General features: G+C 42.6%; 1 protein-coding gene across 1 annotated transcript; it reads left to right on the top strand.

Annotated features, from left to right (window-relative positions):
* Positions 1-20,495: 20,495 nt before the first annotated feature.
* On the top strand, positions 20,496-34,546 carry HTR5A (5-hydroxytryptamine receptor 5A). The gene is made up of 3 exons (XM_060782592.2): positions 20,496-21,236; positions 26,464-27,462; positions 33,448-34,546. The coding sequence occupies exons 2-3, from the start codon at positions 26,716-26,718 to the stop codon at positions 33,778-33,780; spliced, it is 1,080 nt and encodes a 359-aa protein (XP_060638575.2). The 5' UTR covers positions 20,496-21,236; positions 26,464-26,715; the 3' UTR covers positions 33,781-34,546.
* The last annotated feature ends 37,543 nt before the right edge of the window (positions 34,547-72,089 follow it).

The following is a 72,089-nucleotide window of genomic DNA, read 5'->3' as shown; positions in this document are numbered from 1 at the left end:
CATAGACTTCCTTTTTGAGACTGAAAAATGGCCCCTTCCCTCCAAAAAAACCAGAGAGGAGTGGGACCAGGGATCCTAACTATAATAGACAGGTAGATTGCCCTATGATTGCAAACTATAACAGGAAGCCACCCTGCTGCAAAATCCCAAACCTGGGATTGCAAACCAACATTTAATTCAAAGCAAATAAAATTGGAGCTCCTGGAACAGCTGTTCCAGAACAATTACATCTGGCCCAGCCATAGGTTTTTAAATGCGTCATGTTATTGTTAATGTTTATTGCTTATTTTTGCTTATGAGTTTACTTATTGTTTTGTATTATTGTTGTTATTGTTTATTGTTGTATTGTGGGCTCGGCCTCATGTAAGCTGCACCGAGTCCCTTGGGGAGATGAATAATAAAGTATTATTATTATTATTATTATTATCAATTCTGTAATGTAGCTGCCTTGTTTGTTTGTGTGTTTACTAGCTAAACCTGACCACGCTTTGCTGTGCCTCAGTGTGATATGAAATGAATGAGTACTAAATAAAAGTATTGTTGCAAACATAGATTCACAGAGAAAACCCATCATTCAATTCAATACCCTGCCTTGTGTTGCTGTGTCTATGTGGAATGAAAGTAAAGGAAAGAAAAAGAGGTATATTGATCATCATAGCAAACGCAAAGTGTATTGGAAATTGAAGTCGATAGTTGGTTGGTATGAATCGTATGCCAATAGCAACCAATTACATCACAGCTTTCATTTCTAATACTGCTGAGGTGAAATGACAGCTGCTCTGCAGTTGCTTGGTTTTTCTTATACTGCTGAGGTAAAAGGAAAGCTACACCATGAATGGTTATTTCTTCTTCTGCTGAGGTAAAATGAAAGCTGTTCTGTGATAGGTTGTTATTTCTTTTACTGCTGAGTCAAAAGAGAAAGCTGTGCAGCAACTGGTTACTAGAGCTCAGTTTTCATTACTTATACTGCTGAGGTAAAATGAAAGCTAGGCTTGTGAGTCGTTGCTTTGGGCATCACAGATTCCACTTTGTCTGCTTGTTTTCCTCAAAATTCATGCATTTATTTGTCGCGTCAGCATTTCATTTTACTCTAGAAACACACACGTATTGGAATGCAATGTTGTGTCGAAATGTCAAGTCAATCAACCAACTACTTTTTGAGTTTTGCAAGCACAAAAATACGCAGGCTGAGATTTATATATAAAGATTTATTTATGTATGTTTATTTATGTTTATTTATCTCTCCCACAGGAAACTCAAAAGTGGCTTAACATAAAAGCATCAGCACACAGTATTTTTTTCCTGTCAGGAGCAACTTGAGAAACTGCAAGTCGCTTCTGGTGTGACAGAATTGGCTGTCTGCAAGGACATTGCCCAGATTAAAATATACAAATCTGCAAACATTAAAACAGGATTAAATATAAACAGTACTTTTAAAAATTCCCAGTCAAATGGTATGGAAGTGCTGGCATTGTTAATTGTTTCATCTTCAAGGTGACTAATAATACATTCACTGCAAAAAAAAAAGATTTAAATTATACAGTGTTGTTAAGTGTTATCTTTGCTCATTCTGATTTTTGCATGGTTCGTCTAAGTGCACTACTGCCCTCTTCTGGACAAAAGTATCAGACTAGCAAGAAGATAGAGATTAATGTAGAAATGGGAATTTCATTCAAACACACCATGAATTTAACACCAAGTGAATCTGGTTTTTTTCCTCTCTTCCCAATCTGGCTTTTATAACACCTTACTTGGATATCAGAAAGGTTTGCACATTTATGTCTTAAGATTAACCTAATAAAAGTATTACATTAATACATAGGCCCCTTCCACACAGCTGAATAAAATTCCATGTTATCTGCTTTGAACTGGAATATATGGCAGTGTGGACTCAGATAAACCAATTCAAAACAGAGATTGTGGGATATTCTGCCTTGACATTCTGGGTTATATAGCTACGTGGAAGGGCCCTGATTCTCATTTTTCCCATGAGAGTCTGATGATTTCTGCCTCTAGCTGTAGAAAAACTATTATATTGAAGTAACAATCTGAAACACACATTTTGTCCTGAGATATAGGGAGTATCTACACTGTAGAATTAATTCAGCATGGATCTACACTGCCATATAATCCAGATTATCCAATCAGATAATCTGAAATAATATCATATGAAAGCTGACTGGCACAACCTGGGGATCACAACCAGATACAGTGAAGGCATCTGCCCTTGTGCTATGCTACTCTGCTGCTGAGTATGCATGTCCAGTGTGGAACACATCTCACCACACTAAAACAGTGGATGTGGCTCTTAATGAGACATGCCGCATTATCACAGGGTGTCTGTGCCCTACACCACTGGAGAAATTACACTGTTTAGCCGGTATTGCACCACCTGACATCTGCCGGGAAGTAGCAGCCAATAGTGAAAGGACCAAGGCAGTGACATCTCCAGCTCATCCCTTGTTTGGGTATCAGCCAGCACATCAACGACTTAAATCAAGAAATAGTTTTCTAAGATCTACAGAGACACTCGCTGGAACACCTCAGCAAGCGAGAGTTCAAAAGTGGCAGGCTCAAACCCAGCACCTCAATCCATGGGTGATACCAGATGAGAGACTCCCCCCTGGGCACACAGAAGACTGGGCGACTTGGAAGGCGCTGAACAGACTGCACTCTGGCACCACGAGATGCAGAGCCAACCTTAAGAAATGGGGCTACAAAGTGGAATCCACGACATGCGAGTGTGGAGAGGAGCAAACCACTGACCACCTGCAGCAATGCACCCTGAGCCCTGCCACATGCACAATGGAGGACCTTCTTGCGGCAACACCAGAGGCACTCCAAGTGGCCAGATACTAGTCAAAGGATATTTAATCAACTACCAAGTTTGCAAAAGTTGTGTTTTTGTTTTTTTTATCTGTTTGTTTGTTTTGTTCTGTTAGAAATGTAACACAATGGTCTGGTTGCTGATGACATGATAAATAAATAAATAAAATCTGCTTTAAATGGAATTATATGAGTCAATACTGCCATATAATCAAGTTCAAAGTATATAATCTGGATTTTAGATGGCAGTATCAATGGGGCCGCAATATGAGATTTAACTGCCACAGTTCAATGGTGTGGAAGCGTGGGAGCTGTAATTTCACAATGTCCTTAAGCCATCTCTGGCAAATAGTGCTGGCACTTCACCAGCTATTGAAACATGGCAGTAAAAGTGGTGTCAAACTAATTCTCTAGTGTACATACACCCATATGGCCCTTTTATTCCACACCATTTGATTATACTTTGGACCCATCTACACTCTTCCAGTTTTTGATGCTATGATTTCATTCTATGGTTCTTGAAGCTTTAGGGGGCAATCTCTTTGGATATATTTATTGGGTTGGATAAGCTATGATCTTATGTCTGCTTGCTTTGGAGGTAATGAGACTCCCATTTAAGTAAACTTGCCTATATTATGCTATTTATTTTATTTATCGTGTCAGAAGTGAATTGAGAATACAATTATAATGTATAGAAAAACCACAAACAAAGTTTAAAACTTGGCATTATACTAAATGTCCTTTGAACAGAAGCTGGCTACTTGGAGGGTATCTGGTGTCGCTGTAAGAAGGTCCTCCATTGTGCATGTGGCCGGGCTCAGACTGCATAGTAGTAGATGGTCTATGGCTTGCTCTTCTCCACACTCGCATGTCGTGGTCTCCACTTTGTAGCCCCATTTCTTAAGGTTAGCTGTGCATCTTATGGTGCCAGAGTGCAGTATATTATGCTGCTATAAGAGTTCCTTAGCAGCCCCAAAAGAACAACAAAAATCCACTCTGAGTTTGCTAGTGCTAGCAGAAGGATTAAAAGCAATGCTCCGAAACAGTTGCTGCTGATGCTCACTAAATCAGTAAACTCATTGTTCCTAACAAGGCAGCAATCTGATTCTTCAAATCCTTGCGTTAGCAATGCCAAAAACACAAAGATGGGTTAATTTAAAACAGATCCATCATTTTATTCTTCTGCGAGTAGAATACATTATTTAGTCCTCTGCTGAACACTTTTAGCCCCTAATTATTTGCAACTTTTCTCATACAAATTAGAACCATTGATTCAGCATATTTTTTTATTCATTTCCACTGTTTAGCAGTAATCAGGAGCCAAGAAAGGCCTCAGTAGTTGCAAAAGTTCATTTATTTTACATTTGTTGGTTGTATATATTGTGAAGGTCTGAATCTCAGTTGTTTTATCTGAATGAGCAGTTGCCAGAGGTTGAGTAGCTACATCAGGGCAGAGATCTGTCTTTGTTTTTATGTCATGTAAAGTGGTACATATGTGTTTATGTTATGTAAAAACACATATGTGTTTGTGTTTATGTAAAGCAGTGTGATCAAAAGCAAGGAGCAACATATGCTGAATAGGTTGCTGAAGGAACCAGAAAAGCAAAAGGATGAGTTACGCTATGCAGGAACTAAGCCTTTGATTATATGGATCTGCCAAGTTTTATGCCAGAAACAGCCTTAGACATAAGTGAAAGTACAGTAGTCTCTCGCTTATCCAACCTTTGCTCATCCAATATTCTGTATTATCCAATGCAGTGTGCCCTCTGCCCAGATCCACAGCTGTTTCAATACACTGCAACGTTTGGTGCTAAATTAGTAAATATGGTAAATACTACATAATATGATTATGTATTGAACTGCTTTTTTTGCTGATTTGTTGTAAAATATGATGTTTTGATGTTTGTAAAATCATAACATAATTTGACATTTAATAGGCTTTTGCTTAATCCCTCCTTATTATCCAGCATTTCCACTTATCCAATGTTCTGCCGACCCATTTATGTTGGATAAGCAAGACTCTACTGTAAATAAAGCCTTTACTTCAGCCAAAATAAAGATGATGCAAGGGACAAGGAAGGACCCTTCACACCCTGCTGGACCCCAATAGGTTTAATGCACACTTTGTGACCAAAATGTCTAGAAATCAAGCCTCACAAGGAACAACTTGGTTTGTTCAGCTTGAGAAGAGAAGACAGAGATTTGTCATGATAGCCATCTTTAACTACCTGAAGGGATATGTAGAAGATTAAGCAAGATGGAGACTTCTTCCACCCCAGAGACTAGAACACAAAGAAATGGATTGAAATAACTAGAAAAGAGGTTCCACCTATACATTGGGAACGTTTTTACTATCAGAACTGCCTTTGTGCTGGTCAGTGACTGTAATAAAGTTTTTGTTGTTGTTTTTGCTGTTGTTGTAGTACTATAATGAAGGTGTTTGAGAAGACATTGGATAGACATATTTTTGGAGTGCAATGGTTATATATTTCCACATGTCAGGTTAAACTCGATGGCCCTTGTGGTTCCCTCCAGTTCTAAACTTCTTTGTAGAACAGTCCATAGCCTTGGCAAACTGCGGACTTTTGTAATAATGCTGTGGTGACCCTTGAAAGAAACAATCAGTTTGCATTAGTTTTACCACTGTGACAGCACCGTCAAGTCCTTCAAGGTGACATTTGAATGTATGTATGGCAGAAGTAATGTTGTTTCCTCTGGGCATCCAGAGGCGGCCCTAGGTAATTTTCAATGGTAAGCAAAGAATATTTTGGCGCCCCCCCCCCCCAACCAATCACTGTGATACACACACACACACACACACACACATATGGGCATGGACAAATTTTGGCCCTCCGGGTATTTTGGACTTCCTACTGGCTGTTTGGATTTGTGGGAGTTGAAGTCCAAAACACATGGAGGGCCAAAGTTGGCCTATGCCATCCATATATATATACACACACACACTAGCCGTCCCCTGCCACGCGTTGCTGTGATCCAGTCTGGTGATCTTGAAAAGAAAGTAATGAGAAAGTTGGTTTCTAATCTATGTAATGCCTTTCTGCTTGTGGGTAAACAGTATTTCTTCTTTCTTTGTCAGTGTTGATGTGGAGATTGTCTGGTTTGCCTACTCTGGAACATGCAACATATCATTGTCCTTCTTTAGGGATCCCTTTCAAATCTATGATATTATTTCTTCCATATGTGTGTGTGTGAGAGAGAGAGAGAGAATCATATAGATCTATATCTATGGCTGGATAGCTCTTTGTCAGGAGGACTTTATGTTTTCTTGCTCTGGTGAAGGGAGTTGGTCTGGATGGCCATGCAGTACATAAATATCTATTTGAGGCAGAATTTCCAAGCTAACAATCATCTAAGTAAATGCAGCCGGACCACAAATAAGCAGCTCTGTTACATTATCTGACTAACAAGGTTATCCTCTGATCAGATTAAAGTGTTTTAAATTGTTGTTGTTGTGTGCCCTCAAGTCATTTCCAATTTATGGGTACCCTAAGGCAAACATAACAAAGTGCAATTTATCAGGTATCAAAGGGCCCTTCAACACTGCCATGTAACCCAGAATAACAAGGCAGATAATCCACATTATCTTCTTTGAACTGGGTTATCTGAGTTCACACTGCCATATAATCCAGTTCAAAGCAGAGAATGGATTTCAGGAAGGCCTTCGACAAGGTCCCCCATGGCCTTCTGGCAAACAAACTAGTCCAATGTGGGCTAGGCAAAACTACGGTGAGGTGGATCTGTAATTGGTTAAATGGACGAACCCAAAGGGTGCTCACCAATGCTTCCCCTTCATCCTGGAAAGAAGCGACGAGCGGAGTGCCGCAGGGTTCTGTCCTGGGCCCGGTCCTGATCAGGATCTTTATTAATGACTCAGATGAAGGGCTAGAAGGCATGATCATCAAGTTTGCAGACGACACCAAATTGGGAGGGATAGCCAATACTCCAGAGGACAGGAGCAGGATTCAAAGGGATCTTGACAGATTAGAGAGATGAATGGCCAAAACTAACAAAATGAAGTTTAACAGTAACAAATGCAAGATACTCCACTTAGGCAGGAAAAACGAAATGCAAAGATACAAAATGGGGGACAATGCCTGGCTCGAGAGCAGTACGTGTGAAAAAAATCTTGGAGTCCTCATGGGGAGGAAGTTAAACTTGAGCCAACAATGTGATGTGGCAGCAAAAAAAGCCAATGGGATTTTGGGCTGCATCAAGAGGAGCATAGTGTCTAGATCTAGGGAAGTCATGGTCCCCATTCTCTATTCTGCTTTGGTGAAACCACACCTGGAATAGTGTGTCCAATTCTGGGCACCACAATTCAAGAGATATTGACTCTAAGCTGGAATGTGTCCAGAGGAGGGCGACTAAAATGATCAGGGATCTGGAGAACAAGCCCTATGAGGAACGGCTTAAGGAGCTGGGCATAGTTAGCCTGAAGAAGAGAAGGCTGAGAGGAGATATGATGAGAGCCATGTATAAATATGTGAGAGGAAGCCACAGGGAGGAGGGAGCAAGCTTGTTTTCTGCTTCCCTGGAGACTAGGACGCAAGGGAACAATGGCTTCAAACTACAAGAGAGGAGATTCCATCTGAACATGAGGAAGAACTTCTTGACTGTGAGAGCCATTCAGCAGTGGAACTCTCTGCCCCGGAGGGAGTGTGGTGCACGCTCCTTCTTTGGAAGCTTTTAAACAGAGGCTGGATGGCCATCTGTCAGGGGTGATTTGAATGCAATATTCCTGCTTCTTGGCAGAATGGAGTTGGACTGGATGATGACCCAGGAGGTCTCTTCCAACTCTTTGATTCTATGATTCTATCTGTATTTTATATGGCAGCATAGATGGGGCTGAAAACCCTTTCTACACTGCCTTATACCCTGGGATCTGAACTGACATTATTTGCTTTAAACTGGTTTAAACACTGCCAGATGATGATGATGATGATGATGATGAGCTTTATTTATTAATGTGGGATAAGAAAATAATCTGGGTTTAGATCCTGGGTTATAGGGCAGTGTAGATCCAAAACCCCTTCTACACAGCTGTATCCAGATTCTCTGCTTTGAACCGAGTTATATGGTACTGTAGACTCAGGGCCCTTCCACATAGCCCCATATCTCAGAATATCAAGGCAGAAAAACCCACATTATCTGAGTGTGGACTCAGATAACCCAGTTCAAACCAGGTATTGTGGGATTTTCTGCCTTGATATTCTGGGTTATATGTTTGTGTGGAAGGTCCCTGACAGGTCCTATATCCTAGGATCTGATCCCAGATTTTCTGCTTTGAACTGGATTATATGAGTCTGCACTGCCAGATAATCTGGGATAAACTGATAACCTGGGATCAGATCCTGGGATATAAGGTCTGCCTGGAAGGGCCCTGTGACAATCCAGTTCAAAGCAGATAATATGAAAAAAAAATAAGAAAAAGAAAAAAAACCCTCAACTCTGGGGTTTTTTTGTTTTTGTTTGTGCACATCCCCCTGCCATTGATATTCTGGATTATGTCGTTGTGCAGAAGGGCTCTAAACCTCCCTCTACACTGCCGATACTCACAGGGAGTGGGTGGCTGGGAGTGGAGTGAGGAAGTCGGCGGGAGAGGTCGCCCCCGGCTGCTCTTGCCCTGCCCCCATGGATGCTCCTGCTGCCGCTGCCCAGGCACTCCAAGCTTGAGAGGGAGCGGGGGGCGGGGACAGCTCAGCTGGCCACCACCCCACCAGTCTCCCTGATAACGGGGCCTGCCGCTCCTCCTCCTCTTCCTCCCCCCTCGCCCTCGGCATCTCCGAGCAGCGCGGCCTGAGGAGGAGGAGGAAGAGAAAGGGACGGAAGATGGGCTGGGAGGGGAAGGAACGGAAGGCCCCATGACCAGGGAGACTGGCGGGGGTGGTGGCCAGCTGAGCTGTCCCTGCCCTTGGCTCCCTCTCAAGCCTGGAGTGACGGGGCGTGCCGGCAGTGGGAGGGGCCATCCACAGGGGCGGGCAAGAGCAGCAGGCTGCGCCGCTCGGCGGGGGCGGGGAGGAAGAGGGACTCTGCTGCTGCTGCTGCTGCTGCTGCTGGTAGTGGAGGCGGAGAAGGAGGAGGATGGGAGGAGGAGGAGCAGCAGGCTTCCATACCACCACCAGCAGGGTCCCTCTGGCCTCTGCTAGCTTCCCGCGTCCCTCGCTCGCGGCGCCCCTGCCAAAATAAAGTGTTCCGCGACGGCTTACTTTGCGTAATGCTTGAGCCGCCCCTGTGGGCATCTCATATATTCACTGTTTGGGAGACCTGGACAAAAATGCTTTAATGTAGTCTTGTAGCCCATTTTATTTTCCTATTCATTACACTGTGCCCTTATCAATAATTTTGCTCTAAAGGCGGCTGCAAGACCGGCCAGGCTGGGTTGTATTTAAGGTGCCCTGTGAATTAAACCATTTTCATATTTTTTTTAAAAAAAAATCTTATTTAACATGCAACAAACAGAAAATGAGATCTGCATTTTATTAGGCACCAAGGCACCTACCCATTTTTAATATCTAGCAAGGTAATCACTTTGGTACTCGCTGTTGTAATTGCACATTCCCCCCTTGGCCCTTGTGTACCTTCTAGGCTGGAAAATGATTTAACTAGATTCAAGGTAACAAATTTTCTTAGCATTGCTTTTTTATGCATATGAAAACCTGGCATCTCTCTTGATCTACATCATATTTCCATGGCTGCCGTTTTAAACGTAGGACATAGAGCATTCAATCCGCGAGTTTCAATCTGTCTCTGTTCCATAATAGACACCAGGGTTTGCTTCTCCACTCTTCAATGGAAACCCATTGGGTGACCTTGGGAGAATCACACACTCCCATCCACAGAAAATCCCAAAATACCTTAGGGTTGTCATAAGTCGAAAATGTCTTGAAGGCAATAGCAACAACAGCAACAATAACAACAACAACAACAACAACGACGTATTGTTGAAGGCTTTCATGCCCAGAATACTGGGTTGCTGTGAGTTTCCCAGGCTGTATGGCCATGTTCCAGAAGCATTCTCTCCTGATGTTTTGCCCACATCTATGTCAGGCATCTTCAGAGGTTGTGAGGTCTGTTGGAAACTAGGCAAGTAGGTTTTATATATCTGTGGAATGTCCAGGGTGGGAGGAAGAACTCTTGTCTATTTGAGTCAAGTGTTGAATGTTACCATTGGTCAGCTTGATTATCATTGAATAGCCTTGCGGCTCCAAAGCCTGGCTGGAGGAATCCTTTGTTTGGAGGTGTTAGCTGGCCCTGATTGTTTCCAGTCTGGAATTCCCCTGTTTTCAGAGTGTTGTTCTTTATTTACTGTCCTAAGTCTAAAGTTTTTTTTAATGCTGGTAGCCAAATTTTGTTCATTTTCATGATTCCCTCAGGCAGGAAGCACCCAGGCTTTGAAGCTGCAAGGCCATTTAATGCTAATCAAGATGGCCAATTGCAAGCTTCACGCTTTCCTCAAACAGTCAAGAGTTCTTTCTCCCACCCTGGACATTCCACAGATATATAAACTCCCCTTGCCTAGTTTCCAACACACCTCACAACCTCTGAGGATGCCTGCCATAGATGCAGGCGAAACGTCAGAAGAGAATACTTCTGGAACATGGCCATATAGCCCGGAAAAATCACAGCAACCCAACAACAATAACAACAACATTTTAATCTATGAACAATGCCCTCATGTCTTCCCTCTTTGCTATTCCCCCACTTACAATATAATAAATAGCTTTTTGAAAATACCACAAAGTTTTTAGTTGATGACGCACTAGTATTTTTTGGCAGAGAACACTAAAGACTTTGTAAAACAACAACTCTCAGGCTTTTATAGCACTGGGCCATGGCAGTTAAAGAGCATGCATTAAATTCCACAGTAGATGCACCCTGTTTAAGGATCGTGTTCAAAGCACTGATTGTAGAGGCGACTGAAAATGAGGTTATCACAACACATGTATATCCTTCTCCACCTTTGATCTCCTTAATTGACCTGCATGGTGCCAATTGTTTCCTGGTCAGCTGTGACCAGCAGTGCTGCAGAATTCGAAGAAGCACGAATGGAGGGCGAAAGGGAGAAACATGCCAAGAGGAAGGTATGTTAAGCCAACCCTGACCGGTACTGCCTTCCGTCTGAAAACCAATGTTCTCACTGTGGGAGAACATGCGGATCAAGAATAGGGCTCCACAGCCACATATGGGCCCACCACCAAGACATCACATCTGGAAGACAATCATCCTTGATCTATGAGGGATCGCCTAAGTAAAGTAAGTAAGGAAAAGGAAAAGTTCCATTACCTTATTGTTCTCCAAGGTGTGGAAAAAACTGGCTGCAAATGAAAGCAGATGGAGGAAAGGCTCTGCAAATCAAATGGTAATCGAGTTTTTGAATGGCATTAGTTTTGTGCCATCAGTGCCATCTGTTTGTCTGGCAACTTCCAACACAGGTTCTGATCATATTGTAAGTATAATAATAAGTATAATAATTATTATTATTAATACTAGTAGCAGCAGCAGTAGTAGTAGTTGTGTGCCTGAGAGTATGTGACTCACCTAATGTCACCCATTGGGTTTCAATTGCCAAAGGTTTTCCCCAACATTAAATCCAGTCATATCCGACTCCATTTCTAAGTCGAAGAGCAAGCATTATCCGTAGACACCTCCAAGGTCATGTGTCTGCCATGACTGCATGGAGCACTGTTAACTTCCCGTTGGATCGGTACCTACTGATTTACTCACATTTGCATGTTTTCGAACTGCTAGATTGGCAGAAGCTGGGGCTAACAGCGGGAGCTCATGCCGCTCCTCAGATTCGGACCTGCAACCTTTTAATCAGCAAGTTTAGCAGCTCAGCGATTTAACCCTACGCCACCCAATTGCCAAACATGGAATCAATCTCTAATCTCCAGCGTTATATTCTGATGCTCAAACCACCACACTATGCTGGTTTTAGATTAGAAGGATGTAATGCTATAGGACACTATATTCTCGATACTATTTTGCACCCTATGTGTTTAAGTAGACTATGAAGAACTTACTCAATCTAGTGGTCTCTTACTAAAACATAGGGTACATCCACATGTTGGATTAATGCAGTTTAACACCAATTTTATGTCCATGGCTCAATGCTATGGATTTCTGGAAAACGTAGCTATACTTCCTTGACTTTATTTCTAGTTACTTTGGAAGTAACTTAGTTACTTTTCTAGTTACATGGGTGTGGATCCATTAATGGAGGAAAGACATAACATGCTTCTGGGATTACATTCTGCAGCATCTCACACTCATCAGATTTTATTCCTAATTACTTTGGAAGTAACTTAGTTACTTTTCTAGTTATAGGGGTAATATGGCAAAAGAAAGATATATTCAAGTCAACATGTCAGGATAAAAATAAAACGTGTTACTGTAGGCTTTCATGGCCAGAATCACTGGGTTGCTGAGAGTTTTCCGGGCTATCTGGCCATGTTCCAGAAGCATTCTCTCCTGATGTTTCACCCACATCTATGCCAGGCATCCTCAAAGGTTTTGAGGTCTTTTGGAAACTAAAAAAGTGAAGTTTATATATCTGTGGAATTTCCAGAGTGGGAGAAAAAAACTCATGTCTGCTTGAGGCAAGTTTGAATGATGCAATTGACCACCTTGATTAGCATTTAATGGCCTTGCAGCTTCAAAACCTGGCTAGTTGCTGTCTGGGGGACTCCTTTGTTGGGAGGTGTTAGCTGGCCCTGATCCAGCCAAGAATCAGTCAGGGCCAGCTAACACCTGCATCGATGTAAAATGTAAAAGTGATAGATAAAAGAGTAAGCATGGTTTTTTTCCCCCTCTTTGAGTAAGAGGATAATACATTTTTTTTAAAAAAAGAAGAAGAAAAATGAATTGATCTTAGCTTCAGGACTGCAATATTTATCCCTTATTTAAGATGCAAGGTCCTGCTTTGCCCTTCAAGCGAATATTCTGGGCAATTTACCAAAAAGATTAAAGAAAAATCAAAACTGACGAGAAAGAATTGAAGCATTGAAAAAGCAGCCTGTGCAAAACATTCTTGTATTTCGCCAGCACCAGGGATATGTCATTGCTATGTTGACAGATTGGCATTCTTTCCCAAAGTAGGAGAGAACAAAACATGGAACCATAAAATACAAAATGGTTAAAGGTCTTACAAAGCTGCAACTCTTACGATTCTACTAGCTGTCCCCTGCCACACGTTGCTGTGGCCCAGTCTGGTGATCTGGTAAATAAAGTCATGAGAAAGTGTTGGTTTCTAATATATGTAATGTCTTTATGCTTGTGAGTAAACAGTATTTCTTCTTGTTTCTTTGTCAATGTTGATGTGGCGATTGTCTGGTTTGCCTACTCTGGAACATGCAACATATAATTCTCCTTCTTTAGGGGTCTCTCCTCCTTTCTTTCTCTTCCTTCCCTTTTATTCTTTCCTTCTCTCCTTCCTTCCCTCTTTCCTCCCTCTTCGTTCCCTTCTTTCTCTTCTTTCTTCCTTTTCTACCTATTATTGAACTGCAACTCCCAGCAGTCCTCCTGACCGATCTATCTATCTATCTACCTACCTACTTATCTCTAATCTATCTGGAGCATTGCTGGGAGTTGCAGTCCAGGAATAGGAAATTGGAACTATGCAGGGATTGGGGTGCTCTCCAAGAAATCCACAGAGAAGAAAGCTTGCAGCTTGGGAGCAGTGCATTTGGATCATCCTCCTCTCCTAAAGAGCCTGGTCTAGGGGATGCTGGGACCTGTAGTCCAGAAGAGAGTGTGGAATACTATTGTGTGTTTTGTTTGCCGGGGGAGTCGTTTTTGCGGAAGCGCTGTAGCGTATTTTTGCCTTTTTTTGCTTTTTAAGTCCCCTCTGCTGTGTTTTTCAGTATTTTTATGAGTGATGGACACTCGTTGGCCTGATAGGTGTCTTGTGCCCAAATTTGGTGTCAATCAGTCCAGTGGTTTTTGAGTTATGTTAATCCCACAAACGAACAGTACATTTTTATTTATATAGTCTAGCTGCCCCCTGCCACACGTTGCTGTGGCCCATATGGGGGTTCTGTGTGGGAGGTTTGGCCCAATTCTATCATTGGTGGGGTTCAGAATGCTCTGTGATTGTAGGTGAACTATAAATCCCAGCAACTACAACTCCCAAATGTCAAGAACCTATTTTCCCCAAACTCCACCAGTGTTCACATTTGGGCATATTGAGTATTCGTGTAGAGTTTGGTCCAGACCCAGAGGCGGCCCTAGGTAATTTTCAACGGTAAGCAAACAGTATTTTGCCCCCCCCCCCCAACCAATCATTGATATATATTTTCTGTTCGTCATGAGAGTTCTGTGTGCCATATTTGGTTCAATTCCATCATTGGTGGAGTTCAGAATGCTCTTTGATTGTAGGTGAACTATACATCCCAGCAACTACAACTCACATATGTCAAGGTCTGTTTTCCCCCAAGAGCGCCTTAAGAGCGCCCCTGGGCAAAATCAACTATACTGCGAATTCTTACTTTGCGTAATGGGTTGAGCTGCCCCTGTCCAGACCCATCATTGTTTGAGTCCACAGTGCTCTCTGGATGTAGGTGAACTACAACTTCAAAACCAAAGGACACTGCCCACCAAACCCTTCCAGTATTTTCTGTTGGTCATGGGAGAACTGTGTGTCAAGATTGGTTCAATTCCATCGTTGGTGGGGTTCAGAATCAGAATGCTTTTTGAGTGTAGGTGAACTATAAATCCCAGCAACTACAACTCCCAAATGACAAAATCATTTTTATTTTTTTTTAGTGAAGGACATGCATTGGGTTGTTAGGTGTCTTGTGTCCCAATATGGTGTCAATTTGTCCAGTGGTCTGTTAATCCCACAAACGAACATTACATTTTTATTTATATAGATAGCACTGAGCTGTGTTGGATAAAGTGGTGCCAGCCGTCATTAATTCTGCAGTGTAGATGCATTACTTTCTTCTGAGGCTGAGAGAATGTGACTTCCCCAAGGTCACTCAAGGGGTTTCGTGGCTGAGCAGGGATTCATATCCTGGTCTCCAGAATCATAGTTCAGTGCTCGAACGACTCACTACCTTTGTCTTTATGTCTGCCCAGTTCCTAATTGAACCTTTAATCTCTAAATCAGGTCAGACAGGCAATGAGAAAAGGCAAGGCTTTCACAGTGAGCCGCTGAGAGCATTGATGCAAAACACAGATGATTTCTCCCTGCTTTGTATGGAGAGCAAAGACCAGTGTTTATGTAACAAAGCAGGTAAAAAGGAATCTGATGCTCTAGCCTTTCCTATCAAGCATCTGATGATCCAGAGCAGGTTTCTTCCTTAGGTTTTAAGGACTGAAGGCCATTATATACCAGCTTACCCCCAAATAATCCAATTGAATAGTTATTAGTAAACATTACAATTGAAATTTGTTGTTAAAAACTTGTCATAGAATCATAGAATCTAAGAGTTGGAAGAGACCTCATGGGCCATCCAGTCCAACCCCCTGCCAAGAAGCAGGAATGTTGCATTCAAATCACCCCTGACAGATGGCCATCCAGCCTCTGTTTAAAAGCTTCCAAAGAAGGAGCCTCCACCACACTCCAGGGCAGAGAGTTCCACTGCTGAACGGCTCTCACAGTCAGGAAGTTCTTCCTCATGTTCAGATGGGATCTCCTCTCTTGTAGTTTGAAGCCATTGTTCGGCGTCCTAGTCTCCAAGGAAGCAGAAAACAAGCTTGCTCCCTCCTCCCTGTGGCTTCCTCTCACATATTTATACATGGCTATCATGTCTCCTCTCAGCCTTCTCTTCTTCAGGCTAAACATGCCCAGCTCCTTAAGCTGCTCCTCATAGGGCTTGTTCTCCAGACCCTTTATCATTTTAGTCGCCCTCCTCTGGACACATTCCAGCTTGCCAATATCTCTCTTGAATTGTGGTGCCAGAATTGGACACAATATTCCAGGTGTGGTCTAACCAAAGCGGAATAGAGGGGGTAGCATGACTTCCCTAGAGCTAGACACTATGTTCCTATTCATGCAGGCCAAAATCCCATTGGCTTTTTTGCCGCCACATCACATTGTTGGCTCATGTTTAACTTGTTGTCCACGAGGACTCCAAGATCTTTTTCACACGTACTGCTCTCAAGCCAGCATCCCCCATTCTGTATCTTTGCATTTCGTTTTTTTCTGCCTAAGTGGAGTATCTTGCATTTGTCCGTGTTGAACTTCACCTTAAAAAAGTTAAAGAAGTGGCACCTTAAAGACTTTATTAATCTTTAGGATGCAGCAAGCTCTTCATTGGTTTGCTTGCAATGGAATATAACTACTATCCTTTTGGGATTCTTCAAAAGTACTTTCCCTTTCAATTACTTTGACTGTGGCGCCGCTGGCTGGGAGTCAGCTGCATTAAGATCACTACTGACCAAAAGGTCATGAGTTTGAAGCCAGCCCGGGTTGGAGTGAGCGTCCGCCCAATTTGTGTAGCTTGCTGTCAACCTTTGCAACCTGAAAGACAGTTGCGTCTGTCAAGTAGGAAATTTAGATACTGCCTATGCAGGGAGGCTAATTTAAGTAATTTAGGGCGCCATAAAAAATCTCCAGCAAGCATGCAAAGAATGAGGAAGTACTTCATCAGTGTCACAAATGGACGGTGAAGCAACAGCTCCCCTGGTGGCCAGAATACCCTCATGGAAAGCTGGAATGTTAAATTGCCTCTGTGTCTGTCTATATATGTGGTGTGTCTATGGCATTGAATTAAATGCTAATCAAGGTAGTCAGTTGAAACATTCACACCTAGCTCCAGCAGACATAAGTCCTTTGTCCCACCCTGGTCATTCCACAGATATATAAACCCATTTTCCTACTTCCAACAGACCTCACTACCTCTGAGGATGCTTGCCATAGATGCAGGTGAAACGTCAGGAGAAAATGCCTCTAGAACATGGCCATTTAGCCCGGAAAAACTTACAACAACCCATGGCATTGAATGTTTGCCATGTATATGTACATTGTAATCCGTCCTGAGTCCCCTGCAGGGTGAGAAGGGCAGAATATAAATACTGTAAATAAATAATAAATAATAATTTTTCAAACATTGAAATGCTATATAAGCCTATATAGCAGGCATGGGCAAACTTGGGCCCAACAGGTGTTTTGGACTTCAAATTCCACAATTTTTAACAGCCGGTAGGATGTTAGGAATTGTGGGAGTTGAAGTCCAAAACACCTGGAGGGCCCAAGTTTGCCCAAGCCTGCTATCTACAATACACAGTCTTCCTTTGTCCACCTTTTTACCATCTGATGAGTGTGAGATGCTGCGGAATGTAATCCTGGAAGCATGTTATATTTTTCCTCCATTAATGGAGCTACACTCTGTAACTAGAAAAGTAACTAAGTTACTTCCAAAGTAACTAGAAAGAAAAATCTGATGAGCATGAGAGGCTGGAGAATGTCATCCTAGAAGCATGTTATATCTTTCCTCCATTTAATGGAATCACATCCCTGTAACTAGAAAAGCGACTAAGTTATTTCCAAAGTAACTAGAAATACGTATTTACTTATTTATTTACTATATTTGTATACCGCCTTTCTCAGTCCACAGGCGACTCAAGGCGGTTTACAGAGGCAAAATTAAATGCCCAAGAACATCATAAAAGATATAAAACAAATTAAAAACAATAGTATAAATATACAATCATAGCAAGGTCAATAAAACATAGATCATTAATGTCTCCTAGTTAAAATTTGATGAGTGTGAGATGCTGCAGAATGTCATCCTGTTGTATCTTTCCTCCATTTAATGGAGCCGCACTTCCAAAGTAACTAGAAATAAAATCTGATGTGTGTAAGATGTTGCAGAACGTAATTCTAGAAGAATGTTAATATCTTTCCTCCATTTAATGGAGCCGCACCCCTGTAACTTGAAAAGTAACTAAGTTACTTCCAAAGTAACTAGAAATAAAATCTGATGAATGTAAGATGTTGCAGAATGTAATTCTAGAAGAATGTTATATCTTTCCTCCATTTAGTGAAGTACCTAAGTTACTTCCAAAGTAACTAGAAATAAAATCTATAAGCATGAGATGTTGGAGAATGTCATCCAAGAAGCATGTTATATCTTTCCTCCATTTAATAGAATCACATCCCTGTAACTAGGAAAATAACTAAGTTACTTCCAAAGTAACTAGAAATAAAATCTCATGAGCGTGAGATGCTGGAGAATATCATCCTAAAAGCATGCTATATCTTTCTTCCACCATTTAATGGAGTCACATCCCTGTAACTAGAAAAGTAACTAAGTTACTTCCAAAGTAACTAGAAATAAAATCTCATGAGTGTGAGATGCTGGAGAGTATCATCCTAAAAGCATGCTATATATTTCTTCCACCATTTAATGGAATCACATCCCTGTAACTAGAAAAGTAACTAAGTTACTTCCAAAGTAACTTGAAATAAAATCTCATGAGCATGAGAGACTGGAGAATGTCATCCTAGAAGCATGTTGTATCGTTTCTCCATTTAATGGAGCTGCGCCCCTGTAACTAGAAAAGTAACTAAGTTACTTCCAAAGTAACTAGAAATAGAATCTGATGAGTGTGAGATGCTGGAGAATGCCATTCTAGAAGCATGTTATATCTTTCCTCCATTTAATGGAATCACATTCCTGTAACTAGAAAAGTAACTAAGTTACCTCCAAAGTAACTAGAAATAAAATTTGTTGAGTGTGAGTTGTTGCAGAATGTAATTCTAGAAGAATGTTATATCTTTCCTCCATTTAATGGAGCTGCACCCCTGTAACTTGAAAAGTAACTAAGTTAATAAGTAACTAGAAATAAAATCTTATGAACATGAGAGGCTGGAGAATGTCATCCTAGAACAGTGGTTCTCAACCTGTGGGTCCCCAGATGTTTTGGCCTTCAACTCCCAGAAATCCTAACAGCTGGTAAACTGGCTGGGATTTCTGGGAGCTGTATGCCAAAACATCTGGGGACCCACAGGTTGAGAACCACTGTCCTAGAAGCATGTTATATCTTTCCTCCATTTAATGGAGCAGCACCCCTGTAACTAAAAAAAGTAACAAAGTTACTTCCAAAGTAACTAGAAATAAAATCTGATGCGTGAAAGATGTAGCAGAATGTAATTCCAGAAGAATGTTATATCTTTCCTCCATTTAATGGAGTCACATCCCTGTAACTTGAAAAGTAACTAAGTTACTTCCAAAGTAACTAGAAATAAATTTGATAAGCGTGAGATGCTGGAGAATGTAATCCTAGAAGCATGTTATATCTTTACTCAATTCAACAGAGTCACATCCCTGTAACTAGAAAAGTAACTGAATTACTTCCAAAGTAACTAGAAATAAAATCTCATGAGCGTGAGATGCTGGAGAATATCATCCTAAAAGCATGTTGTATCTTTCCTCCATTTAATGGAGCAGCACCCCTGTAACTAGAAAAGTAACTAAGTTACTTACAAAGTAACTAGAAATAAAATTTGTTGAGTGTGAGATGTTGCAAAATGTAATTCTAGAAGAATGTTATAACTTTCCTCCATTTAATGGAATCACGTCCCTGTAACTTGAAAAAATAATTTACTTTCAAAGTAACTAGGAATAAAATTTGTTGAGTGTGAGTTGTTGCAGAATGTAATTCTAGAAGAATGTTATATCTTTCCTCCATTTAGAGGCCCTCTAACTAGAAAAGTAACTAAGTTACTTCCAAAGTAACTAGAAATTAAAATATGATGAGTGTGAGATGCTGGAGTTTTCCATGCTTGAAAGCGTGGAAGCATCCCAGCAGAAGCGTGTGCTCAACTCCCTCCATCTACAAAAAAGAATCAAGACAAACGAGAAGGTGAAAGGAGGCGAGGAGGAACAGAAGGGGAGGAGGGACGCCTCTGGCTCCCTCTCTGCCGGGATCAAACCGGGACACGTCTGGACGAGGGGCTGGGAAGTCGCAGAGCACAAGAGATCCCTCCCAAGACCTCCCAGAAGCAGGAGGAAAGGGTTGGATCCTTGGGGAGGTGTCTCTCCCGCCTTTGCGTTGCCTCGCCTTCTTCTCCATCCTCCTCCTCTTCCTCCCAAAGCCTTCACCGCGTCGGAGGAAGAAAGCAGCCGCGCCCGACTCAGAGGAAAACAGGCACCCCGCTTTTGTCTTCCCGTCTGGAGCTGGACAAGACCTGCGGATATTGAGGTCCCCACTGAGCCGACATTGCTTCCCTGGGGAACGCGTTACAGCTCCAATCTCGTTCCTTCGGGAGGGAAACAAAGCTTTGTCGGGAGTGATCCGAGGAGATAATGATGATGATGGGGAGGAAGAAGTCTTGAGATCCAGGTCGCAGCTCAGCTCTTTGTGCCAACTTGATGCCAACCAAGCCATCAGATCCCTGGTATCAGCGGATGGATACTGAGGTCTGTCTGTCTCTCCTTCTATTCCATTTTTAATGTCGGGTTTCCGCATATTTTGAACTCGTATTGGATGCGAGGGGGGAAAAAGGTAGGGAGATAAATTAAGACTTAAGAGTCAAAGGGGACCCCAAAGGCTATGTAGTCCAACCCTTTACTACAGAGGAATGCATTACTCAAGCATCCCATGTTAAAAGAGAGCTTGGGTTGGAAACTGAGGCCAAAGTATTGTTGCTTGACTCGGTTTGGGACTTCTTTTTTTCCACGTTTGGATCTCCTCGAAGGGAGATTGGGAAGGCATTGGGACTGACTTCCAAGCAGGAAGGTTGGCACACTTCAAGATATTGACTTGGAAACTGGAGCCAAAGTATTGTTGTTTAACTCGGTCTGGGAATTCTTCCTTTCCACGCGTGAATCTCCACGAAGGGAGATTGGGAAGGCTTTGGGACTGACCTCCAAGCAGGAAGGTTGGCACACTTCAAGATATTGACTTGGGAACTGAAGCCAAATATTGTTGCCTGACTCGGTTTGGGACTTTTCCACGCGTGGATCTCCACGAAGGGAGATTGAGAAGGCTTTGGGACTGACTTCCAAGCAGGAAGGTTGGCACACTTCAAGATATTGACTTGGGAACTGAAGCCAAATATTGTTGCCTGACTCGGTTTGGGACTTTTCCACGCGTGGATCTCCACGAGGGGAGATTGAGAAAGCTTTGGGACTAACCTCCAAACAGGAAGGTTAGCACACTTCAAGATATTGACTTGGGAACTGAAGCCAAAGTATTGTTGCTTGACTCGGTTTGGGACTTTTCCACGCGTGGATCTCCACGAGGGGAGATTGAGAAGGCTTTGGGACTGACCTCCAAGGAGGAAGACGATCTTTACTTGCCACTTTCCTGAGCTTTGCAAGACTTACTCCCAAGTAAACCACTGCTGTGATTATCTCTATCTAGATGCAGCCTTGCTCCAACCCGAAAAGCTTTTGCATCAGATCTCATTTGCTATGAAAGCTCCCCTCAGCCTACAGGTGAGTGACTGTTCTTCAGGGTGCAACAGAAAACTCTTTATTTACAGTGGCTGGAGCTACACTACCATGCAATGCAGTTTGGAACTGCATTAAATGCTCAGTGTAGACCCATTTAATGAAGTTTGAACTGCATCGAACCTCGTTAATTGGGTCATCAACACTAACCATATAATGCAAGCTGCATTTTGTAGTAGTGTAGATCCAGCACTAGATTCACAGAAAGAGTTGATTCTGGGTTGCTGTGAGTTTTCCGGGCTGTATGGCCATGTTCCAGAAGCATTATCTCCTGACGTTTTGCCTGCAACTATGGCAGGCACCCTCAGAGGTTGTGATGTCTGCTGGAAACTAGGAAAATTGGGTTTATATATATGTAGAATGTCCAGAACCCTTGTTTGTTTGAGGTAGGTGTGAATGTTGCAATTGGCCACCTTTATTAGCATTTAATGGCCTTGTAGCTTCAATGTCTGGCTTCTTACGGCTTGGGGAATTCTTTGTTGGGAGGTGATTAACTGGTCCTGACTGTTTCTTGTCTGGAGTTCCCCTGTTTTTGAGTTTACTATCCTGACCACCTTGATTAGCATTTAATGTCCTAGCAGTTCCAAGGTCTGGCTTCTTACTGCCTGGGGGAATCCTTTGTTGGGAGGTAATTAGTTGTCCTCGAAAGTATCTTGTCTGGAATTCCCCTGTTTTTGAGTGTTGTTCTTGATTTACTGTCCTGACCACCTTGATTAGCATTTAATGTCCTAGCAGTTCCAAGGTCTGGCTTCTTACTGCCTGGAGGAATCCTTTGTTGAGAGGTGATTAGGTGTCCCTGATAGTTTCTTGTCTGGAGTTCCCCTGTTTGTTTTAAGTTGCTCTTTATTTATTGTTGTAATTTTAGAGTTTTTTAATACTGGTAGCCAGATTTTGTTCATTGTCATGGTTTCCGCCTTTCTGTTGATGTTGTCCACATGCTTTATGGATTTCACTGGCTTCTCTATGTAGTCTGACATGGTAGTTGTTAGAGTGGTCCAGCATTGCTGTGTTCTCAAATAATATGCTGTGTCCAAGTTGGTTCATCAAGTGCTCTGCTGCCTCACAACCTCTGAGGGTGCCTGCCATAGATGCGGGCGAAATGTCAGAAGAGAATGCTTCTGGAGCATGGCCGTACAGCCTGGAAAACTCACAACAACCCAGTGATTCTGGCCATGAAAGGCTTTGAGAATGCATTGATTCTACTGTATGGAGCAGGCATGGGGAAACTTTGGCTCTCCAGGTGTTTAGGACTTCAACTTCCACAATTCCTGGCCTCAGACCACTTTCTTTTTCCCCCTCAGCCACTTAAGCGGCTGGAGCGTAACTGATAAGGCGTCCATTTTATATGTTTGAAAGGGATTTTTTTTTAATACACACTTTTGTTCTTGCAATGCAACCAAAAGAGAAGAGGGTGCATTGATTTATATATTTACAGTATTTATATTCAGCCCTTCTCACCCCAAAGGGGACTCAGAGCGGATCACAGAACACATATACGGCAAACGTTGACAAGACGGACAACTGTACATAGATAGAGGAAGTATATATATAGGCTTTTCCTATCTTTGGCATCTTGGAGGCTGTGCTTAGTTCCAGCCATGGGAGTGATGTGTGCTGTCACTCCATCTTCCCTGCCAAAGATCTTTGTTTGTAAACTTTCCTCCTTGATCAAATCGTTGGCATTGTTCTGGCATTTCCTTATGGGCACCTTAAAATACCTCCTCGCTTTAAAGCCTTATCTACTTATCTACTCACATTTCTATTTATCTACTCACAATTATATATTTTATACTACATGTAATATTACTAATAATATTACAATATAATGGTATAATACAATATAGTAATATATAATACTGATATTGTACTATGCTAATAATATAATATACTAGCTGTCCCCTACCACGCGTTGCTGTGGCCCACTAGGGGTTCTGTGTGGGAAGTTTGGCCCATTTCTATCATTGGTGGGGTTCAGAATGCTCTGTGATTGTAGATGAACTATAAATCCCAGCAACTACAACTCCCAAATGTCAATAATCTATTTTCCCCAAACTCCACCAGTGTTCACATTTGAGCATATTGAGTATTCGTGTAGAGTTTGGTCCAGATCTATCATTGTTTGAGTCCACAGTGATCTCTGGATGTAAGTGAACTACAACTCCAAAACCAAAGGACACTGCCCACCAAACCCTTCCAGTATTTTCTGTTGGTCACGGGCGAACTGTGTGCCAGGTTTGGTTCAATTCCATCGTTGGTGGGGTTCAGAATGCTCTTTGATTGTAGGTGAACTATAAATCCCAGTGACTACAGCTCCCAAATGACAAAATCAATTATTTTGAGTGAAGGACATACTTTGGGTTGTTAGGTGTCTTGTGTCCAAATTTGGTGTCAATTCGTCCAGTGCTTTTTGAGTTCTGTTAATCCCACAAACGTACATTAGATTTTTATTTATATAGATTGTATGTATATTGTATATTGTATAGATGTATATTGTATGTATATCTTATAAGCCGCTCTGAGTCGCCTTCGGGGTGAGAAGGGCAGCATATAAATGTCAAAAATAAATAAATAAAATAAATAAATATTTTTCCCCGAACTGCTAGGTAGGCAGAAGCTGGGCTAAAGGCCAGGAGCTCACCCTGACCCATGTTTCAAACTGCCAACCTTTTGATTGGCAAGATTTACTGGGATTCAATATTATATGCAAGGAGTGTTGTCTCCTTTCTTGGAAGGTTTTGTTTTTTTCCTTCTTCTTTGATTTAAATGGGAAGGTAGGAAAAGCCCTTTGCATATGCTCAGAGGGATCGTTATGCATTGTGTAATAAAATTTATGGTTGTATTTTTAAAATGGGCTTTCCACTCCAGTGCCTTTCCAGATGTGGAGATTACACTCATGATTACACTTCCTAGTTGATGGTCTCTTGCATCCCTTCCTTTCAGGTGTCTTAGGGCTGATGGGAACTATAGTTCAACCTTCCTGGCAGAAATAGAAATACTTACAAAAACAATATACTAAAGAGTCAAATAAGGTATGAAGATGGGCAATACAAAGGCAAATATCTTAATATTCCAAATGCCACTCTCCTGTATTCTCGTGAAGTTTCATGTAATGTATGTGTTTTTAAACTCTGGAAAGCAAAAAAGCAGGCATTTTCAGTGTACCGGCAGTCCCCAGGTTACGAACAAGTTCTGTAGGTTTGTTCTTAAATTGAATTTGTATGAAAGTCAGAACAGTTACATTTTAAAACTGTGTGTATATACACAAGGTGAAGGTTTCCCTTTGACTTAAAGTCTAGCCGTGTCCGATTCTGGAGGTAAGTGCTCATCTCCATTTCTAAGCTGAAGAGCCTGTGTTATCCATAGATGACTCCAAGTTCATGTGGCCAGCATGGCTGCATGGAGCGCAGTTACCTCCCCACCAGAGTGGTACCTATTAATCTACTCACATTTGCATATTTTCGAACTGCTAGGTTGGCAGAAACTGGGGCTAACAGCAGGAGCTCACACGGCTCCCCGGATTTGAACCACTCAACTTTCAGTCAGCAAGTTCAGCAGCTCAGTGGTTTAACCTGCTGCACCACTGGGGGCTCATATGTGTGTGTGTGTCTAAATCAAAATGTGTATGTATCTATATAAAAAATGTAATTTCTGTTTGTGGGATTAACACAACTCAAAAACCACTGGACAAATTGTCACCAAATTTGGACACAATACACCTCTCAGGCCAACGAGTGACCATCCCTCATAAAAACACTGAGAAACATAGCAGAAGGGACTTAAAAGCAAAAAAAAGCAAAAACCCAAAAAGACACTACAGCGCATGCGCAAAAACGTCTCCCCCAGCAAAGAAAACACACAATAGCATATCCACACTTGCTTCCAGGCTACAGTTCCCAGCATCCCCTAGACCAGGCCCTTTAGGAGAGGAGGATTATCCAAACACACTGCTTCCAAGATGCAAGCTTTCTTCTCTTTGGATTTCCTTGAGAGCATCCCAATCCCTGTATATTTCCAATTTCCTATTCCCGGACTGCAACTCCCAGCAATGCTCCAGATTAGCTAGATTAGCTAGAGATAGATAGGTAGATGGATGGATAGATAGATAGATAGATAGATAGATAGATAGATAGATAGATCGATCGATAGATCAGGAGGACTGCTGGGAGTTGCAGTCCAAGAATAGGTAGAGAAGGAAGAACTGGGAGAAAGAAGAAAGGAAAGGAAAGGGAGGGGAGGAAGGGAAGAGGAAGAGAAGGAAGGAAGGAGAGAAGGAAAGAATGAAAGAAAGAAAGAAAGAAAGAAAGAAAGAAAGAAAGGAAGGAAGGAAGGAAGGAAGGAAGGAAGAAAGGGAAGGAGATAAAGAGAGAAAGAGGGAGGGAAGATTGGCCACAGCAATGTGTGGTGGGTACAGCTAGTGTGTGTGTCCTCTCTCTCTCTCTCTCTCTCTCTTTATATGAAAGCTTTGGACAGCACAGAGAAGGGTAAACAGTAACACCGCTGTGATGTTTTGCTATCTGTGCCCCTGTTCAGAAGATTTCATCTCACTTTCTGTTCCTGTGATAATTGGATTTTTAAAAAACGTGGCTTGGTGATAAAGCTTCGGTGGAGATACCATTTCCCCATGGTAACTCTTTCACGGTGGATTTACCTTCTTAGAAGTAGATTTCTTTCACTTCCTGTTGTCTCACCTCCGTTCTTAAAGGTAGTCAATTGTAAGTCAGGTGTTTGTAACTTGGGAACTGCCTATTTAAGGAGTCAGAGTGGTACAGTAGTTTGAGTACTGAACTTGAGTTTTGGGAGATGAGAATTCAAATATCTGCCCAGTCATGGAAATCCTGAGAAAAAAACTGGCAGAATAGGGTTGTAAACCCTGCTCAGACATGGAAACCCCCAGGGAGACATTGGGCAAGTCTGTCTCAGCCTCAAAGAAGACAATAATATATGCCCTCTGAACAAATCTTGCCAAGGAAAAGAACCACTCTAGATTTGGGTTTCTGTTAGTTTTCCAGGCTGTATGCCCATGTTCCAGAAGCATTCTGTCCTGAAGTTTCACCCACATCTATGGCAGGCATCCTCAGAGGCTGTGAGGTTTGTTTGCCTTAGGGCTACTATATCTTAAAAACAACATTGAGGCACATAACAATAAGAACAGCACGGCATTTTCAACTGGCCGCTTATGACTTTGTCTTTTTGTTTTCTGTTGGATTTACAGGTGGATTTAAAAATGGATTTAAGACTGGTTCGCGAACGTGTCCTTAGTGTGTTCCTCGCCAATGCCTACGCTTGCCAGATTGGTGCTCTTCTAAACTGGGAGCATGCCAGAGCTCTGAAATAAGGCACATCTATCATCTTTTCCAGAAGTATGATATTATCTTGGGCATAAAAAAAGGGCCGGTGCTTAATTTAGAAGAAGCCTATCCATCTGGTTGTCTCCACCAAGATATGCTCCTCGGCTAATCGCTGCATGATGGATTGGTCCCCAAACTTCACTTGCTTCTCGGTCACCGCTTTTGCCAATTCCAGTCAGATAGGTTCTGACTCCGCTGAGGACTTCCCATCTGGGGAGCGATCCTTGTCGGTCTTCACTGTCCTCATCTTGACCCTCTTGGCCATGTTGGCAGTGGCCACCTTCCTCTGGAATCTGCTGGTGCTGGCGACAATCCTGCGGGTGCGCACTTTCCACCGGGTGCCCCACAACCTGGTGGCTTCCATGGCCATTTCGGACGTGATGGTGGCCGCCTTGGTGATGCCCCTCAGCCTGGTGCATGAATTGTCTGGACACCGCTGGCGGCTGGGGAGGGCTCTATGCCAAGCCTGGATCTCCTGCGATGTGCTTTGCTGCACTGCCAGCATCTGGAACGTCACCGCCATTGCTTTGGATCGGTACTGGTCCATCACTCGACACCTGGAGTACACCTTGCGGACCCGGAGACGCATCTCCAACATCATGATTGCTCTGACTTGGTTCCTCTCAGCCATCATTTCCTTGGCTCCAGTACTCTTTGGTTGGGGGGAGACCTACTCAGAGGGCAATGAAGAGTGTCAGGTCAGCCGGGAGCCTTCCTACACCATCTTCTCCACATTCGGGGCATTTTACGTGCCTCTCTGCGTGGTGCTTTTCGTATACTGGAAAATCTACAAGGCAGCTAAGTTTCGCATTGGATCACGCAAGAGCAATTCCATCACGCCAATTACTCCAGAAGCCCTGGAGGTGAGCTCTTTGCAATGCTAGGAAAAATTTCTCCCTATTTTGCACTATGTTTCCAAAACCCCTTCTACACTACCATATAAAATCCAGTTTATCTACTTTGACCAAAAGGTCGCAAGTTGGAAGTCAGGGAGCAGTGTGAGCTGTTAGCCCCAGCTTCTGCCAACCTAGCAGTTCAAAAACATGCAGATGTACCACTCTGGCAGGAAGGTAACGGTACTCCATGCAGTCATGCCAGCCACATGACTTTGGAGGTGTCTACGGACAACGCCAGCTCTTTGGCTTAGAAATGGAGATGAGCACCAACCCAGAGTCGTAAACAACTGGACTTAGTGTAAGGGAAAACCATTACCCATCTACTTTGAACTGGATTATATGGCAATGTAGACTCACATAATCCAGTTCAAAGCAGCCAATATGGATTATATGGCAGTATAAAAGGGATCCTAGAACTCCTTCCGTCATTATGGGAGTTTTGGACCAAAACAAGGTCTGGGCATAACTGGCTGTCATATGGGATAATATGATGCGCATAAGCATGCTATGAACTAGGTGAGTTCCATCTTCACATAAAGTCAACAGCTATGGTGCATGTTTGTAAAACATACTATTACAGGCAGTCCCCAAGTTGCAGACATCCAATTTACAAATGACTCACAGTTAAGAATGGGGGTGAGACAACAGGAAGTAAGAGAAATCTACCTTTAGAAGGGAAATTCATTCCTGGAAGAATTATCATGGGGAAAAGATCTCTCATCACTATTCCTTATTTCCACAACAAGCCACATTTTTCAAAATCCAGTGATCACAGGGATAGAAAATGAGCGCAAATCTTCTGAAGAGGGACACAGACAGCAAAACAAACAGCACAAGGGTATCAACCCACTGGGCTATACCCTGCATGAATTCTACAGCGAAAACACACACTTATTTTGTCTTATAAATGTGGCACCAAAGGGGAAGGAAAGAAGAAAGGAAAATGCCCTTCCATGGGACCCGAATCTCTGCAGCCTGAAGTGAGGTGAGGCCCTTGTCTCATCACATTAAGGGTAGGGCTGTCCCAGAGAAATGTAGGACCATGAACAGAATCAAAGCTTCAGTCATTCTGATGCAGTACAGACGATGGAACCCTATGTACCCAAACAGTTTTAATTGATGATGGAATTGAGTGCTTCCAGTCATTGTGTTTGCCTACAGCCGCTTCATTTCAGGCATTGTGTGCATGTGTGAACAGCTGTTCCCTCCTCTGCCCCTTTCCAAACTATGCAGTCATAGTTGGGCTGTGATTTATGCTTATCGTTGTGGTAACGTGGAGGGGTCCTTCTGGATTTTCTGCCTCTAATGGGTTGCAGTGATGGCAAGACAGCTACATAAGCAACTGTACAAATAGTATGCACAATGTGGCTTGGGTTGTGGCTTCTAGATGTGCATCTACACTGTAGAATCAATGCAGTTTGACACCACTCTGACTGCTTGGCTCAATGCTGTGGAATCATAGGAGTTGTAGTCTGGCGAGGCACCAGAACTCTTTGGCAGAGAAGGCTAAAGACCTTGCAAAACTCAGACTTCCATGATTTAATAATATTGAACCGTATCAGTTAAAGTGGTATCAAACTGCATTAGTTCTACAGTTTTGGACTGGAAAGGGTCCAGGTAATTCCTTATCCTACAGAGTAAACTAAGCGCCAATATAGGTGACCTCCTGATTAAATTTAATGACATGGAAGACACTGACTTTGGGTAAGTCACACTCTCTCAGCCTCAGGTGGAAGGCAAAGACAAACCCAATCCAAAATCTACCATGGCAGGCAGGCAGGCTGGAAGGAAAGAAAGAAAGAAGAAGTAAGGAATCATAGAATCATTGAGTTGGAAGAGACCTCATGGGCCATCCAGTCCAACCCCCTACCAAGAAGCAGGAAAATCACATTCAAAGCACCCCCAACAGATGGCCATCCAGCCTCTGTTCAAAAGCCTCCAAAGAAGGAGCCTTCACCCCACTTCGGGGCAGAGAGTTCCACTGTTGAACAGCTCTCACACGTTCTTCCTAATGTTCAGGTGGAAGCTCCTTTCCTGTAGTTTGAAGCCATTGTTCCATGTCCTAGTCTTCAGGGCAGCAGAAAACAAGCTTGCTCCCTCCTCCCTATGACTTCCCCTCACATATTTATACATGGCCCTCGTCATGTCTCCCCTCAGCCTTTTCTTCTTCAGGCTAAACTTGCCCAGGCCTTTAAGCCGCTCCTCGTAGGGCTTGTTTTCCAGACCCTTGATCATTTTAGTTGCACATTCCAGCTTGCCAACATCTCCTTTTAATTGTGGTGACCAGAATGGGACACAGTGTGATTCCAGGTGTGGTCTAACCAAGGCAGAATAGAGAGGTAGTACCTGGATCTAGGCACTAGATTCCTATTGATAAAGTCCAAAATCCCATTGTTCTTTTTAGCCGCCGCATAGCATTGTTGGCTCATGTTTAACTTCCTACCTACGAGGACTCCCAATATCCTTTTCACACATACTGCTATAAAAGCAAGGAAGGAAGGAAGGAAGGAAGGAAGGAAGGAAGGAAGGAAGGAAGGAAGGAAGGAAGGAGAGAGAGAGAAACAAACTGGACAGAACATCCTTCCCCAACCTTTTTACTTCCACATGTTATTTGTCAGGCTGATGAAGAACGATGGGAGTTACACACAATACATCTTGTGTGCCCCAAGTTCAGAAAGGTTAAATTAGAATAATAGCCCCAAATGGCAAGAAGGCAGTTTCTTTGGGGTTTTTACTTTCTTTGTACCCTGCTATTATCTCCCCAAGGGACTCAGTGCGGCTTACATGAGATTGAGCCCACAATACAACAACAAAAACAATAGCAATAGTAATACAAATAAAAAATAAACTCATAAACAGAAAATAGCAATAAACATTAACAATAACACGGCGACGTTTGAAAGCCTATGTCAGGGCTAATGTACTAATTAAAATTTTTAAAAATAATGCTGAGCGTAACCAGGTGACATATAAACAGGATAGAAATTTTGGAGAGGGATAGAGCATGTAAACAATCCTAGATCACTAAAAAGTGCATTTAGGGACATGTTGCTAGGATTTTTCAATTTTCAAAATAAGGGAAATTCTGAATGGCCCGCCTAAAGAAACTGAATATATTTACTTCTAATAGGCAGTGCTTGGGTGCTATGAATAGGACAGGATTTTTAGTTTAAATATAGAAAAGAGGGCAAAGTGTGTCTTGGGATTGCAGGCTTGTTTCTACCACATCGTTTTCCCCAGGCTGCCCTTTTTCTGCCCTGGAAGAAAAGAATATAATGAAAGCCAAGATGTGTTGCTTCTCTGTTTAAATACAGTCTAAGCACCCATGTTTATAACGTTTTATTCTTTTTTCAGAACTCTCAACAACTTTCAGTTTTGTTCTTAGGAGCATCATGTTAGGGGTCTATCTGTTGTGCAGAAGTAGAGAAAAGTTGCAGTTAATTATAGCATAATCCATCAATATGATATGTGTTATGGACCGAAAACAGCCCGGCAACCCTCACTTGCCATTGCTGCTCCTTGAGCACCCATATTAAACCCCAGTCAAAGGCTTGTTTGGGAGGGGAAGCAGAATGTTTCCAGGAGCAGCCGGTGAGCTCAGGCCAGGGAGTACCAGATGGTCTTGTCATTTCTCTCCTCATTTGGGCAGCTGGGTTGTCTGCAGCATTTGCATTTTCTGGCAGCTGTAGTGATGGATGAAGGTACATGGAGAGAGGGCTGGGGTTGCTGGGAATAATATTTCATTGGGCACTTGCATATTCCAAGGCTGGGTTGGAATCTATCATCAGATTCAGGGGCTTGAGTTAATTTTTAAAATAGAAACTATTCTGAGATATAGTCTGGGTCCAAAAAACCCCAGTGTGATTGATAATTAAAGACTTCTGAGACCTGAAATTTGCTTTTAAGCAGCAGAATTCAATGTACCTCATTATCCTCCTGCATTTTCCTCATTTTAGTAATATAATGCAGGGCAAGGAACAGCATCATTTCCCACAAAATCAGATATTTCTTGATGATTTTCTGAAAATAACCCAGAAATGTACGTTCTCCGTGTGTGTGTATCAGGAGTGACTTGAGAAACTGCAAGTCACTTCAGGTGTGAGAGAACTGGCTGTCTGTAAGAATGTTGATTTTGGGCACAAATTATCCCACAATTTTTCCTGGGACGGCATATGGCTCATAGGCTATGCTTTGCTCACTCTTGAGTTATAAGATCCAGATCCAGTAGCATCTCGCTCATCCAAAATAAATGGGCCGGCAGGATGTTGGATAAATGAAAATGCCGGATAATATGGAGGCTTCTCACAGATGTTTGATGTCTTCCCATTCTTGTAAGAGGCTTCTCTCATGTCCCTACATGAGGAGCTGGAGCTGACAGAGGGAGCTCAACCTACTCTCCTCGGATTTGAACCTCTGACCTGTCAGTCAGGAGTCCTGCCAGCACAAGGGTTTAACCCATTGTGCCACCAAGGGTTCCAGAAACCTATTGGAAGATCCAGATTGCCATATTCCATACCTTCCTATTGTTGTGCTTATAGATCAGGAATGGGGAGCTTAATCTTCCTTCTTAAACTTTTCCAGGGAGGTGAAGCTACTTCCCCTTTGTTGGTGATTTCCAACCAAGAGAAGGATTTAGTGATTTTAGTATTGATACCCCAACACTGAAAAAGTTGAATAGCATCTCTTGGGGATCTCTTTTCTGAGAGTTAAGCCAAATTTTGTAGGTTATTCTCATTCTTTCTCTTCTTTTATCCTCACCCTTCACCTAATATCATCCCCCACATCCCAAGAACTACCTTGAAACTAAATTTGGCTCATGACCTGGAAGAAGTCCCCTTACCCTTTGATTCTAGATGATTATAGGAACTTCAACTAATCCTAGACAGTGGTAACTAAAGGACCCAATCCCAGTAGGGTTGGAAACCCATGCCAAGTTTCAACCTGAACTTTAAAGCAGTGATCTAAGGTGCTGAATCTGTTTTGGACATAGGGTTCAGTACCTTGGATAGCTCCTTGAATGTTTATAGTGCCATCAGGAATGGGTTCGCCAGTCAACTAAGACGAATGCTATCAGTTGACCGTGATTCTGTGTAGACAATAGCTAGAGATGAGTGATGATCCTTCCTTTTCACCTCCAAGGATTTGAACCATGGTCTCCAGATATTCTGTCTGAATAATTTCTTCTTGGACAAACCTATTAGGTGAAGGAGGTCTGTTCAGATTGTGATTGGGATGCAAGGAGGGTGACACTTCCAGCCCCCTCTAGCCAGCAAGTGAGACTGCTATTATGAATTGTAAGAACAGTCCAACTTATTATTGTTTGGGACTCACTTCCCAAACAAGAGGCCGGGAATGCAATATTTTTTGTCCCCTGATCAACTGCTTTTTTTCTTTTTGGGTCAGGAGTGACTTGAGAAACTGCAAGTTGCTTCTGGTATGAGAGAATTGGCTGTCTGCAAAGACATTACCCAGGGGACGCCCAGATGTTTTGATGTTTTATCATCCTTGTGGAAGGCTTCTCTCATGTCCCAGCATGGGGAGCTGGAGCTGACAGAGGGAGCTCATCCATGCTCTGAACAGACCTCCTTTGCCCAGTGTGGCTAATGACTGTTAGGAATTGTGGGAATTGAAATCCAAAATATCTGGAGGGCCGAAGCTTGCCAATGCCTGCCTTAGAGTAAGACAATATAGTATCGTAATATGACGCAGTTACAGATTTGTAATTCTATCTTATAAATTGGTAACTGCAGTGCAGAATGTCAGACAAAATCTCCAAATTTGGGGGGCTTGACTCCATGAGCATGGCCTTTCCATATCTTCAACATGCCATGAAATGTAATGGAAGCAGAACTCAGTTGTTTTCAGTATCTTTGTAGTTATAATGCTATAGGCATGAATTCATGCTTTGTTCACAAAGTACTCCTGTCTGAAGAGTATATTTGTCTCCGGCAGGTCAAGGAAGGCTCTCAGCAGCCCCAGATGGTGTTTACTGTCCGCCATGCGACGGTGACCTTCCAGACTGATGGAGACACCTGGAGGGAGCAGAAGGAGAAGAAAGCTGCCTTGATGGTGGGCATCCTCATAGGCGTCTTTGTGTTGTGCTGGATCCCCTTCTTCATCACTGAACTGCTCAACCCGCTCTGCTCCTGCGACATCCCCCCTCTCTGGAAAAGCATCTTCCTTTGGCTCGGCTACTCCAACTCCTTCTTCAACCCTCTGATCTACACCGCCTTCAACAAGAACTACAACAATGCCTTCAAGAGCCTGTTTTCCAGGCAGCCGTGAAATGTGTTCCAACAAGAGAGCAAAATACCATTTTTTGACAAATATAAAGTCAAAGCATCTTCCTTCTTCACCTTGCGCAGAGAGGGAAACATGAACGCAGAGTCTCTATAGAGAAACTCAGGTGCTCCAAGATGAGCTGTTGATACTCCAACGTAAAGAAAACATCCTTGTGAGTTCAGGCATTGCCCTCGAAGACAGCTCTTCTGTTGTGCAGACACTGTATTTCTCCCTAGTGTTTAAAAAGCAATAGTTTGCTGCTGGGTGAACCAGATTTTCTTTTGTTCCCAGGTTACGGTCCCAGGGCAGTTCTCGGTGTTGTGCAGAACATCAACATTTGTGATTGTCATGCCCATTCAGTCGACGATATCTGTAAAATCACTTGTGATGAGTGGTGTTAATGTGTCTTTTTATGGAAAAAAAAAACCAACAACGTTGCTGTTATTATTTGTAATTCCTTAGAGGAATGAGACCTCCGTGAACCATATTAGTCACCACAGTATTCACTTGAACATGAGGAGACGGAGAGAATGTTGAATACAGGCAAAGCACTTTAAAAACGTTTGTTTAATATATATTTTTATATTCCATTACATTAGGGTGTTTCAACTGAATGGTGACCTGGAACCAGTTTCCCTCCAAACTTCATTCCCTAAAAGCAAGCCCAAATACTTCTGTTTTCCTAGCCAGTCCTTCTCAAAATGTCATCCAAATGGATGGGATATCATCATCCATTGCCATTTTGAGAAGGGCTGCAGAGGAAACTGGATGTCCTTATAGCCTAGCCCAGAGCCCCTGGTGGTGCAGCGGGTTAAACCACTGAGCTGCTGAACTTGCTGACAGAAAGGTCGCAGGTTCAAATCCAGGGAGTGCAGTGAGCTCCTGCTGTTAGCCCCAGCTTCTGCCAACCTAGCAGTTCAAAAACATGCAAATGTGAGTAGATCAATAGGTGGGAAAGTAACAGTGCTCCAAACAGTCATGCCGGCCAAACAACCTTGGAGGTGTCTATGGACAATGCCGTCTCTTTGGCTTAGAAATGGAGATGATCATCACCCTCCACACAACTGGACTTAATGTATTGTCGAAGGCTTTCATGGCCGGAATTACTGGGTTGTTGTAGGGTTTTTTGGGCTATATGGCCATGTTCTAGAGGCATTTTCTCCTGATGTTTCGCCTGCATCTATGGCAAGCATCCTCAGAGGTAATGAGGTCTATTGGAACCTCACTACCTCTGAGGATGTTTGCCATAGATGCAGGTGAAACGTCAGGAGAAAATGTCTCTAGAACATAGCCATATAGCCTGAAAAAATCTACAACAACCCAACTAGACTTAAAGTTAGAGGAAAACTTCACCTTATGGGCTACTGCATCCATGAGCAAACTTCAGACCTCCAAGTATTTTGGACTTCAATTCCCACAATTCCTAACAGCCTTCCAGCCTACACTTGGAGGGATGAAGCTTGCCCGTAGCTGGGCTACTATGAGATTCTTGTGCACTTGTGAGGGCAAATTGGGGCAGTTTTTTCACATTTTCATGTTTTTGAGGGACTTTCAGTCTGGCTTTTGGGCACAAATTATCCCCCAGTTTTTCCTTTTTTAAAAAAAAAAAAAGAGAGAGGCTGAGGGACTTTGTTAGACTGGTGGGGAACTTGACATCACCAGAGTGAAATAGCTGTGACGGCATGTGGCTCTTGGGCTATGCTTTGCTCACTCTTGAGTTATACTATCAAAGAACATGCAGGCTGGGATAGAAAGATCCAGATACAGTAGAGTCTCACTTTTCCTACATAAATGGGCTGGCAGGATGCCGGATAAATGAAAATGTTGGATAATACGGAGGCTTCTGGGAGTTGAAGTCCATATCTCCATCCTGGCAGAGATCAGTGGTGAGTGAGTTCTCCTTCTGTTTGGTTTTCCAGACTCAAGGAGAGAACTCACTCACCACTGATGGAAAAAAGAGCAACAAACAAGGAATTTTAATGAAAAGGTAGATAGTACACTTATACAAATCCTCAAGAGAACTGCCTACCCTCATTCTATTTTCTTCCCATATTTCCTACAACTTCCATGTAGCCAACTCAGACTGAACCATTGCTCCGCATAGAAGTCATCGGGAGAGGCAGAACCATTATGCTCTGGTTCTTCTTCAAAGTCTGCACAGTGGTACTGGCCAAAATGAGGAAGAAAGAAGGAAACTAAAAACATGGCCTCCAAAGGGGAAATGCTGGAGGAAAAAGGGGGTGGAGGGCATTGGAATAGGGAGCATTGGATAGCATGAAAGGTGAAATAAGTGAAGGTCGGATAAGCAAGACTCTACTGTTGTTGCTTCCTCACCCCCCACTGGGCTTTGTAGTCTCATGATGCATCTACACTGTTGAATTAATGCAATTTGACACCACTTCAAACTGCTATGGCCTAATGCCATGGAATCCTGAAAGCTGTAGTTTAGTGAGGCACCAGTAAAGAAGGTGGAAGCTCTTCTAAAACTGCAACTCCCAGGATACCATAGTCTTGAGCCATGGCAATACTACCAAACTGAGTTTATTCTACAGTGTAGATGTGCCCCAAGTTTCCTAGAAACACCTTTGTTGACTCCTCACCTTAAGTAAAAACTACATGAGTGAGTCAACACTATTGAAACTGAGGAAACAGTCACAATCAATTTGTAGTATAGTCTATGCGTGGAAAGGATAAAAGCTTGGGAGTATTTCCTTTTTCGGACTACCAAAAACAGAAAAGCAGAGGCCAGAATTCTGGGCATTATGGTCTAAGGGAATGGTTTTTCTGAGGTGCCCATGTTACGAGGGGAAGCCTGAAATACTCCTTTCGAATCTACGTGTTCCCTTTGCCATATTTCCACAGTTTTCGCTATGTAATAAAACTGCTTCTCACAACAAAGCCGAGAGAGACTCAATATGTTTTCATCATTTCCTGACTGTTAGACCTTAACAAAAAGAGCTCATCTCGAGTCAATCTTCCTTCCTCCTGCCGTCTCTTAGACCTTGATGCTTAACGAATGGTAACATTTTTCATGTTTGTCCTATATCCCAGATGCTTTAGCTGAGAAATGCAGAGAGCACTTCCTTCTCCTGCCAGCATCTGATTCACAGTCAGTTCTTTTGGAGGAAGTTCCAAACAGAATCCAACAAGAATTCCTCAGTGACTCCCTTCAATTTGTTTACATGGTTTCTTTTCATCTAGTTCTTGGAAGGCAATGTGCTCCTTCTTCATAATGCTGGGCCAGGAATTATCCTCTTGTTTTTCTTCAGCATCCAACTCTGGTATGAAACACTTTTCCATTTTGGTCGAGAAAACAGATTGGATATTGTATGATTGATTCTAAATGGGTATCTAGTCCTATAGGTAACGTTTGCCAAAATAATATCCTCTGGAGTGACATTGAGAGATTTCAAAATTATTTCTATCAGTGCACAGAAATCAATTCAAGGATTCAAAAAATGAGTCCCCACAGAGATCTTCCTTGTGCAACTGTATTACATTTTCCACCTAGAGTTGTAGAGTTGGAAGAGACCTTGTTGGCCATCCAGTTCAACACCCTGCCAAGAAGCATTCAAAGCACCCCCGACAGATGGCCATCCAGCCTCTTTTTAAAATCCTCCAAAGAATGGAGCATTCACCACACTCTAGGGCAGAGAGTTCCACTACTGAACAGCTCTCACAGTTAGGAACTTCTTCCTCATGTTCAGGTGGAATCTCCTTTCCTGTAGTTGAAGCTCCGCATCCTAGTCTCCAGGGCAGCAGAAAACAAACTCGCTCCCTCCTCCCTATGAGTTCTCCTCATAGATTTATACAAGGCCCTCATCATGACTCCTCTCAGGCTTCCCTTCTGCAGGATAAACATGCCCAACTCTATAAGCCACTCTTCATAGGGCTTATTCTCCAGACCCGTGACCATTTTAGTTGCACATTCCAGCTTGTCAACATCTCCCTTCAATTGTGATGACCAGAATGGGACACTGTGATTCCAGGTGTGGTCTGATCAAGGCAGAATAGAGGGGTAGCATTACTTCCCTGGATATAGACACTGGACTCCAAGATCTTTTTCACACATACTGCTGATGAGCCAGGTGTCCCCTTTTCTGTATCTTTGCATTTCATTTTTTCTGCCTAAGTGGAGTATCTTGCATTTGTCCCTGTTGAACTTCATTTTGTTAATTTTGGCCAATCATCTCTCTAATCTGTTCTGCTTTCTGCTCCTATATCCTGGAGTATTGGCTCTCCTTCCCAATTTGGCGTCATCTGCAAACTTGACGGCCATACCTTCTAACCCTTCAACTAAGTCATTAATAAAGATGTTGAACAGGACCGGGCCCAGGACAGAGCCCTGCTGATGGCACTCGACTTGTCACTTCTTTCCAGGACGAAGCAGAAGCATTGGGAAGAATTCCCCTCTGGGTTCATTCACTTAACCAATTACAGATCCACCCAGCGGTATTTTACCTAGCCCACATTTGACTAGACTGTTTGCCAGACGTTCTATAATCAAGTCTTATTCCTTTTATGTTAATATTTGCTCATGTATCCAATATTGCAGAGTTGGCAATTATAAAGAAAATGACAGAAAATATACTTTTTCTAGTAACTAAAGACTCATTTTCAAAGTCTTCAGTATCCACTGAGGTTTGGTTCCAGATCTCAAAATACATGAGTATTCAAGTCCCATTGTATACAGTGACATAGTAAAACACTTCCTCATATAATGCAATCCTTTTGCAATCCTGGTTTGCAAGCCGTGTGTGATAGCATCCTTAGTGCGATTTTGAATTTTAGTCTGAACTTCAAAGTACCACCCAAGGTTCTGAACCCTATCTGAAAATAAGGTTCAAAGAAAGGAGTTAATGGAGCTTTCCATGGTGCTGAAACCAGTCCTCACTTAAATTCAGCACTTTTGGCAGCAACACCAGAGGCACTCCAAGTGGCCAGCTACTAGTCAAAGGACATTTAATCAACCACTAAGCTTGCAAACTCTGTTTTGTCTGTTTGTTAAAAATTTGTTAAAAATGTAATACAATTGTCTGGTTGATACTGACATGATAAATAAATAAGCACTTTTGACAGATCATTCAAAGTTCAGACTAAAACTTGAAGCTGACTCCAGAGCCTCCATAAGCCACAACTCTGTGGAATCTACTCCATGCAAGCTTGTACTTCATTGGCCCATATTATGATATTGGAGAAAGTCACCTCTTTTGCTGGATCCCACTCAGAGTTTATGGTCGGAATTCACAATCTCTGTCATGCATGCATAATCCAGACTTATGCATTCATAGCTGAGTCACAGCCTAGATATATACAAGAGCTGCTGCATGGGAAGTCAGGAATGGGACAGGCTGAGAGACATTACTAAGCTACATCATTAGCTAACCTAGAATACCAATCAATGCTTACAATTTAAAATGTTTTTAAGGGCAGAAATGGCAAACAATGCATCCTTATGCACTCTTGAAGCCTTGATATAGCAGCCCTCCAAAGAAATAGTATTACAAAAGGTATCGTGAAAGGCAGTGAGGTTTGGCCGATGCCTTTCTTATATGCTGGCACCCAGAGCTCCAAAATTCTTGGACTACACTGCCCAGTATCCCCATCCAAAATGGCTGCTGGGATTCTGGACAATTGTGTCCCATTCTCTTCAACACAAATAAATGAAATGAGTGCAGGAGACTAAGCCCTGTTATGTCCTGACTTAAACAGAGTCATGGAATGAATGTCTTACCTATGTATTGACTGATTTTGCAACAATTAGTGAAGTGGATTTCATAGAATCATAGAGTCATAGAGTTGGAAGAGACCTCATGGGCCATCCAGTCCAACCCCATACTGCCAAGAAGCAGGAAAATTGCATTCAAAGCACCCCTGACAGATGGCCATCCAGCCTCTGCTTAAAAGCCTCCAAAGAAGGTGCCTCTACCACACTCCGGGGCAGAGAGTTCCACTGCTGAACAGTTCTCACAGTCAAGAAATTCTTCCTAATGTTCAGATGGAATCTCCTTTCTTGTAGTTTGAAGCCATTGCTCCATGTCCTAGTCTCCAGGGCAGCAGAAAACATTTACTCTTGTTGAGACTCACCAACAAGATTTTAGCTGAAGATAAAAACCTATTGCTGACATTTCCAACTGTTGGGTAAACCCAGTACAAAATAATAACAACACTCTCTTTAGAAAAGCTTGATATTTACCAGAAATAAATGGGATTTATTTCCAGTGGGGGTGGGCTATTGACATTGGTTGGGAAATAGCAGCCAGCAATGAAAGGACCAAGGCATTGACATCTTGAGCCCAGCCTCTGTTTAAATATCAGCCACAAAGTCAATGTCTTAAATCAAGAAATAGCTATCTAAGATCTACAGAGTTATTCGCAGGAACACCTCAGCAAGCAAGAGTCCAAAAGTGGCAGGCTAAAACCTGGAACCTCAATCAGTGGCTGATACCAGATGAGAAACTCCCTCCTGAACACACAGAAGACTGGACAACTTGGAAGGCACCACAAGATGCAGATCCAACCTTAAGAAATGTGGTTACACGAGATGCGAGCATGGAGAAGAGCAGACCACCTACTATAATGCAGTCTGAGCCCTGCCACATGCACAATGGAGAGCCTTCTCACAGCAACACCAGAGGCACTCCAAGTGGCCAGCTTCTGGTCAAAGGAAATGTAGTATAATGACAAGTTTTTAACTTTCTGGAGTTTTTTTTTTCACACACACACACACATATATACATACACATTATAGCTGTATTCTCAATTTGCTTCTGACATGATAAATAAATATTAAATCAAAGGCATATTTCATAAGCCTCTCATCTGCGCTGATATAACTGAATCCTCTTGCAAGTCTTCAACTGGAATAGGCCTAGTGCTTCAACAGGATTTCGATATGTGTTGACCCAACAATAAACTGAATAAGTTCACTGTAGTTGTGGCTAGCCAATAGGATTCTGTCTAGTGATTGCAGCTTTTAAAATGCTGGTGGATGGATAAAATTGCCTTGCTTTCCATTTAAGCGTGTAATAAAATGGAGAGAAAATCTTCCTTGATCCCGAGGACTCTGTGATCATTGCAAATGGCAAGGCAATGGGGAGTGGGGGCTGATGGCCACTTGCTGAGCCACGGCACTGTTCCTGTATTGTAAGAGCAGAGCCTAAAGTGCTTCAGTGCTTTCTGGAGAATTAAGCCAAGGGAAGAGGACTGCCTGATGGGATGATGGACAAGCGATTCCTGCCCACACATAATCTGAAGCATGGCTCAGTTGCTCCAGTGTGAAACCTAAATGCATCAATGACTGAAAAAGAAAATGTATATTGGAATCAAGAGCCATGGAAGGAATTGCTCAGATAAAGATGGGATTCGACAAAGTGGTCCAAGCCTTGTAAAAGTTACTTTTGGGGAATGACACCTCCCTGAAAAATCCAAATTCTGATCCAAGCTATTAGGCCTACATCTAATTGCTAGTCCCAATTGACCTGTTTCATCAACTGCTAAATGGCAAGTCAGCATGTATGCAAGTCCTGATGATTGCATAGACTACTCTAATCTGGATTTAATTAGATTTAGGCCTTTGTTTTCAGAATTCGGAATGTCTGGAAGATGAGACAAGGAACTAATGAAAACTTCAGAAGTAGCACTGGAAAGATTTAGTTTCAAAAATGTTGTTCAACTTGGTGAGGAAAAACTCAGGATCAAGACAGAAGCTTTCCATCTATATATGGAGTCAGGGAGAATATGGCAGATCAAGGCTAAAGGTAAAGGTTTCCCCTGACATTAAGTCCAGTCATGAATGACTCTAGGAGGTGGTGCTCATTTCCATTTCTAAGCTGCAGAGCTGGCATTGTCCATAGACACCTCCAAGGTCATGACTGCATGGAGCGCTGTTACCTTCCCGCAGAAGCGGTATCTATTGATCTACTCACATTTGCATGTTTTTGAACTGCTAGATTGGCAAAAGCTGGGCCTAACAGTGGGAGCTCACCCCACTCCCTGGATTCAAACCACCAACCTTTTGGTCAGCAAGTTCAGCGGCTCAACAGTTTAACCTGCTGTGCCACCAGGAGGCCCAGTGGATTAAAGGCTAGTGGACACTAGAAAGGGCTTAGTTAGGGCCACATGAGCCTACATCAAGGAAGCTTTGCAACCAGTATGGCGTACTGGTTGGAATGGCAGGTCTAAAACCAAGGAAATCTCAGCTTGAGTCTGTAATTAGCAATACAGTTACTGTCAACAGGCCTGCTCTCCTCTCCCTCAGAAGCCAGAGCTATGGCAATAGAATGAAGGGGGGATCTCTCACCAGCTATTGCAGTGGTTCTCAGCCTATGGGTCCCCAGATGTTTTGGCCTTCAACTCCCAGAAATCCTAACAGTTGGTAAACTGGCTAGGATTTCTGGGAGTTGTAGGCCAAAACACCTGGGAACCAACAGGTTGAGAACCACTGGGCTACTGAGTCCAAAGAACAATAGAGTTGCCTTGGCTGCTCTTCTCTCCCTCTTCCATGCCAACAGTACTTAATGTCTAGAGCAGTGGTTCTCAACCTGTGGGTCCCCAGATGTTTTTGTCCTCCAACTCGCAGAAATCCTAACAGCTGGTAAACCGGCTGGGATTTCTGGGAGTTGTAGGCTAAAACACGTGGGGACCCACAGGTGAGAACCACTGGTCTAGAGCAAGAGGCAAATCAGCTCATGAAATCTCACAGAGAGAGTCCACTTCCCCCTGTATAAGAGGTAGTTTCTCTTACACAGACTAAACATAGTGTCTTTATTTGATTTACTGAAGAATGAAGTCTCCTTCCATTGCACTGGGAAAAAGAAAGAAGGAAAGGCAAAAAAGAAAGGAGACTTGTGGTCTTCACTGTACCATAAGACTTGTGAAGACCACAAGTCTCCCTCCTTCTCTTCCTTTTCTCCTCTGTGTTTGAGTTCATCTATCCATACCAGACATGGACAAACTTTGGCCCTCTGGGTATTTTGGACTTCAACTCCCACAATTCTTAACAGCCTACCGGCTGTTAGGAATTATGAGAGTTGAAGTCCAAAACACCCAGAGGGCCAAAGTACAGATGCCTGATCTATACTGATGTTAAACACTAGCTCTAAGGGGGGAAAAAGTGTAGCCTGATGCTTGGTACAAGCCATTTGCACTGAAGTGATGGTGAGAACAGAGGCCTGCTCCCTGGCCCACGCAAGGTCAATGTCGTGAGGATTCCTAAAAGACACTTCTTGTTTCTCCGAACTGTGTCATCATTCCTTCACCACAATGTTCCTGCAATTTGTTCACTCCTTGTATTCAATAGCACTTTGCAGAAGGACAGAGCAGCCTAGGGTTGTGAGCCTGTATTACAAAGACCTTTTGTATCTGTTCGTTTTGTTCCATGCATATTGGGAAGATATGACTAGGGATCTTTTAAAGTTCAAGGTAATGTAACAAGCAACTTAACCGACCTTTCCACACCTGGGGAGATGAATGTACCTTTTAAAATGTGAAGACAGATTGGTGGAGGAAAGTGCCAAATGTCACGACTGACAAGTAATAATGACAGCCTGAAAGGTGTTTTGAATGTTGCTGAACATGCTAAATACATGTTATCAGGATGTAAGAAAACACAGTTTGGAAATAATTACTCACACACTGGCTTGCTTTGTGGAGTGAAAGGGACTATATATTTTTAAGTAAATGCAGTAAATCAATGGGCTGAGCAACTGCAGAAGGCAATGAAGCCATTCCCAAGTTTGCAGTCTATGTAAGGCTGTGCTGTTGCATTTCGTCACACTGGAAGTGATATAATACGACTTCCAGTCACCATTTTGGTTGAATTTTTGCCAGTATTTTCAGGGTTTTTTGAGGAAGGATAGGAAAACAAAGCCATCATGCCTGCAGTGCCTTTGTCTGGTTTCTAGGCAAAACACCCCAACATTTGTGTGGATATTTTTATTTTTCAAAACAAGTTATTTGGGAAGCTTTGAAGGGATCCTAGGCACACCAAGGGTAACATTTTGGGGCTGTAAGCACCACATGTAGCCTATGGAGTATAATGTAATCATGCTTGGTACAAACCATTGAGGTAGCCTCCTAAATGGACACAAAAGTCAGGCTGAATCAAACCAATGACTGGTTGTTATGGTGGCCCATTTGATGATTTTTAGAAACCACACAAACAAGCATGATGGCTGTTTGCCATTTGTTTTGGAAAATGGCATTCATAACCATTTGGGAAAACCAGGAATCTTTGGAAAGGTATGACCTTGTTAGAGATCATAACCTTTTGTAAAATATGATCTTCCTGAGAAGAGTTAAAAACTCTCTAGAGTCAACCTTCTCCTTAGTGGTAAATAGCATACAAACTTCGTGTAGTCAACATACAGGTACATTGTGTATCAATCCAGTTACAGATAGGATTTGAAGTCATTTCTCTGTGCACATAATACAGGGCATCTTTCTTAAAATCTCAACAGTCCAAAGTCTAAAGCATCTCCCTGTTCTGAGAGTCTAATAGAGTCTCTTTATATTTATTTATTTATTTATTTACTTACTTACTTACTTACTTTATTTGTATACCGCTCTTTTCAGCCCTAAGGCGACTCAGAGCGGTTAACAACAATAATTCAGTATACACAATAATTTATAGTCTGAATGTCTAACGGCTTCTGCCTTTCTAAAATGGAGTCTAAGCTGAATCGTCTCAGATCTGATCACATGGTCTGTAGCAGCTCCCACAACATAGAGTTAAGGAAAACTACATACCAATACACACAATACAATATAGTAACCAATCTGAATTGTATGTATAATAAATAACTAGTATAGAAGGCTTGTAGAAAGTTGCTATTTCCAACAGTTTGCCAAAGGGAAAGGGCTCTTTTTGGATTCAAAGACAATAAACACACAAGTGGTTGTGAGTACAGGATTTTATTTAAAACAACATCAAAGAAAGCATATGAACCTAGCAAGCTGACTTCTCTTTTAGACCTCAATTGCCTAAGTACTTTGTTTTGATTGGGCTAATCCCAATCTATCAATCATACTTATGCCTTTAACTGGGCTACTCAAAACATTAAGCAAGTAGACACTAACCAGGTCACCCAATAAGGTAAATGATGGGCTGCCTGAAACCATAAACAAGTAGACAGTGTCCATGTTCGCATCATAGAGTGAAACTTAATATTCCCACATTCCAAGGCTAATATTCTCCAAATTAACGCTAACTTCAAGATCTATATCTAGCAAAAATAGAGATTACAGAAGCTTTTAATGTTTTTAGGGAAACCATTATGACACCAAATGTATCTTCTTAATATACAATGGATATTGGCTTCCATACACTGGGGCAAGAAATGCATATTGGCTTTTAAACCAAAGCAATCCAACCCAGGTCTGGATCGCGATTTCCAAATCAGCTCCAGCACCTGGGATGACGTATCCAAAAATCAGGATTAAAACTCAGGATGGATTTAGTGTCCCCAATGAAATGAAAGTCACCAGCCATTAGTGCAAGCAAGGCCTCTCTGTGTTTTCAAATAACATCCCACGATTCTTTATGGTAGGCCTGAAGGTTTTACAGCTTGTGCAGAGCTATTCAAGCTCAGCAGCACTGTTCAAGTCCTGCCCCATTCACATCCAGCACATTGGACAGCTCCTTTCAACCTGGAATGGCTGCATTGCCATGAAAATGGCTAGTTGTCCTATACAATGCTATTCATTATACACCTCCAGAATATAATTTTGTTCCCACTTATTCTGTTTCTCTGGAAAGGTAGCTCTATACATAACAAAAAACAACCCAGTAATTTGTTATGGATCACTATTATTTGTAATCCATTATTTCTGATATATGACATGGCCAACTAGTGATAAATTGAGTCTCCCCCACATCACAAATGCGTTGCCCATTGGCACATCCTGTAGGAGTGAGTTCCATATATTAATTGGGCCCTTTGTGAAGAAATAATTTCCACTTGCCTGTCTTAAGCCTACAGCCCATCTGTTTCATTGTGTTTACTTTGCTGAGCAATTTGGTTTTTCACTCTGTCCTTTCCTGAGTGCCAGAAAACTTCAGGAAAGCAGCTTTTCTGTGAGATTAGTTTTCTTGCAAAAATAGTATTGCAGATCTATGGGGTAGGAGAGTATAAACCCTCCTGTTAGGGAATCTGAGCTGTTAGGCTCAAAAATAACCCTCAGTTGGGGTGATTCTACCATAAATATAGCAGAGTACTAGAAGTAAATTTCATAACCAGCAGAAACTTACATGTGGTGAGCCAGGATAAGCTTCCATTCAATAGGATAGAACAGGATTGCAGAGTCAGAACATGAGGTTCAAAATATTTATTCAAGCAGAAAGAAATACATTCTGGATAGAAAAGGTCTTGGAGCTGACTAGATTACTAACTCTCATCTTCTAAGAAAGGTAAAAGGATAAAAAGTCAAAATATCCATGCAACTACATTTTGCCCAGAGAGAGAGGCAAAATGCATCTTCACTGGAAGGAAGTAAAAGGCAGAAAGAAACAACAATGGAGGATGGCCACATGGCCAAGCCCAGAGCAATTAAAAATGCCTTTAAAAAGGAAGTTACCTCACTGAGATTCCATTGTTACATCTTCAAAGGAGGGAGGAGATAGTGGCAAGGAGGTAGAGTAAAGTCAAAGCCCTTTCTGGGAAAGCATGCATAGGAATGTGAGGGGAGGAGTCCCTCTAATCCTATCTGTAGTCTAACTACTCATTGAGCATGGAGACCTGACAACACAAGAGACTTGTGCAGTCCAGGGATGAAACCCAACACCCCCAAATCATTCAAAGAAGGAGGCCCCTTTCCTAGTTATCAAACTCACCCAGAACACCTGACTTCAAATATATATGTTTTTCACCAAAATAGTGACAAGAGGTGACAGACCATCACATTTGGTTGCCATTTTGGAGCAGAAATGGAAGGAAATTGAGATATTTTGGTGCTTTGGAGGGGCAGAAATTGTAGCTCACAGGGGATAGGAGTAGAAAAGTGGTCCCTATCACTGAATATGCCCACCTTTGTCTTTATTATTTATTTTTATTTATTTATTTACAGCTTTTATATTCCGTCTTTCTCACCCGCAGGGGACTCAGGGCGGATTACAGTGTACACATATATGGCAAACATTCAATGCCAATTTTTGACATACAAACATATACAGACATACACAGAGGCTATTTAAACTTTTTTTTCTGGCTGCCAGGGGAGCTGTTGCTTTCATCATCCATCTGCAACGCTGATGAAGCACTTCCACATTCCCCGCATGCTTCCCCGCTGGAATGCTTTGCTGGAGTCTTCTTTATGGCCTCATAAATCAGTTAATTTAGCCTCCCCACACTTTAAGGTGGTGCCTTATTTACCTACTTGACAGATGCAACTGTCTTTTGGGTTGCAAAGGTCGACAACAGGCTACACACAATTGGTTGGAAACCCACTCCAACCCGGGCTGGCTTCGAACTCATGACCTTTTTGGTCAGAGTGATCTTAATGCAGCTGACACTCAGCCAGCTGTGCCACAATCCTGGTGCATAGCTTTATGTTTGCATAGCTCGTTATCTGTTGAATAAGAATGAACAATGTTTTGAAATAGATGGCTATGATAGTCTTTTTCAGTATAAAAAGGAAGGGATCTAGCAATATGCTTGGAAAGGTTGCTTTTATGACTTTTCCTCCAAGAATCTGGCTGAGAGGGTTCCACAAAATGCCATTTTCGGATGCAATAGGAAGCCATATAGCCCCCCTGGTGGCACAGTGGGTTTAACCGTGGAGCTGCTGAACTTGCTGACCAAAAGATTGGCGGTTCAAAGCCAGGGAGCACAGGGAGCTCCCGTTATTAGGCCCAGCTTCTGCCAACCTAGCAGTTCAAAACACACAAATGTGAGTAGATCACTAGGTACCACATCTGCGGGAAGGTAACGGTGTTCCATACAGTCATGCTCACCACATGACCTTGGAGATGTCAACGGACAACGCTGGTTCTTCAGCTTAGAAATAGAGATGAGCACCAACCCCAGAGTGGGACACAACTAGACTTAATGTCAGGGGAAACCTTTACCTTTTAGGAAGCCACATCTTGTCCTTGAAGCCTCAAAAGAACCTTTCTGGCCAGTTGTCCCCAATCATACTGAGCCTTTGTCTTCTTCACTGGCTATAGTCCAGCTGAATGAATAAATATGTCCTCCCTGGACACCATTCTGGTAGATAAAGTATGTTTAGTACTTGGTTTTCAGCCCATTCAAAGCCCAACAAGGCTCGTTTAAGCAAACAGCCTCGTGCTTAAGGTAGCTTGTTGTGTATGCAAAAAAGTGGGCTTCCCAGGTACAGTACTATTAACAAAAAGCAAGTTAAATGCCACCTCCTCTGCTGTGATTTATTAAGAGAAACAGCTTCCCACTAGCTGTTTGTGTACTTGAAAAGAAAATGTAATGGGGAGGTGATTAATTACCAAAGTTGCACATATCAATCAATTTTGCTAGCAAACTAAGCCACAATGACCAACCCTGAGGGAAAGGTGTGAGGAAGAGCATCTGGTTTTGATCAGAGCCTACTGAATGCATCTACCCCAGGTATAGGCAAACTTTGGCCCTCCAGGTGTTTTGGACTTCAGCTCCTACAATTCCTAACAGCCTATGGAGGGCCAAAGTTTGCCCAGGCCATGACTCAATGCTATGGAATCCAATGCTATGGATTCTCCCAAAGCAGCTTTTGTGTCTGTGTGCGTTGGTCTTACTGTTGAAATTACTTTGATGCCTGTACTGTTTTCATTTCCTTTTCTGCAGGAGTTCACGATATGAAGCAAGGATAAGAAGCTTCGGGATTTCTGGGCCTGATAAAACTCAGTACAAATTAGTTCAGCTGAGATTGCTTCTTGCTCGTTTGCTGTATAGCTTGCCAGATGCTTTTCCATCTAGATATTTGAATAACTTTTTCAGCTTCCAAATAAATGGCAAACACTGTCAGAATTTCCCATAAGTCACATAAGTGGTTCCTTCCATGGTATGGTACTAATGACCAAACACTATTCAGAAGATTAAATGGTCACGTCGGTGTTATACTTACCTGGGGAAAAGGTGCAACTCAAAATATGGATTTGAGAAATGGATGCTAAAATCTCTTCTTGACTTGAAAAAGGGGATGGGCTAAAAACTCAGGGAAACTACCCACCCTTTGCAGGCTCATCACACTAAAGTGTTTTGACTTTCTGTTTTCAGAGGCAAATTTGGGGAAAGTCAATGTCATGTATCATGTTCTGCAGTTGGTGGTTGGAAGGTCCTAACCCTGTCAGTTCTAAAAGGCAGAGTAATCTGTAAGTAAGAATTTACAGGCAAGCAGTTAAGGGTGGAGGGATGCAAGAGGTGGGTTTAACTGGATATATGGAGCTAGCCTGTAGACCAGTATTTCTCAACCTTCCTAATGTCCCGACCCCTTAATACAGTTCTTCATGTTGTGGTGACCCCACAATCATGAAATTATTTTTGTTGCTACTTCGTAACTTTAATTTTCTATTGTTATGAATTGTAATGTAAATATTTGATATGCAGGATGTATTTTCATTCACTGGACGAAATTTGACACAAATACCTGATACGCCCAAATTTGAATACTGGTGGGATTGGGGGGGGGGGGTTGATTTTGTCATTTGTGAGTTGTCGTTGCTGGGATTTATAGTTTTCCCACAGTCAAAGAGCATTCTGAACTCCACCAACAATGGAATTGAACAAAACTTGGCACACAGAACTCCCATGACCAACAGAAAAGACTGGAAGGGCTTGGTGGGTATTGACCTTGAGTTGTGGAGTTGTAGTTCACCTACATCCAGAGAGCACTGTGGACTCAAACAATGATGGATCTGGACCAAACTTCGCACAAATACTCAATATACCCAAATGTGAACACTGGTGGAGTTTAGGGGGGAAAGGTCTTGATGTTTGGGAGTTATAGTTGCTGGGATTTATAGTTCAGCTACAATCAAAGAGCATCCTGAATCCCACAAACAATAGAATTGGGCCAAACTTCCCACACACAAGCCCCATGACCAACAGAAAATACTGTGTTTTCTGATGGTCTTTGGTGACCCCCTCTGACACATACTTGAGACCCCACCCCAGGAGTCCCAACCCTTAGGTTGAGAAATGCTGTTGTAGACTGATGTTTGGGAGAAAAGCATTTGTCCTATTTGGTTGTGGATGCTGCTGGTTTTCCCCCCAGGTTTGTGGATTTTTGGTATCCTGACCTGTTTCCTGAATTCTTGGAACCCTGGAATCTTGAATCTCTGGACTGGCCATTGACTACTGTATGGACTCTTGATCCTTGGACCTTAATAATTGAACTCTTGGTGTTTGTCTCCTGGACTAGACCTTTTGACTACAGTGTTCTCCCGAACTTGCATTGGCATTTGCTATCAGTCTTTGTTTTATATTCTGTGGCTGAGTGCCAGGGCCATAGCCCGAGGGGGGGGGGGGTAAGGATTCTAACTCCCCCACAAAACCTGGTTTACTCAAGAATTTTAACTAGTTAACCAAATTATGAGTAAACACATTTCAGGGCAGGGTTGAACTTTTAACCCCCCCAAGAAGCTACGGTCTTGCTGGGTGCTATCTTTTTGTTTTGTATTTGGACTAGGAAAGCAACCAGACAGTAAGTGCTGCTTTAATTAAACAGTTTGGCACAAGCTGGGTGTTTGTTTTGATTCACCTCTGCCTGTGTATTAGCAGAGCCTCGGCATTGTGACAGTTAAGTTCTGTTTTTAAAAAAGGTAAATATTCACCTCCAGGTGTCATCGATGTCTTGCATGGCTGCATTATTTTTGTAATCTGGAAAGGTTATATAAAGTCATAGATGTATAGAACTGGAAAGTACCCTTGAGGTCATCTAGTCCACTCCCACAACTCCAGTCACTACAGGATCTGGAAGGAAGGAAGATAGATTTGAAGTTTCCCTGGTGGGTCCGTTTGCATTCTCAACTGAAATACTTTCAATTAAAGAGGCCCACTGCCACAGCCTGAGGCAGTAGTTTTTCCCTGTCAAGTAGATCTTATCGTTAGGAAATGATGCGATGGCACCTACTGAGTGGTACACATCCAGAGAAGGGGAACCAGCTTCATTAAATGTGTCTCCAGCTGCAATAAGGGGCTTCATTTCCTCTAGATTGGAGCTGAAAGAAAGGCACTGAAAATCCCAGATTGGCTATATCTTTGCTCTCTGTGACATAAAGAAAGATGGGACATCCCTTTAGAATAGCTGCATGATCCAACATGGTTTGAGTGTTGGACTATGACTCCAGAGAGCAGCGTTTGAAGCCCTCCTTGGCTATGCAAATCCACTTTGTGACCTAAGGAGAGTCATAGAATCATAGAATCAAAGAGTTGGAAGAGACCTCATGGGCCATTCAGTCCAACCCCATTCTGCCAAGAAGCAGGAATGTTGCATTCAAATCACCCCTGACAGATGGCCATCCAGCCTCTGTTTAAAAGCTTCCAAAGAAGGAGCCTCCACCACATTCCGGGGCAGAGAGTTCCACTGCTGAACGGCTCTCACAGTCAGGAAGTTCTTCCTCATGTTCAGATGGAATCTCCTCTCTTGTAGTTTGAAGCCATTGTTCCGCATCCTAGTCTGCAAGGAAGCAGAATAGGATGCGGAACAATGGCTTCAAACTACAAGAGTCACACTGTCTCAGACTCAGAAGAAGGAAATGACAAACCTTCTCTGCCAATAGGTTTGCCTCAAACAACTTGAAGGCACACAACAATGATCTCCTGAGTGACTTTTTATGCCATGCCTGGAAGTTCCACCAGCATTTAGGGTGATTCACTTTTTTAAAATCTTTTTTTTTCAATTAGAAGAAGGAGGAGGAGGACTTAGGAACTTGTTTTCTCACCCACTCTGAAGATCTGTCTCTCTATCTCTTTCTTTTGCCCTATAATTGTCAGCATGTGGCATCAGCATGTCAGCTGTCGGGCAGATGACGCTTGCCAGCCGTCCTTCAGAGTAGACCGTTGCTTGGCACCGATGATGTAAAAGTTAGTTAAAATGCAGAATGCATTCCTTGAAGCGCCCGGCTACAAGAAAGAAGGTGGGGAGGAAGGAGGAGAGGTGGACGAATGTGATGGGCATCCAGAAGTGCGGGTGGATTCTTTATAGGGGTCCGAATTGCAATTCTGAAGAGGCATTCTGTGGAAAAATTGTTTTTCAGTGGGAAAGATGATAACGATGATGATATTAAATTATTTATATAGCACCATCGCTGTACATAATACTTGATAAGTAAAAGAACAACAAAACAGTGTCTTACCCTCAGGCTTACAATCAAATTAAGACATGACACAAAAGGGAAAAAAAGAATGGTAGTGTGAGAGGTGAAGAAGCCAGCAGATATGGATTCCTCTTCACTTCCTGCAAAGCTAAGGCAGTGGCAGTTGGGATGGAGGGAAAGCCTTTCATGTGAGTCCAGGCCTAGGCATGGCAGAACTTTGCCTGCATCTTCTCTCCCTCCAAGGCAAGGGCAATGGCAGTTGGCATGGAGGAAGAGCCTTTAATCTGCTTCTATTTCCCAGTCATAATGGATTAGTTCCTGGCTCTTCTTCTCTCCTTCCAGGATGAGGGCAGTGGCAGTTGGGATGGAGGGAAAGTCTTTTGTTTCCTTCCAGGCCAAGGCATGACATAACTTTGTCTACCTCTTCTCTCCCTCCAAGGCAAGGGCAATAGCAGTTGGCATGGAGGAAGAGCCTTTAATCTGCTTCTATTTCCCAGCCATAATGGATTAGTTCCTGGCTCTTCTTCTCTCCTTCCAGGTTGAGGGCAGTGGCAGTTGGGATGGAGGGAAAGTCTTTTGTTTGCTTCCAGGCCAAGGCATGACATAGCTTTCTGATCTTTGTCTTTTATGGTGTTGTAAAATACCTCTTAGCAGTACCTAATTTCTCTACTTACAGCTCTAAACTGTTTTTGAACTGCTTAGGTAAACAGTAAACTAGGCTGACAGTCAGGTGCTCACACTGACCCGGGACTTTGAACTGGCAACCATTTGGTTGGTGGTGATTTACCGGTTGTGCTAAAGCCTGGCTCACATAGATGGATAGATAGATAGATAGATAGATAGATAGATAGATAGATAGATAGATGATAGGCTGGAATTACACTTTAAAATGTATCTGTTCTGACTTACAAACAAATTCAATTTAAGAACAAATCTACAGAGCCAGTCTTGTTCGTAACTCGTATAACAGTTTTTCAAGCTTCTACATTTCTACATTTCAGAGATACTCTTTTATAAGCCTTACTGCAATTGTCAGCAAAGTAAACGTGTTCCTTTGTTTTTACTTCTATTAGAAACTTTGGTACTAGGGGCAGAAACAACTTGAAAACAACAGGTATGGGTTTAAACACCACTAAATAGAAGAACACTTCAACCATTTTGAGCCTTCAGGAGAAGATATTTTATTTCAGCAGTTATTGGTATCAAAGTGCCATAATTGTGTAGTGTGGGTGTGCTGCTAGAGCTGGTAGGTGGCAATTGAGCCCCTGTCATTGAAAAAAAATGGATCTGACTCTGCTGGTTGGTGCCTTCATAAATTCATATGAAAGCAACCTTGATTCATTGGAATAGAGCAGCTTGCAAGAAGGCTTCAACTTAATGTATGAGAACTGAAAGGAAAGGGGCTTCTGAAATTGCATTTCCATTTAATCCTTACAGCTCCAATTTATAAAACTGCTGAACAATGTGCTTGCGTTTCACTGCTTTCCCATAGATTACTTGGCATCACAGTTGAGACCTCTCAAGGGCTGGAGAAGATGGAGAAAAGCAGCAGGGACATGGTTTTCTTGAAGTTTCAAAGGGCTTCCAATGAGGACTACTTCTTACCAAGCACTCTCAGAAAGGCTTAGTGGTCCTGGGGATAAGAGGAAAGGTTGGCTTTATGGATCACAAACTGATTAAAAATAGAAACCAGGAAAGAGTAACAAATTCTTTCACTGAAGATCCATTCTACGAAGTATCTACACAGTTCCAAAATATTAAAATCTTGTTGTTTATACATTCAGTTGCTTCCAACTCTTTGTGACCTCCCGGACCAGCCCACGCCAGAGCTCCCTGTTGGCCGTCACCACCCCCAGCTCCTTCAGAGTCAAGCCAGTCACTTCAAGGATAACATCCATTCATTTTGCCCTTGGTTGGACCCTCTTTCTTTTTCATAGAATCAAAGAGTTGGAAGAGACCTCATGGGCCATCCAGTCCAACCCCCTGCCAAAAAGCAGGAATATTGCATTCAAATCACCCTTGACAGATGGCCATCCAGCCTCTGTTTAAAAGCTTCCAAAGAAGGAGCCTCCACCACACTCTGGAGCAGGGAGTTCCACTGCTGAATGGCTTTCACAGTCAGGAAGTTTTTCCTCATGTTCAGATGGAATCTCCTCTCTTGTAGTTTGAAGCCATTGTTCCACGTACTAGTCTCCAGGGAAGCAGAAAACAAGCTTGCTCCCTCCTCCCTGTGGCTTCGTTTCACATATTTATACATGGCTATCATATCTCCTCTCAGCCTTCTCTTCTTCAGGCTAAACATGCCCAGCTCCTTAAGCCACTCCTCACAGGGCTTGTTCTCCAGACCCTTGATCATTTTAGTTGCCCTCCTCTGGACACATTCCAGCTTGCCAATATCTCTCTTGAATTGTGGTGCCCAGAATTGGACACAATATTCCAGGTGTGGTCTAACCAAAGCGGAATAGAGGGGTAGCATGACTTCCCTAGATCTAGACACTATGCTCCTCTTGATGCAGGCCAAAATCCCATTGGCTTTTTTGCCGCCACATCACATTGTTGGCTCATGTTTAACTTGTTGTCCACAAGGACTCCAAGATCTTTTTCACACACATCATTGTCTTCTCTAAGCTTTCCTTTCTTCTCATGATGTGGCCAAAGTACTTCATCTTTGCCTCTAATATCCTTCCCTCCAATGAGCAGTCGGGCTTTATTTCCTGAAGTATGGACTGGTTGGATCTTCTCGCAGTCATATGAACGCTCAAGTCACTTTATATACAATGGAATAGTAAAATGGTGTCCCTTATGTTAAAAAGTTTTGGGGAAAAATCAAGCTGTGGATAGTTGAGTCCTTGGATGCAGAATCTGTGGATACGGGAGTGAACAGTAGGGAGCTAGGCTTGCCAACACTGAGTTATCTAAAGTGATGAGCTTCTCTCTGGAGAAAGAAGATGCCTGGTTTGAGATGGTTTCAGCAATTTGATTTTAAAGTGGATACAACTGATTTTAATGTGTATGTATATATATTTATAGTTTGTTTTATTCCAGCACTGATTGTTTGCCCTATATATGTTGTGCTCTGCCCAGAGTCCCTTTCAGGGTGAGAAGGGCAGAATATAAATGCTTTAAATGAATAATAAATTAATAAATTAAAATGGCAACCATAGTTTAGGATGACGTGTGAACTAATGTGGTGGAGACGCCTTCTTTGGAAGCTTTTAAACAGGGGCTGGATGGCCATCTGTCAGGGGTGGTTTGAATGCAATTAAATTATAGATGCATTCAAAAAGTTTGCCATTTCACATCGTCTTCCAAATCAATCCATTCCTGTCAGCTAAAAAGTCAATTAAAACCATCTATTTCGTGAACACTTGATCCCACACCAAGGGTTTGAGCTTCTTCCGGAAGGTCATGAGGGAGGGAGTAGAGAGGAGGGAGCTCCACAGCCAAGGGGCCACCACCAAGAAGGCCCTGTCTCTCGTGCCCACCAAGTATGACTGCAATGGCGGTGGGATTGAGAGAAGGGCTCTACAAACAATCTTAAGGTCTGGGTTGTTGTAGGTTTTTTCGGGCTGTATGGCCATGTTCTAGAGGCATTCTCTCCTGACGTTTCGCTTGCATCTATGGCAAGCATCCTCAGAGGTAGTGAGGTCTGTTGGAACTAGGAAACAGGGTTTATATATCTGTGGAATGACCAGGGTGAGACAAAGAACTCTTGTCTGCTGGAGCTAGGTGTGAATGTTTCAACTGACCACCTTGATTAGCATACAATGGGCTGACTGTGCCTGAAGCAAACAGAAAGGAGGAAACAATGAAAATGAACAAAATCTGGCTACCAGTATTAAAAAACTCTAAAGTTGCAACAGCACAACAACAGAGAGGAAGCAGGCAGGGACATCTAATTACCTCTCAAGAAAAGTTTGCTCCAAATTTACCCCTTGTCCCAGAGAAATTGCTCAGAATTTCAAATTGAAGCAAACCAAACTTTGGAATTTGTCACCTCAGTAAAAAATTGTTTACCCCTCATATAAAAACACTTAATTCCATTTCATTAAGTCTTTCATTTTTGTGGTAGCTCCTTCTTGGTTCTGTGTTTTTATTTAATGTCACCATGAGAGGTTGCTGCAGATAGTTGAGGATCTCAATCAATCCCTCATTTGGTTCTGTGATTATTTTTCTGTCAAAATAACCCCTTGATAAAATGTGAAGTTGTTCCATCGGCTGCCCACACAAACCTGTAGAGAACGTCAGTTCCATGAGAAGGAGTGACATTTGGTGGCAGAGACGTCAATCACTAGCTTCTGAAAGGCGTTTGATGGGCATGGCTCTCAAGGCAGGACAATGTCTCCTTGCAAACTGCGCTTATCATTGAAAATGTTGTTGTTGTTGTTGTTGTTGTTGTTGTTATTCACTTAGCAGAAAATTTGTCAAAGAATATTGGAGCGATTAAAAGACCAGACAGCTTCCACTTCCAATCTAATACCGCAATGAGTCGCCGCATAGGCTGAGATATTGGCGGTATACAAGCATACCAAATAAATAATACAAACAATACAAAAGGAAAGAGGAATGGGGAGGGAAGAGGGAAGAAATCGCTAGATTATGGATGTTCTTCTCTTGGTGTTAGACTTCTTTTTGGACAAGGATGGCACAAAACATTTTTTCTAACTAATTTTTATTCAGAAATAAAGGAAAGCAATAGACAAAATGCACACAAAAACACAACAACAGATCCCCCCTTTATCTATAACATGTTGTATTGTTTTACCACCGTTCACCACTTTAAGTTTTAGAAGAAAAAAGTGGTATATAAATAGATATTATTATTGTTGTTGTTCAATGTATTGTCGAAGGCTTTCATGGCCAGAATCACTGGGTTGTTGTAAGTTTTTTCGGGCTATATGGCCATGTTCTAGAGGCATTCTCTCCTGACGTTTCGCCTGCATCTATGGCAAGCATCCTCAGAGCATATGGACACAGCATATTATTTGAGAACACAGAAATGCTGGACCACTCTCACAACCACCATGTCAGACTACGCAGAGAAGCCATTGAAATCCACAAGCATGTGGACAATTTCAACAGAAAGGAGGGAACCATGAAAATGAACGAAATCTGGCTACCAGTATTAAAACAATTCTAAAATTAAAACAACAAAACAGCAGAGGGAAGACAATCAGGGACATCTAATAACCTCTCAACAAAAGATTGCTCCAGGCACTGCTAGGCTATCAAATGCTAATCAAGGTGGTCAGTTGAAACATTCACACAGCACCAGCAGACAAGAGTCCTTTGTCCCACCCTGGTCTTTCCACAGATATATAAACCCATTTTCCTAGTTCCAACAGACCTCACCACCTCTGAGGATGTTTGCCATAGATGCAGGCGAAATGTCAGGAGAGAATGCTTCTAGAACATGGCCATATAGCCCAAAAAAACCTACAACAACCCATTGTTGTTGTTATAAAAACTACTTTATCTAAGACATGCCTAGACTAATTAGACACATACTGGACACACAACTACTAAAACTCTTCTACCAAACACACACTCGTTGTTTGTTATGTTTACCTTTAATGTCCCATTCCCTTTAGATACTATATATCCACACTTCTACTTTTAATGACGTTCCTCTAATTCATAAATGCAATCGTTGAGATTTTCCCCCATTGTTGCTGTGAAAAAGTGATAAACAAATCCCAATATTTCTTAAAGTTGGTACAGTAGGACCCACAAATCTGTCTGCCAAGATCTTGCCATCGTTCCTTGCTTCCTTGCATTTGCTGCTTATGGTGACTATTTTACTCGGCCTAATGATAGGGCTCTCCCTGTTCCTAGGAAGCAGATTTACAGCTGGCTGGTCAGCTGTCCAGAGAAGGGTCATTGCTGCACCTTTACACATTTTGCTTAACACATCAGCAACAACTGATTTTTTTCTGAGCAAAGCATGAAAACTTACAGCCACGCAAATGTCACCTATAAATAGGCAGTGGTAGGATGGTGACCCGGATAAAATCTGGTTGGTTGCATGGAGAAGGATTTACTAAAAAAGAAGCAACCTGGCTCTTATGGGGTTTTTAATGGTGTCTTCTTTTGCTGGTGTTTAACCTTTTGTCTTTCAATAGATTTCAAAAGGTTGCTTAATTGCACTGCAATAATGGCTCATCTATGGTTTGCATTGAGAGCGCTCAAGCTGAAGATCCTCCACTGAACACAGAATTGAACTTGATGGCTCATAGGATCCTTCCAACTCCGTGATTATATGATTTTATGTTTTTGTGTACATTTTAATCTACATTTATTGTAAATTTCTAAGCAGTTTTGGGATGAAGTACAAGGAAAAGTGCAGAATATAAAATAACTGACAACAATGACAACATAGGTAAAGGTAAAGGTAGTCCCCTGACATTAAGTCCAGTCATGTCTGACTCTGGGGTGTGGTGCTCACCTCCATTTCTAAGCCGAAGAGCTAGCGTTGTCCGTAGACACCTCCAAGGTCATGTGGCCTGTATGACTCCAACTTATCCCAGTTTGGCAAGCACAGACCCAATCAATCCTCTGTGATTCCACTTTTCCATTTGTCCCAGTTTCTCTCTCGCTTTTCCACTTTTCCCTTTTGTTCTCAGCTTACCTAAACTGCAGAAAACTGAGTTCAAAATGCAAAATGATAACTTGCACTGAACTCAGCAATTGAGAAGATAAAGGTAGAGGTTTCCCCCTTGACATTAAGTCTACTCGTGTCTAATTATAGTGCTCATCTCCATTTCTAAGCCAGAGAGCTGGCGTTGTCTGTAGACACCTCCTAGGTCATGTGGCCAGCATGATTGCATAGAGCGCCATTACCTTCTTACAAAAGTGGTACCTATTGATCTACTCACATTTGCATGTTTTCAAACTGCTGGGTTGGCAGAAGCTGGGCCTAACAGCAGAACTCACCCTTCTCGGATTCGAACCGCTGACTTTTTGGTCAGCAAGTTCAGCAGGTCAGTGGTTTTTTTCACTGGGCCATCAGGGGCTCCAATGAAAAGATAGAAAGGGGCAAAATCCTGCCCTTCCCACTAGACTCAGACAAAAGCAAATTGCTGCATCCTCATTTTTGCCATTTTTGGCTACATGTTTTCATCTGTGACATGTTGGAAGGTATGCAACAACCACAACAACTCTTTCAATTTCCCTATAGACATAGAGTCTTGGTTTTGGTTTGGTTGTGTTGCTGGATAAGATATTACTTCTTTGCAGAGCACGTTTGCTTTTGATATGTGTCCTTGGTGCTGCATCTATCTGCCTTTTTGAACTGCCAGTTTTGATTCTGTGAAGCTGAGCTCACCAGTAGCAATTCTAGTTGAAGCACCACTTCAGATCTCAGTGTATTAGGCTTTGACCTTTCTTCCCTTCCTTCCCCTCTGGGCCCTCAAGAAGGAACTGTTAGAAGAGATTCAGTTTCACAGCTTCCTCCAGAAATGTGAGCAATACCTCAACTTCATTCCACTTGCCTTGGAATTGAACAACACTACGCACCCTGCTGCATCATGCACTTGTCTCTTTAACTGTCAGCAAGGGGGGAAATAGTGCTTTTTTTTTTTTGCCTTGACTGTGTGGTAGGAAACACTCTGAATAAAAAAGAACAAAAAAGAAGCGGTGATTTTGAAAATGTCAAGGAAACCAAATGTGCACGCTCTGCTTGATCCAGACCTTGGATAGATTCAGACTGAAAAGGTTTTTGTTACATGAAGACAGTCTAATAACTGGAAAAAAATACAGCACAAAGGAAGGAAGGTGAAAGGTTTCCTTAGAGTGCCAATACTAAAGAGAAAATGTTTGTTGTTTGTTTGATGGAGACAAAAGGGCACCTGGTGTGACTTACTGTAGGTGTATGTGAAGGCCTTCAAGTCACTTGTCAACTCATAAACATCATAGTGTTTTCTTAGGCAAGGGATATTTATTTTGTCAGTTCTTTCCTCAGAAATATAGCTTAAAGCATCTGATATTTTTTGGTGGTCTCCCACCCTAAGAACTAATAATAATAATAATAATAATAATAAACCTTTATTTGTACCCCGCTACCATCTCCCGAAGGACTCGGTGCGACTTACAAGAGGCCGAGCCCAAATACAATAGTAAAAACAACAACAGTAGCAGCAAAATAACTCAAAAAACAAAGCAATAACATTAACAACACACAATGACGCAATTAAAATCAATGGCAGAGCCAAATGTAATAATTAAAATTAAAAAGTGCTGGGTATGACCAGGTGGAGTGTTTGGAGGGGGATGGACATGCAGATATCCTAGATCTCTGATAAAGTGCGTTGGAAAATAATGCTAGGAATTTCCTTATTCTGAGAAGGCACACTGGAACAACCACATTTTAAAGCTCCTCCTAAAGATTGCTAGCAACAGGGCCTGCCTGATGTCCTTAGGGAGAGAGTTCCAGAGTCAAGGGGCCACCACAGAAAAAGCTCTATTCCTCGTCCCCACCAATCACGCTTGCGATGCAGGTGGGATCGTGAGCAGGGCGTCTACAGATGAACAAAGAGATCGTGTGGGTTCATCCAAAGAGATGCGGTCACGCAGGTAGGCAGGTCCCAAACCGTTTAGGGCTTTGTAAGTAAGCACCTGCACCTTGAATTGCGACCGGAAAATGAATGGCAGCCAATGGAGCTCCTTAAACAGGAGGGTTGACCACTATAGATATTTATTTGTACATAAATTGTATGTACTTTACAAGGACTGAAATGTATAGAAAAATCAGGTTCTCTCTCTGTATATTAGAAAGCCAAGCTGCTGTCCAAGCACAGCAAGAGTGGGGTAAACATTCCAGGAAGTGGAGAGATAAGCATGGCCTAGTACCAACAGTGATAAGTAAAAAGTAAGGAACCTATCCCCAGGCCCGTAGCCAGGATTTCGTTTCGGGGGGGGGGGGGGGGCTAAAAAAATTTCAGGGGGGGTTTCGGGGGGGGGCTGAGTTTCGGGGGGGGGGGCTGAGTCTGAGTGAAAGAGGGTCTAGCCTAGCAAACCTTTTGTATCATTACCCCAATACCCCATGCATATGGGATATATTGAGTATGGTGATCAGATCATGATATGAATAAACATAACAGTTTAAATAATGCACCAGTAAGGCCTTTTCGCAAACCACCATGAGAATTTCGGGGGGGAGCTGAAGCCCCCCGAGCCCCTCCCCCCCCCCCCGGCTACATGCCTGCCTATCCCCCTCCCTCCTGACAGGTCAAAGTAGACCTCATGATGGATCGGTGTAAGCTGTAAACTGCTCTTAGAAAAAAAGAAATACTGAGACATGCCCCTTGCATGTAGAATATAGAATTTGATATTTCTATGATGCTAAGGTGACCAAGTGATGATGTAAATGTATGTAGAAGCATGTTTCTTTGTTTGCCTGCATTTGTAGGTGTATAAAAGGCAGAGTCAACGCTTTATCCTCATTCTGGTTGCTTTTGGACACAGCTCCACTCCAGGGTCCCAGCTGGAAATAAACGTGCTTTTCTGCCTCAAAAAGGGTCTCTCTTGATATTAGCTTTCCTATATGCTGCTACAGCCTTTCTCTAGGCAAAATGTAACTGCGTGGATATTTTCACTTTTTATCCTTTTACCTTTCTTAGAAGATGAGTGGAAGTTTATCCTGGCTCATCACACGTACGTTTCTGCTGGTTTTGAAGCTTGCTTCTAACACTCTGCTATATTTATGGTGGAATCAACCTAACTGAGGGTTATTTTTTTTGAGCCTAACAGCTCAGATTCCCAACAATGACCATTTGCATCCCTCTGTATTCCATTACACTCCAACTACTGTTTTAACTGTGGCTTGAAGACCATATTCTAGCTGAAGACATAGAGACTGAAATCTGCAAAATTTCATGCTGAAAGTACTAATCACATAGTTTGGAAGTCCAGTAGATTCCTTTCCTACTCATTACCTTTTTATACTGAAACAGACCAACACGCTCCAAAAAAGTCGAGCCTTCATTACCCCTCTCCCCAAACCTGGAAATTTGGGTAAGGGAAGTGAGCTCAGGTTTTGATTCTTGAGCAACAGTACAGGTCCTTTTCTCAGCCCCAAGATCCCAATATGTGTAGGCTTAAATTTTGCAGTGGTGCCATTGAATTTCCTAACCAGTTTATAATGTTGTGATGGAAGCAGAACTCACAGAGCGAAAGCACCAGGACTTCTTTATCACCAGGGAAGTGATCCTGGTAGATGTTAAAAACATGATTAGCCTTTGGCAATACTGAAATGAATTACCTTCCAGTCCAATCTGCTTCTGAATATGAAAGGGAATGGCTAGGCGCCATATTTTCCTTTGCTCCAGGCAGCAAAATATCTCACACTGGCTCTGTTACCAGATCTCTTCAACCCAACCTATTTAACCTCAGCAGACTGAAAGCCAAAACCAAGGTTACAACAACATCTGTTATAGAACTCCAGTATGCTGATGACAACGTCATCTGTGCGCATTCAGAAGAAGACCTAGAAGCCACTATAAACATCTTCGCAGAAGCATGAGTAGCTCGGCCTGTCATTGAACATCGAGAAAAACAAAGTGCTCTTCCAGCAGTCACCAGCCAATCCCTTTCCAATGCCAGAGATACAGCTTAATAGGGTAACATTAGAAAATGTTGACCATTTCTGCTACCTTGGCAGCCACCTCTCTACCAAAGTCAACATTGACACCGAAATACAACACCGCCTGAGCTCTGCAAGTGCAACATTTTTCCAAATAAAGCCAAAAGTGTTTGAGGACTGGAACATCCGTAGGGATACCAAGGTGCTTGTTTATAAAGCTGTTGTCCTCCCAACCCTGCTATATGCCTGCAAAATGTGGGCTGTCTACAGGCGTCACATACAACTCCTAGAATGATTCTATCAGCGCTGCCTCCGGAAAATCCTGCAATTCTCTTGGGAAGATAAGCAGACAAATGACAGCGTGCTGGAAGAAGCAAAAACCACCAGCATTGAAGCAATGGTCCTCCGCCATCAACTCTACTAGACCGGCCACCTTGTCCAGATGCCTGACCACCGTCTCCCAAAGCAGTTGCTCTACTCCAAACTCAAGAATGGAAAAGGGAATGTTGGAGGATAGGAAAAGAGATTTAAAGATGGGCTCAAAGCCAACCTTAAAAACTCTGGCATAGACACTGAGAACTGGGAAGCCCTGGCCCTTGAGCACTCCAGCTGGAGGTCTGCTGTGACCAACAGTGCTGCAGAATTTGAAGAGGCACAAATGGAAGGCAAAAGAGAGAAATGTGCCAAGAGGAAGGCGCATCAAGCCAATCCTGATCGAGACCGCCTTCCACCTGGAAACCAATGCCCTCATTGCGGGAGACGATGCAGATCAAGAATAGAGTTCGATAATCACCTACGGACCCACCCTGGAGGATTATCCTACCCGGACAATGAGGGGTTGCCTAAGTAAGTAAGTACCCAATCCTAGGCTGCTAAATGCAGTCACTGGTTAAAAACACTAATAATTGAATTCTGAGAAACTTGCTTATATAATGATACTCCTGGCAACAGAGAGAGTTGATTGTTTCTGAATAGTTCAAGCCCTACCTTGGGTATTGAGAAGGTGTGTATTAACTGGTGCTTGATCTTGCTGCTTAAGAGTCCCTGTAAGGCACAGCATTGGATTCAAGCTTCACAATGGAAACAAAATTCTTTAATACTGCATGTTTATTGGCATTTAGTAATGTCTTGCGATCACTCCGGGAATCTATCTTGCAGGTGGGACTTTGCTCTTCACCAGAACTGCTATAATTGCAAAGCTCCCAAACAGATAGTAAACCATCTTTAACTTTCCTACGCTATCATTAAAAACAGAGGCTCATTCCTAAAGAAGGGCTTGCAGGGTATAATTAACAGGGGAGCAAGCAGGAGGAAGGTTGGGGAGAGTGGAAAAGAGGAAGAAAAAAGAAGGGGAAGAAAGCCGCAGTGCTTTAGTGGAAATGATACAAAGGAAGGCAGTTAGGAAAAAAAATTAAAATCCAAAAAATGAAACAACAGCAAAACTTGTTGTTGTTGTTCATTCATTCAGTCGTTTCCGACTCTTCGTGACTTCATGGACCAGCCCACGCCAGAGCTCCCTGTCGGCCGTCCCCACCCCCAGCTCCTTCAAGGTCAATCCAATCACGTCAAGGATGCCATCCGTCCATCTTGCCCTTGGTCGGCTCCTCTTCCTTTTTCTTTCCATTTTCCCCAGCAAACTTACTCACCTTTTATTACATTAAAACTTATTCCAATGTTATTATTTTTGTACACCTCTGCACCTCCAGATGTTCTGGGCCACACCAATTTTGCATTTAAAAAACAATTCAAAAAGGTTTCCAAAAAGTACAATAACAACAAACTTTATTACTGTCCATAGACCCATATCTCTTAAATAAACAACATATAGGGGTTAAGAAAAAGTACAGTTCACCTTTCAAGCTTCAACATGAAATCCTCATCAATCACAGGCTAAACCAGCAGTTCCCAACCTGTGGTCCGTGGACCACCAGTGGTCCACAAGAATAAAAATATTGTCCATGGCCTCATCATTACTACACTGTTGCCTTGAAACCACATGGAAAATAGAGCGACTGGTCTTGCAAAACTCTCTTATGCCAAGGCAATGGAGATGTCGGGAGGGGAGAGCCTGACTATCTATGAAAGATTACTACTACCACATCAGCTCTAGATTATTAAGTATGGTTTTCCGTGGACAAACAGATGGTGATTACTGGATGGTATATGTTCTGTATCAGAAACTAGAGCTGATGTGGTCTATCCAATGCAATTTTCTAAATCAGCACTCCAAATAACCAAACCAAATCTCAAGTACACAAAAAACTGATTCATAATCCTTTTGGTACCAGTGTTGGAGAGTGGTCCCTGGTCAAAGTGGTCCGTGATAATAAAAAAAAAGGTTGGGAACCACCAAGCTAAACATTTTAACTCAAAATATCACAGCTGCTACAAGTTGTTTGTATTTGGAAGGTGCCCTCTCTTTTGAATACGTACTTTAGATCTAAGGAAGAATTTCTGGAGCCACATGTGTAAGAAGTAAAACAACAATACTTAATGTCATCATCCAGTTAAGAATAGTGGTGACAACATGTTCTAAATAGTGACCTTGGAAGTGGCTCAGATTTATTAGAAGAGCAAGTGAAGCGGGCAGAAATTGACACGTTTTGCAAATATATGTACAAAATTTTGTGTTTGTTCATCCTGCCAATAAATAGATATTTTCCTCATTTGTTAATCTTGTTTTTGTTTGAATGACATGCCATTTGCAACTACAGTTGATGCTTAATGTACCATTAATGTGCCATCAAACTGTGCTCATTGTATGAGTGAGGAAAGCTAGCTCTCAGTATCTAAGTAGTCTGGAGGTGCCTGATTGAAAAGCACACACAGGGCAAACAGCAGAGGTTTTGTTCCAAAATCAGGAAGGCTCTTATTTTGCAGTTCAGTAACACAAACATGAACAGCTATGTACAAGAATCACATTCTCTCCTTCTCTTACTCTCAGTAAATTCTCCAACAAAGATCTCTCACTTCAACGTCTATCAACGACCAGCAAGAACCGCCATGTTGGCTCTCCTGCTGTTATACAAGGCCCAGCCAATCACATATTGCATTGCATCATCCTTGCTGCTTTGGTTTCATCAGACATTAAACTTGCCTTTTCATTTTGACCTTACCATTACCTACCTGGATATACTATCATACTTGGTTTCTTGCCAAATCCTGACATCAACGTGCACCGTTTTAGGACCATCACACCTCCTCTCCCAATAACATCACAAGGGATCACCCTATGGACCTCATCACACTAGAGAAGATATGGCCAAACTTGGGCTCTCCAGGTGTTTTGAACTTCAACTCCCACAATTCCTAGCAGCCTACTGACTGTTAGGAATTCTGAGAGTTGAAGTCCAAAATACCTGGAGGGCCCAAGTTTGCCCATGCCTGCATTAGAGCATGGATCCACTTGAAATCCAGTTTCTGCCTCTTACAGAATTCTGGGACTTGTAGTTTAGGGAGGGGTCTTCAATCTGCTCAGCCAGACAGGTCCTGGGCCTCAGTAAAATACACACCCCAGAATTCTGCAGGAGGCAGAAGCTAGATTTAAAGTGGACCCATACTCTAATGCAGTGGTTCTCAACCTCTGGGCCTACAACTCCCAGAAATCTGGGAGTTGAAAGCCAAAACATCTGGGGACTCACAGGTTGAGAACCACTGGTTGAGTGTAATGAGGCTGTTGTCTCAAATCTGGCATTGAAATCTCACAGCATGAATTTATTTACTTAAGTAGGTGTTCAACCTCATTAATATTTGCCCTCTTGTGTCCTGGCCACACTCTGCTGTGGCTCAGTCACATGTCTCCCAGTTTTCATCTATGAGGTGTTGGAAGGAATGCAGTATCCACTTGTTCTTCTTCTGCCTCAAGATCCCCAAACTGCACAAAAAGCAAAGCTAGAAGACTGCTGGGAAAGGAGCACTGGTTGCAGATCCTACTGCTAATTCTCCTTGCTTGTTTCCCCAAGACCAGCGAGGCTTGGCTGGTCCACCAGTATAATGTTAACCATGACTTGGATGGGTGGGAAACTCCCACATGAATTCCTGGGACCTTTTGCTAACAGTTCCACTTCAGATGTGCTCAAGATGTCTCCCAGTTCCTCCTTGCAATCATTCATTGGTTTCCCTTCTTTGTCCATCACTGCCTGGAAAGTCCCATTGTTTACCAACCCTGAGCTGATCAGAGTCCAGCAGGATAATAAGGGCGGACATAAAGGTGATGATATTGTGGAGGCCATGTTGCTTGAAGGTGGTAGTGGTCATTGCACAGTTGGCCAAGAATTCTGACTCCTTCAAATAGCAAAAGGAGGAAGAGGAGAAGAAGGAAGATGAAGAAGAAGAGGAGAAGGAAGGAAGGAAGGAAGGAAGGAAGGAAGGAAGGAAGGAAGGAAGGAAGCAAGCTGGAGAAGGAAAAGGGTAAAGAAGAGAATTTCAGTGCTGCAAGACTGAACTCTGTTATTGGAATTCAGCCACAGGAGGGTTCAAATCTAAATGAAGGAGGAAAATATTGTTCAAGGCAATGTTTTTGCCCTGAGTTTCCTCCCTTTGGTCTAAAGAGCTGAGAAGACAGCCCAGGCCAAGCTCTGATCTTTAGAAACCTACATTTAAATCATTCTGATGGTAAATTCATTACCTCTTTACTTCCAAGGCTTGAAAAGGTCATCAAATTTATGAAGCTGGAATCACAGACTTTTTTTACAAGGGCACCCAGAAATCAGTTATCCTGTAAAGTTTAAGCTAAAGCTAATTGGTTGTATTTCTCACTTGGTGCAGTGAAGCTTTTTGATGTCTGCCGCATTGATTCCCTGGAGGAGCCATGCTCAGACTCATCAAAAGAGCCCTGATGTTTTCCTTAAGCCTTCTGACCAAAAATAATGCTTATGGAGGTGTTTTCCCCCAAATACCGATGGTTCAGAGATTTCTACTGTTGTTCAGCCAAAAGCCCAAATTTCAAACCAGATGTTTAGTCTAAGAAAAAGAGATTTATAATAAAGTGAAGTGTCTCAGGAGAAGAACAGATCAGCAAATTTATTGTGTGTGACCTAACAGGAAGGAGAGTTGAGTGAAAAATTTAGCAAAAGAAAAAGAAATGATAAAGACCTATAAATAAGTTATAGCATCTAGTTATCTGTTACACTCCCTAGAATCCACGTTCATCCACTGAACCTGAACAGTGGGATTCAAAACACATACAAGACTTAGATGCAGAATATCTGGAGGACTATATCTAACTACATTAGACTGCTCAAGTCCTAGGCTCTTGTACTGTCCATGTGCAGAGTGCTCTTTTCTCATTAATCAACCACTAAAACTTCTGCAACCAGAAATACATCTCAACAGGTAGAGCAGGCAAAATTTGAATAAATCAATGGAAGAGAGAAGAATATGTGTGCATGTAGACCAGGTATGGGCAATCCCAGACCCGGGGACTGGATGCGGCCCCTTTGGGCTCTTTTCTCAGGTCCTCCTCTCTCACACCATCCTATCCTTCACTTCATTGTCTCTTTCCTTCCTCCTTCCATCCTTAACCCCCTTCCTTACCTCCCTCTTTCTCCTTCCCTCCTTCCTCCCTTCCACCTTTCCTTCCTTCCTTCCTTCTCTTTTTCCTCCCTCCTTCCCCCTCTCCCTCTTTCTCCTTCCTTCCTTCCTTCCTTCCTTCCTTCCTTCTTTCCTTCCTTCCTTCCTTCCTTCCTTCCTTCCTTCCTTCCTTCATAGAATCATAGAATCAAAGAGTTGGAAGAGACCTCATGGGCCATCCAGTCCAACCCCCTGCCAAGAAGCAGGAATATTGCATTCAAATCACCCCTGACAGTCGGCATCCAGCCTCTGTTCCCTTTTGTCTTTCTCTCCTCCTTACCACCCTCTCTTCTCTCCCTCTTTCTCCTTCCACCCTTCCTTCCTTCCATTCTTCCCTCTTTCCTCCTTCCTTCCTTCCCTCTCTCCTTCCTTCCTTCCTTCCTTCCTTCCTTCCTTCCTTCCTTCCCTCCCTCCTTCCTTCCCTTTTCTCTTTCCTTTCTCCCCCTTCCTCCCCTCTTCTTTTCCCATTCTCTTCCACTTTTCCTTCCTTCCATCTATCCTTCTCTTCTTAGAGAGGGAGCATGAGAACCATGTTTCAAGATTTAAAAGGGGGGTCCCATTGGGGTGGTGGTGGGGGGAACTGACTTTCTGCTGCTCTAGAGACCAGGGCACAAGGGAGCAATGGGTTGAAATGGCAGAGAAAGAGATTCATCTGAAAAGACTGGGAAGAACTTCCTGAGAGTAACAGCTGTTGGAGAGTGGCATAGGCTGCCTGGAAGTGTGGTGGAGTCTCCTTCTCTGGAGGCTTTTCCACAGAGGCTGTCTATTAGAGTGTTTTGATTGCGCCTTCTTGCATGGCAGAGGGTTGGACTGTATGGCCCTTGGGGGTCTCTTCCAGTGCTGGATTCTATATCAGGAGTAGGCAATACGGGGTCTCATGGATCCACTTTTTCTCTCCTGTCTGCCATCTCATCCTGACCAAGGCCAACCTTTTGGGAGCCAAATGTTTCCTGACTGTCCTTCACTTTCTGCCTCAGAAAGAGAAGAGGAAGGAGAGAAAAGGGCAGGGAGTGGCTTGGGGAGAACCCCCTCCCTCCCGGCCCTCAATGTCCTCCCTAAGTTATAAAAATTGCCCATGCCTGATCTAGATGTAAGAAAATGAAATCAGTACTATATAATATTAGGAAGAAGAGAACTCCTACAGTGTAAAGCCAAAAGAGAACAACTTGAACTATTAGTCCTTTTCCCGGCAAACTAAATTAAAAGTGTTCACTTTGTGCAACTTCGTGGAAGACATTTAGCACACGTTAGTCCTGCTGGGAAAGCTGATTGCTCCCAAGCTGTTCAGGGATTGAAATCTATTTGCCATTTACTTTGTTTCATGAGTTTTCCCTTCTCTTTCAATCTCATGTGTTTGCACACTGCCATAGTATTAGAAAAAAATGATTTGATGATTGCATTTGCAAACCGTATTGGAGTTATATAAACTGCATGAGTGTCAACAGTCTTAATAAAGAGGGTTTTCATTTCAGTAGGGTTTGTGTGATTAACAGCAGCAGGTTTCCCAGCGAAGAATAACAGCTTTGCTTGGGAAACTCAGCAAATGACATGTGCGGGTAAATGTTGGTATTTCCCCTGCTGCAGCCGACAGAAGGACAAAGAAGTTTATAGGAAAGCTGGCAGTCGGGAAGGAGATGAGGAATCAGAGACTGGGAAGTTGGGTTTTTGGATGACTCTTCCTAGAAACACTCAGAAAGGATCTGGTTGTGTGTGTGTGTGTGTGTGTGTGTGTGTATCCCTCTAGTTATGATGATAGAGATGGATGACTATGGAGCAACACAGTAGAAGTCAAAGAAGATCAGAGCCTGAACTGGAAATCTGTTCCAAGAGCCCTTGGTACCCAATAGGGTTTTGATCCAGGGCTCTCCATACATAGCAAGATCTGTGGAAGCTCAAATCCCATTATGTACAATGTCAATATATATGTATTCACACCACAGATGATACTGTTAACAAAGCCACTGTTCTTCGGCAGCTGACATGTCTTTGATGTTGATTGAGATTATTGTCATAGTTGGTCCTGAAAAGGTCTGTTGGTTTGGTTGGTTGGTTGCCTGCTACAAGTCGCTTCTGGTATGAGAGAATCAGCCATCTACAAAGACATTACCCAGGGAATGCTTGGATGTGTTACAATCCTGTGGGGAGGCTTCTTTCATGTCATGATGGTTGAATCTATGGAATGTGTGGATATGGAGGTCCTATTATGTATCCAGGTTGGTCTAGATCAGGCATGGGCAAACTTGCACTCTCCAGGTGTTCTGGACTTTAACAATTCCTAACTGTGAGTAGGCTGTTAGGGATTTTGGGAGTTGAAGTCCAAAATACCTGGAGGACCCAAGTTTGCTCATGCCTGGTCTAGACAGATGCAATGCGCTACTTAAGGACCATGGCTGCACATCAGTGGGTACTTCCCACCCTTCTTATATTTTGCAGTTGCTAACAGTTAATTTTTGAGCCACAAGACCTGTTATCATTCACTTTGGCATTTACAGTTAAGGAGGAAGCCTGAGACTTTTCAAGCAAAACGTCCTAATGCCCTTCCAAACCATAAGCCCCAGGGTTTCATAGAGTACAGGCATTAAATTTAAAGCCAAATCAAAGGACCAGAATTGTGCAGTGTGAAAGAATACACAGGATACCCTGCTACTTTTGACAAAAGTGAAGGTTAGTGATGGGCCATAAAGCCCAAAAAAACCTACAACAACCCAGTGATTCCAGCAATGAAAATCTTCGACAATACACGTTCTAAATTCTATCCATGCCAGCTTTATATCACCTTAAATGACAACACCTTAAAACACAATCCAGGTCTCGTTTCCTTCAGCCGTGAGGGATGGAACGTTGCCATCTTGAAATCACGTTATTGCCTTGTTGTTTTTAAAAGCAGCACCGCCTTGCCTTCCTCCTTCGAGCAGGTGACAAAGGCAGAGTGAGAAACACCTTCATTTTCAAAGCGAAAAGTAAACACACAGCTGGAGACATTTAACTTCGGAACTAATTGCAAAGGATTTGACAGCTTTTGACAGATTTATTGTTCTAGCAAAGCCCTTGAGTTGGCAAGAATGCTTCTCTTCCTCTTCATAGACCTTTGACAAGTGGGAACAGAAAAGACAAGGATGTCAAGTTTTCTAATTATACACCATTGGGATGAAGAGCTACTTTTCACGGAGGAGGTAAACTTGTGACTAGTTGAACACCTTCAAATGCAGTTTGAGGACTCCAATGACTGAAGGCTCCCCCATAGAAAGTAGGGTGCCAATTTATGTGTCACCCTAAAAAAAGAGAGGAGCAGATAAGAGGGATCCTCTCACCTCTGCAGGAGTCCACCATATACCATGCAGCTGTGGACAAGTCTACATAGGGACCACCAAATGCACCATTGCCCAAACAAGAATCGAGGAACATGAAAGGCACTGCAGACTACTTCAACCAGAGAAGTCAGCCATAGCAGACCATCTGATGAACCAACCTAGACATAGCATATTATTTGAGAACACAGAAATGCTGGTCCACTTTAACAACTACCATGTCAGGCTACACAAAGAAGCCACTGAAATCCACAAGCATGTGGACAATTTCAACAGAAAGGAAGAAATCATGAAAATGAACAAAATCTGGCTACCAGTATTAAAAAAAACTCTAAAATTACAACAGCAAATAAAGAACAACACTCAAACACAGTGGAACTCCAGACAAGAAACACTCAGGGACAGCTAGACACCTTTTAGCAAAGGATTCCCCCAGGCAGTAACAAGCCACACATAAATACTGTCAGGCTATCAAATGCTAATCAAAGTGGCCAATTGAAACATTCACAACTAACTCCCACAGACAAGAGTTCTTTCTCCCACCTTTGACATTCCACAGATATATAAACACAATTTTCCTAGCTTCCAACAA

Source organism: Anolis sagrei, chromosome 6 (assembly GCF_037176765.1).
Source record: "Anolis sagrei isolate rAnoSag1 chromosome 6, rAnoSag1.mat, whole genome shotgun sequence".
Taxonomy (NCBI): Eukaryota; Metazoa; Chordata; class Lepidosauria; order Squamata; family Dactyloidae; genus Anolis; species Anolis sagrei.
The sequence above is the reverse complement of the archived record's forward strand: the minus strand, read 5'-3'. Positions and strand labels throughout refer to the sequence as shown.

Coding starts and splice junctions, on each gene's coding strand:
- HTR5A (XM_060782592.2), top strand. CDS start 26,716: ATGATGGATTGGTCCCCAAACTTCACTTGCTTCTCGGTCACCGCTTTT. Junction 27,463..33,447: donor TTACTCCAGAAGCCCTGGAG/GTGAGCTCTTTG, acceptor TGTCTCCGGCAG/GTCAAGGAAGGCTCTCAGCA.